General features: G+C 37.0%; 1 protein-coding gene and 1 long non-coding RNA gene across 3 annotated transcripts in view; both read right to left on the bottom strand.

Moving 5' to 3' along the window:
- Positions 1-26,528: 26,528 nt before the first annotated feature.
- Positions 26,529-32,402, bottom strand: LOC141514369 (uncharacterized). 2 transcript variants are annotated; one of them, XR_012476015.1, is made up of 2 exons: positions 32,303-32,402; positions 26,529-26,918 (listed from the first exon to the last, which is right to left on the bottom strand). It is a non-coding gene; the product is annotated as an uncharacterized LOC141514369 (long non-coding RNA). The 2 variants fall into 2 exon arrangements; XR_012476016.1 differs by lacking the exon at positions 32,303-32,402 and adding an exon at positions 27,192-27,539.
- Positions 32,403-53,306: 20,904 nt separating this feature from the next.
- Positions 53,307-62,513, bottom strand: part of LOC141514367 (heparan sulfate glucosamine 3-O-sulfotransferase 3B1-like) — a 33,790-nt gene continuing 24,583 nt past the window's right edge. The window contains exon 2 of the mRNA XM_074225160.1: positions 53,307-54,078. Within this exon, the coding sequence (XP_074081261.1) occupies positions 53,460-54,078 (619 nt within the window). The 3' untranslated portion in view covers positions 53,307-53,459. The remainder of the gene's footprint in view (positions 54,079-62,513) is intronic.

The raw sequence follows: 62,513 nt of genomic DNA, 5'->3' as shown, positions 1-62,513 counted from the left end.
TCCATGTTGAAAAAAAAAAGCAGGTGTATAGTGTCAGATAAATCCTGTGTCTGTTTCATGTAAGTCAAACAAGTTTTTTAAATCAGTTTTTGAAATCATGTTTAAGACAAAGATTCAGAGCTCTGATTTGATATCAGAGAATCAATATTGGGGATAAACCCTATGAATATGCAGAATGTGGGAAGTCCTTTAGGAGAATCTTAAATATTATTGGACATTGGAGAATCCATACTTAGACCCTATAAATATAAAGAATGTAGGAAAGGGTTTATGCAGAAGGCATTAATCTCATGAAGTTTCAAAGAATCTACATTGGAGATAAATGCTGTGTCATGAGTGTAGTAGAGTCTTCATTCAGAGGGGCCATTCTTACTCCTCATCAGAGGATCCCAGTACAAAATAATTCTTGAGAACCAAGACTGGCATGCTTCTGGAGCTTTTCCCTACACAACATTAAATGAAACATTTCCACAGATATTAAAGCTACAGATCCCACCAAAAAAAGAAAAGATTGAAACAAGTTTTCAATTGTAGACATTGGGGAGGAACTTCAATGAAGGTCTATCACTTGGTGGGGATGGGGGGAGGAGGAAGAAGTAAAGACCAACTAGGAGGAAGAGTGAGAAAGCCAGTGTATGGGTTTTAGCTAAGTGCAGTCCAGGTCCCAGGTCCCAGCAGCTAGATAGAAGCCAACAGGGAAGATTCCAACCCAAAACAAAATCTGAACCCTAGGAACACTAGGACAAAAGGACTGGGTTGGTAACAAACTACTGCATAGGCAGAACCTGAACATAAAGGAGGAAACAAATCTCTGCATAGGCATAATCTTGGCCAGCAATAAGCTGGGATCAAACCCCAACTCCAATACAAAAAAGCTTGGATCTATATAAAGTACTTTTAGGAAAAAAACAAATGACTTGGAAAATAGATATGAATTATTGGTCTGCTAGAAAAACTAAATCCCCCCCCAAAAAAAGAGCATGGAAAATATCTTTCAGGAAATTATCAGGGAAAATTGACCTATCTGCTAGATCAAGAAGACAAAATAGCCATCAAAAGAATACACAAAACTCCTCTAGAAAGAGACCCCCCCCCAGGAGGAAAACTCCAAGGACTATCATAGCCAAATTCCAGAATTCTCATTTAAAGGAGAAAGTACTGCAAGCAGGCGAGAAGCAATTTAAATAAAAAAGAAGCACAAACAGAATTGCATAGGCCTTGTCAGTTTCAACATTAAAGAATTGGAGGGCCTGGAATGTGATATTTTGGAAGGCAAAGGACCTGTATTACAACCAAGAATTTACTACCCTGAAAAATTCAGCATATTCTGCCAGGGGAAAAGATGTTCAATTAAATAGAAGGCTTCCAAAATTTCCAAAAAGACCAGAACTGAACAGGGAATTTGATCTTCAAATATAAGACTCAAGAGATCCATAAAAAGATAAACAGAAAGTGGGGAAAAACCCAACAAATGTTAGTCAAGAACATTAAATTGTATATAACCTTACAAGAGAAGATAACACTTGTAACACTTGAGAAAAATATTTTTCCTAGGATAGTTAGAGGGTTCATTATAGTTGGAAAGATTATACTTAGAGGATATGGATATGTTATGTCCTATAGATGAAGACACATATGTTCGACTGTGGTTGATTAGATCAATACAAACTCAGAATTCTTTACCACAGGTTGGGCACAAATAGTCCAGGTGATCACCTGATGTGTTTACTCTAAACCTATATACCTCAAGTTCCTTTGATGTACTTTAATTCTGCCTTGCTTATAGAGCTTGGCACTTTATCTGATGAGGGCATCCTATGCTAGGTGATCCTGTGCCAGTGTCTCCCATATCTTACATTTACTTATAAAGTTTTTAAGAGAGACCTTCAGGGTGTTCCAGTAATTAGATCACTTAGAGTCTCTATACCTAGTTAAATCAAAAGTGACTTTATTAGATGCTTTAGAGGTTTGTAGTACCAAGAGAGTAGGAACTTAGAAGGTTTGCACAAAAAGATATTGGAAGTGATCTCTTAATCCTTACTTTAGTTAATGAAGTTTTAAGTACCTTGGTTGAGGAGCCAAAGTGGGGGAGTATACCTAATACTTTGGTTAGGGATTGCTATAGGACTATGGGTGGAGTACTATAGAGAGTATTCCTAGAGGGACTGGACATGAAAACATCATGAAAAGATTTCACTTAGCTTGATGCTCTGGCTACAATTAGAGGGAGTATGTTGGGGGGGCATAACAAATGGTTCATGAAATGATTTGTGTTTGCATGAAGCATTGACTCATTGAGATTGTGTGTCTATGGAGGATTTTTGAAAAGGGGGTAAAGTGTGATTATAGTTTGATGTGATTCATGACTTTTGAGAAGTATATTTCTAATGAGGTAGAAGTGGGGAGGTACTTAGAGACTATGAGACAATGCTGGTTATCGAGCAATCAAGCAACCATTCAATCAACCTTTGTTCTTTGATAGTACTATCGAGTCAATTAAATGGATTATAATTTGACAAAAGGGATGTAAGTACAAGATAGGGTTAAAACAATAAAAACATAAAAAGAAGAAAGCTAGGCATTAGTGGATAAATAACACCAGGTGAAGAAGCACAAAGACCTGTTAAGTAGAGGGAAAGAAGGAAAGGTGTAAACATTGAATAAAAACCTATTCAATAGATTTAGCCCAGAGAGGAATAACATACATTCCCAATTGGGTTTCAAAATCTATCCTACCTTACAGAGGAATGGAGGGGGGGGAGGGGAGGGAAAGAAAAGGGAAGAAGGGACTGATAAAAGGAAAGGTGAAGGTATAAGTGAAAGTAAACTGAAAGATAAAAGTTTTTAAAAAGTTAGGGAAAGGGAGCAAAACATTGGTGAGGAGGAATAAGAGGAAAGGAAAAAGAAAAGTACAAATGGAGAAAGATAATATGGAGGGACATAAAGAATTAATAATCTTAACTGTATATATGAATGGGATGCACTTTCCCCATAAAGTGGAAATGGAGAGCAGAATTGATTAAAAACCATAATCCTACAATATGTTGTTTACAGGAAACATATTTGAAGCAAAGCAAAATATGTTATGCTTCAATGGAAGTAAAAAAATGGTAGTGATCCTGATCTCAGACAAAGCAAAAGCAAAAATAGATCTCATTAAAAAGAATAAGGAAGGAAACTACATCTTAAAAGGCACCATAGGCAATGAAGTTATATCATTATTAAATATATATGCACCTGGTGGAATAGCATCCAAATTCTTAGAGGAACTGAATGAATTAAAAGGAGACATAGATGGTAAAACTATAATACTGGGGGAACTCAAACTCCTTCTCTCAGAATTAGATAAATATAATCACAAAATAAATAGGAAGGAAGTTAAGAAGGTAAATAAAATCCTAGAAAACTTAGAGATGATAGACTTCTGTAGAAAAATAATATAGAAAAACTAATAGAAAAGATATACAGTTTTCTGTGCAGTATATGTCACCTATACCAAAACTGACCATGTACAAGGGTACAAAAACCCCACAATCAAATGCAGAAAGGCAGAAATATGAAATGCAATAAGAAGAAAAAGAAATTGAAGGAATTGGACTTGGCAATGAGAAAGCAAAACTCTCACTCTGCAAATGTTTTTTAAGTATACCTAGAGAATCCAAAAAAAATCATCTAAAAAACTACTTGAAACAATTAACAAATTCAGTAAAGTATGAAACATAAAACATTAGCATTTCTATATATGAACAACAAAACCCAAGGACAAGAGATAGGAAGAGAGATTCCATTTAAAGTAACTGTAGATAACATTGACTACTTGGGAGTCTACCTGTCAATACAAACCCAGAAGCTGTATGAACACAATTACAAAGCACTTTTCACACAAAGTCAGATCTAAACAATTGAAAAAATGTCAATTGCTTATGGTTAATAAAAATGACAATTCTACCCAAATTAAATTACTTATTCAATGCCATACCAATCAAACTACCAAATAATGATTTTACTGAGCTATAAAAAAAATAGTAACAAAATTCATCTGGAGCAATGTAAGGTCAAGAATATCAAGGGAATTGAAGAAAAAAATGTAAAAGATAATGGCACTGCTTTACCGGTTCTGCAACTATAATATAAAGCAGCAGGTTGCCTGGTACTGGTTAAAAAACAGAGTAATGGACCAATGGATTAAGATAGGTTCAAAAGAAACAGTAGTAAATGACTATAGTAATCTATTGTTTGACAAACCCAAAGACATTAGTGTCTGGATAAGAACTAACTATTTGACAAAAATTATTGGGAAAACAATATGGCAAAAACTAGCCATAGACTCGCATCTCACAAGGTCAAACTAGACATGGGATTTAGACATAAAGGGTTATACCCTGGATCAATTACCAGACCAAGAAATACTCTACCTGTTGGATCTTTGGAAAGGGGGGAAATTTATGACCAAACAAGAAATAGAATACATTACAAAGTGCAAAATGGATGATTTTGATTATATTAAATTAAAACATTTTGCATTAATAAAACCAATCCTACCAAGATTAAAAGGAAAACAGAAGGGTTCTGATAAAGGTCTCATTTCTAAAATATATAGAGAAATGAATCAAAATTATGAGGTTACAAGTCATTCCCCAATTGATAAAGTAAGAGGATATGAACAGGTAGCTTTCAAATGAAGAAATTAAAGTTATATATAATCATATGAAAAATTGCTCCAAATCATTCCTGATTAGAGAAATGCAAATTAAAAAACTCTGAGGTACCACCTCACATCCATCAGATTGGTTAAGATGACAAAAAGGGAAAATGATCAATGTTGGAGAGTTGTGGTATTATTGGTACATTAATGTACTGTTAGTGGAGTTGTGAACTAATCCAACCATTCTGGAGAGCAATATGGAACTATGCTCAAAGAGCAATAAAAACGATTATACCCTTTGACCCAGAAATTCCAATACTAGATCTTTATCTAAAAGAAATCATAGAAAATGGAGAAAGTCCTATATTTTCCCAAATATTCATAGCAACCCTTTTTTTCAGTAGCAAAGAATTAGATATTAAAGGAATGCCCATCAATTGATGAATGACTGAACAAGTTATGCTATGAATATTATGGGGTACTATGGTTCTATCAGAAACCATAAATGGGGCCGGCTAGGTGGCGTAGTGGATAAAGCACTGGCCTTGGAGTCAGGAGTACCTGGGTTCAAATCTGGTCTCAGACATTTAATAATTACCTAGCTGTGTGGCCTTGGGCAAGCCCCATTTGCCTTGCAAAAATCTAAAAAAATAAAAATAAAAAGAAACCATGAACGGTCAGACTCCAGAAGGATGGGACATATTACAGGAACTGATGCCAAATGAAGGGAGCACACCAAGAGAACATTATACACATTAACAACAATGTGAGTTGCTCAACCTTGATGGATGTAATTCCTCTCAGCAGTTCAGAGACCTAGGACAACCCTGGGATAACAGTTATGAACAATGCTATCCACATCCAGAAGAAGAAAAACAAAACAAAACAAAAACCTTACAGAATCTAAATGAACACCATGTAAACTTTAAAAAAATTTTCTCTTATGTTTTTCCTTCCTTTCTCATGGTTTTATTTCTTTTCCCTTAGTACTAATTCCTCATGCAGTAAATGACTAATCTGAAAACATATTAAACACAATTGTATAGTAAAATATTCTCCAAACTGTTAGCCCTAGAGAGGAGAGGGTAGGAAGGGAGGGTGGAAGGAAATTATGTAACTTGTAAATATGCATATAAATGTGGATGAATGTTAAAAAAAACCTTTCATAACATGTAATTGGAAAAATAAAATAAAACATCAATTGGGAAAAATATTTATTTGTTTAATAAATATAAGAAATTATTGAACAGAACTAAAGTATCAATCCTAGAAGTAACACAGCAAAGAACTCATCTTTTTAATAGGAGCATAAAGTAATTAACTTTCATCAATTAGTCACCCTGGGGTGATAGAGAGAAGAACCCACTGAAAGATGCAAGAACTTCTAATGGCCCCACTCACTCATATTTCTACCAGGAGCCCACTTTTCCAAAAGTGCACTCTAAGGATCTGGGCTTTGCCATTAGACTCTTGATGTAGCCTAAGGACTCTCAAGCAATTCCATTCATCCTGCATCCTCCTCCAAACAGAAGTGGACTCTTTAAGAGCAGGAATTGTCTGGCTTTGTCTTAATAACACTTATCAGAAAATAAATGCTTAAAAAAATGCTCTGCCATTCCACATTGATAATAATGATGAGTAACCATATGGTCTAGTAAGTAAAAAGAGCATTGGACTAGGTGTCAAAACTAAGTTTCTAGGCCTAGCTCTGCCATCGTATATGTGACCACACGCTGATCACCCAGACTCTTCTGGCAACTTTGTCTTTATTCATAAACTTGGCCTTAAACAAGATGATTTCTATGACACTTTCCAACTCTAAAATTGTCCATTTCTACCTACAATCTACCTACAATCAGATAGCCTAGTTTTCTGATATATACTACAACAAATATATCAGAAAGAACCCAGGAAGAGCACATACAAGGTGACTATGTTGTATTAATTCATAATGTAGCAGGAATAGACTTTTCAATGATAGACCATTATAAGTTTTTTATCTTTTTTTTATTTTATTTTTTAATTCTCATTTTGTACAAATGTTTTTTTTACATTAATAAAATATTCTTGTTTAAGAGTAAACAAAATACCCCTCCCCCCAATGAATATAGACTTGCTTGGGCAATAAAGTAAAGCGGAGAGAAAAAAAATTAAAATTAAAAAAAATAATAGTAATAATTGTAAGTATGGCCAGGTGCTGCAATGGATGAAGCACCAGCCCTGGAGTCACGAGCACCCGAGCCCACATCCAGCCCCATAGACCCAACAATCACCTAGCCATGTGATATGCAAGCTATCAGATCCCCACTGCCCTGCAAAAACCAAAAAGAAGGGGAAAAAAAGACCCAAAATAAAATAAAATAGTAACCATAGTAAGGGTGGCTGGGAGGCAGACAGAGCATTGGCCCCTGAGCCAGGAGCACCCGGGTCCAACTCTGGCCTCAGATACCCAAAGATCACCCTGCTATGTGGGCCCAGGCAGGCCACCCAGCCCCATTTGCCCTGCACCCTCCCCCAAATAATAATAGTAAAAAATGTGCTTCAGTCTTTGTTCTAACACCAACAATTCTGTCATGGGTGGATCGCATTCTTTATGGTAAGTCCATAGCAAAAGTTGCTTCCATATTTTTCCAACGTTGCCATTGCCGATTGCAACTCCCTCCTTTCTTATTTCTCCACTACCATGTACTACATTTTCTCTCTCCTTTCACTCTGACTCTGCTGTAGGGTCACTGAGTGGTGCAGCAGACAGATCCCTGGTCCTGGAGCCAAGAAGCCCTGAGCCCCCATACCACCCCTTAGGCCCAGAATCCACCTGGCCCTATGGTCCTGGACAGGCCTTCCAATCCCAGCCCCTTGCAAGAAGTAAAAAAGAAAATGTGTTATATCTGACCACTCTCCCCCCATGGTCCATCCTGTCCTCCTTTATTCACATCCCCACTCCCCCCTCCTTCTTACTCCAGATGCCTATACCCCATTAAGTATATATGCTGTTTCCTCTCCTAGTCACTTCTGATGAGAGCAAAGGTTACCTCATTCCCCCTTGCTTCCCCCCTTCCATATCATTGCAATAGCTCATTTTAATAAAAAATATTATTATATGAAATATCTTGGCCTATTCCCCCTCTCCTTTTTCTTTCTCCCACTACATTTCCCTTTTTTCTATTGACTCCATTTTTACACCATATTTTATCTTCGAATTCAGCTTTCTCCTATGCTTCAACTATAAAAGCTCCCTCTACCTGATCTATTAACTGAGAAGGTTCATATGAGTATTATCAGTGTCATTTTTCTATGCAGGAATACATGCAGTTCATCATCATTGAGTCCCTCATATTTTCCCCCTCTCCTCCAATCTCCATGCTTCACCTGAGTCCTGTATCTGAAGATCAAACCTTCTGTTCAGCTCTGGCTATTCCAAAAGGAACCTTTGAAATACCCCTGGTTCATTGAAAGTCCATCTTTTTCCCTGGAAGAGGACATTCAGCCTTGCTGGGTAGTTCATTCTTGACTGCATTCTAAGCTCTTTTGCCTTCTGGTATATTATATTCCAAGCCCTACGAGCTTCCAATGTAGTTGCTGCTAAGTCCTGTGTGATCCTGACTGCAGCTCCACGATATTTGAACTGTGTCCTTCTGGCTGCTTGTAATATTTTCCCTTTGACTTGGGAGTTCTGGAACTTGGCTATAATATTCCTAGGGGTTGGTTTTTTGGGATCTCTTTCTCTGGGGGATCGGTGGATTCTCTCCATTTCTATTTTGCCCTCTGATTCTAGAATATCAGGGCAATTTTCCTGTAGTAATTCTTTGAAAATGATGTCAAGGCTATTTTCCTGATCATGACTTTCAGGTATTCCAATAATTTTCAAATTATCTTTCCTAAGTCTGTTTTCCATATCAGTTTTTTTCAATGAGATATTTCACATTTTCTTCTAATTTTTCATTTTTTTGGTTTTGAAGTATTGATTCCTGATTTCTGGTAAATTCATCAATCTCCCTGAATTCTATTCTTTGTCTGAAGGATTTGTTCTCCTCAGAGAGTTTTCTTATCTCTTTTTCCATCTGTCCAATTTTGCTTTTTAAGGCATTCTTCTCCTCAATAACTTTTTGAACTGTTTTATCCATTTGACCTAAGCTGGTTTTTAGCATGCTATTTTCTTCAGCATTTTTTTGGATTTCCTTGACTAAGCTGCTGACTTCATTTTCATGTTTTTCCTGCATCTCTCTCCTTTCTTTTCCCAGTTTTTCTTCCAACTCCCTCATTTGATTTTCAAAGTCTTTTTTGAGCTCTGTCATAGCCTGAGCCCAATTTCTGTTTTTCTTGGAGTCTTTAGATGCAGGAGCTTGTGCTTCCTCATCTTCAGACTGATCCTTCTTGGGCTCATTTGCAAAATATTTCTCAATGGTCTTCCTCTTGTTTCTTTGCTCATCTTCCCAGCCTTGGCCTGGTTTTGGGGTGCTTCCTGAGCTTTTGGGACACTCCCACAAGGGTCTCAGAGTATGAGACTCTGTCCTCCCTCCTGGTCTGTGAATGACCAGAAGTGCCCCCCTCTGCCACGGGGCTGAGGTGGGGGGGGCCCTGCTGTTCTTTTGGCAGGGGCCTAAACTGAGATCAGGATCTGAATGTGGTCAGAGCCCCAGAGTCCTGTTCCAGAGCTCTGCAGTCTCTCTTCACTCCCCTCCCTCAGCTCAATGGGCTCATGCCCTGGGGCTCCACCCACTTCTGTTTCTAGCTCTGGGCTGCAAAAAGACCAAGCTGCTTGCTGTGTGCCCTGAGGGCTGGGCTCCATGCGCTCACTCTGGCAGAGGTCCCCCGCTCTTCCCCCACTTTGTGCCCGGTGCTCCCCGGGGTGCAGCTCAGGAGACTCCCCCGCTGCTGTGAGCTGTGGCTCCCAGCGCCCTGGGGCTGCCTCCAGGAGGCTGAAGTTCTTTCACTCTGGTGGGCCACCCCTCTGGGGGGCTGCCCCTCCGACCCGGGGGAGCAGAGCCTTTCTGCTCTTTTCCAGGTTACCTTGAGTGGGAGAACTGCCTCAATGGGTCCCTTTGTGGGTTCTGTCTCTCGAAAGTTTAGTTAGAGTCTTTAGTTTCAAGTTTTATCACAGAGCGCCTAAGACTGGATCACTTCTTGTCGCCATCTTGGCTCCGCCCCTCCATTATAAGTTTTTTTGTGGAAGGCAATTATTAAATAACCTATTCCATCCTAAAAAACCTGAAGCCTTTTTAGAATAGGCTGTTCCTTGGCTAAGGTTTCTCTGTCTTCCCTCTTTCTTTGTTCTCCCCCTTCATCTTCATTTCGGCAACATATACCTAATAATTTGATCTGTGATGTTGATTTATAATTCTAAATAGCTTTGGAAAAAGAAGTATCTGTATCTGTGGTACTCAAGTATGTCTGCTAAGCAGATGCATTTTATCTTAAAATCTTCTTTAATATTCTCTGTGGTAAGTAAAAATGTTACTATATTAATTTAGAATCCTTTATTTCTCTCAAAAAATCAGTCAACTACTGTTTAGATAAATCACTTTGGCAGCTAAATGAAAGAAGGATTGGAGTGGGGAGAGACTTAATCTTCTGAAAGATCCACCAAGAGGCTATGTTAAGGTATGAAGTGATGAGTGCTTGCACAAGGGCTTGATACTGATGGTAGTATTAGAGAAAAGAAGTATTAGAAAGGTGGAATCAACAAGCTTTGGAAATGGATTGTATAGAGGAGGAGGGGAGATAGGAGTCGAAGATATCACCTTGATTGTAAGCCAAAAGGATTTGGAGGATGGTGTTTTTGAAAGTTATAGGGAAATATTGGAGTTAGGGGTTAGGGAGTAAAGATAATGAATTTAATTTTGAACATTTTAATTTATGATGTTTATTGGTCATTCAGTTTGCAATATCTGAAAGGCAGTTGATGATACGGAACTGGAGGTCAGTAGAGAGGTTAGGGCAGGGTAAATATATTTGGAAATCATTACCATGGAACTGGTAATTAAATCTATAGAATCTGAAAAGATCATGAAGTGAAGTATTATAGATGAGGAGGAGAAGAGGACACAAGAACTCTTTGGGATGCCTACAGGTTGAGGGTATGACCTGGATGAGAATCTAGCAAAATAGATTTCAAAGGAGCAGCTAGGTAAGAGAACTAGGAGAGAGTAGTATCCTGAAAATTTAGAGAAGAGAATATAAAAGGGGAGAGAGTGATCAGCAGTGTCAAAGGCTGAAGACTGAAACAAAGCCTTTGAATGTGGCCTTGGATGTGGCGATTTGGAAAGTACTGTTTTGGTGGAATGATGAGGTAAAAAGACAGATTGTAAGAGGTTAAGAGAGAAGAGGGAAAGTGCAGGCTCCTATTGTAGCAGCCCTGTCCTCTTTTATCCACCCTGAGATGACTTCCCTTTGTGCAAATAGGCTACCATTTTCCCTTGATATCTGATATTAGGTGAAAGAGAGGAGCCAAGTGAGGTCCCTGAAGGGAGGTGGCATGAGGCCAAGTCCAGTATCCTCAAAGAGACAATCTGTGCCAGCTCATGGCAGCCTCTACCTTTTGCTTCCAGCCCAATCTCCCAAATGGGATGTGAAGAACCTCCAGGGGAAAGAGAAAGCAACCTCAACCCTCCATTTTCTTCTACACTTGCCCCTTGAGGAGGAAGGTGAGGAAGGAGGAAGGAGGAAGGAAGAGGAGGAAGAAAGGTGAGGTATTTCTGCTATGTGAGTTTGACTTCTAGGTCCTTTCCTGCCTAAACATCAGCCTTTAGTTGGAAGATGAAAAGTGAAGTGAAACCTTCCATCTGACCATCTGATAGAGTGCTTCTCATCTCAAATTACACTTAGCTCCAGCTAAGTTTTGAAAATAATGAACATTAGTGCACAGGGTCATATCCTATATATCCCAATGATTCTGAATACTTGTATGTCATCATCTAAATCCCATTACTTGCCATTATCTAATTCCTTATTCTCATCCCCTTCAATTCTCCTACTGTAAAGTTCAGATATGTGAAAAGGGATCCTTTTACTTTGCCTGCAGGAATGTGTATGCCATAGAAAGCAAACTCCCTTTCATTTTAAATCTTTTTCTTTCCTACTCCTTTCATCTTGTATCTGTCACTAAAACTTGGTTCCTTCTGATGATGCAGTCTCCCTGGCCAGCCTTTCTAGTACTGCCTGCACCTTCATATTTCCCTTGGCTTAATTGTCATGGCAGTCATAGGGAGGTTGGAATCTTCCTTACTCCTCATTGGTACTTCTGGGATCTTTTCCCACCACTACATCCTGTGAAGATTGTGTTATTCATCTGTACTAACCAATAACAATCATGGTAGTTGTGATTACAGACTTCTAGGTTACTCCCCTTTCTTCCTCTGTGAATTCAATACAAGGTTCATATTTTTTCTCTCCTCCCTATTTCATGTTCTTATTCTAAGGGGACTTCATACATATTGACGCTCCTTCAGACACTCTTAACCACTCAGTTCTCAGCCTACTTGTTTCCCATGATTTACTCTTCCAGCAATGCATATAGATGGTGGGCCAAGTATGTCTCCTGAGGAAAGATACCAAGGGACCTGTTTTGGTGTTACTCATGAATGATCTTGCCTTCACTGACAAATGTACCATCTCTATGTTTAAGAACTCTGACATCATCTTATGTAGTATAATATATTGACTTTTCACCTTTCCCGATGCTTTCCCTTACCAAACTTATCCTTTGTCCATACTATGACCTTTAATCCCTTGACCACTCAGTTCTTTCCCAGGTCATCTTCCCTATACTCTACCTTCTGTTCTCCAACTTGACCCCCTGGTGAACCAATTTGACTCTATACTGTCCTCTTTTTGAATCTCTATCCATTTGCATAAGAAGAAAAAATAGTCAAAGGAGAGAAAAAGTATATTAAATTTATCTGATAAGAGTTTGGTATGGGGGCGGCTAGGTGGCACAGTGGATAAAGCACCAGCCTTAGAGTCGGGAGTACCTGGGTTCAAATCTGGTCTCCAACACTTAATAATTACTTAGCTGTGTGGCCTTGGGCAAGTCACTTAACCCCATTTTCCTTGCAAAAAACTAAAAAAAAATAATAAAAATAAAAAAGAGTTCAGTATATAAGATCAAAGGAATTCCTCCTGTAGGTAAATAAAGTTCTCAGAGAAATTACAACCTATTAACAACCACATGAAAGAATGTTCCACATAATTAGATGAGTGAAGTATATCAAGACAGTCCCATGGTTCACCTCACTCCCTATAAATTCTCAAAGATAACAAAAGATAGGAATAATCAATGTTGGAGTGGACATTGATCACATTGTTGGTACAGCTGTGAACCATTTTGGAAATCAATTTGGAATTATGCAAATAAAGTGACTAAAATATGAGTCAGTTCATAATCCAAGGAGGCCTGTTATAAGAATAAACTCCTCATATACACCAAAAGATTTATAACAGCAACTGAGAGCAAAGAATAAGAAACCCAAATAGTAGATGCCATGAATTAGAAAAGAGCTAAATAAATTGTGGTATTTTAATCTAAATATTATTGTGCTATAAGAAAAAACTAGTTTGATGAATATTAGAAATATAGAAAAATCTACATTATTTTTGACTTTGCAGAGTAACCTAAGCAAAGACAAGAAAATAATATACACTACTACAAAAAATACAAATTGAAACAAACAGAAAAAACAATCAGAAGTTAATATTGCAAAATTACCCCCCCAAAAAAGAGAGTTATGAGAAGATACCTGCACTCTATCCCTTTGCAGAGGTGGGAGGTACATGAATGTGGTACATTATACATATTTCCAGATTTTCTTTGAATGCATTGATCAGTTATCTTATTTTTAATTTGTCTTTAAAAAATATTTCTTATGGGGAAGACTCTCTGAGAGAGAAGCAGGAAGAGTACTAGAGGAAATTTTAATATGAAAAAAGATATCAATAAAATTTTGTTAAAATAAATGATTCCTCACTTGTGTGTGAGTTCTATGTTATGGGGTGGGGAGGAGAAAGAGAGAGACAGAGGGAGAAGGAGAGGGGGCGAGAGAGAGAGAGAGAGAGAGAGAGAGAGAGAGAGAGAGAGAGAGAGAGAGAAATCTTATAAACATTTGGAGACTGGAGTCAGTTAAAAAGGACTATCAATTTTTATAGTAAAAGGTAAGTCACTGAGAGTCAAGAGGCTCTCATTTAAGCCACTGAAGGATATAGAAACCATGCTATAGACAAACCACTTTGCTCAGAAATATGGCAGTTAGAATTAATCAGTTGAGAGAGGTATTGAATTGGATGATACCCAGTTGGTTGGGGAGACAAATTGCTTCTTTGGCCAAAAGCTCCAGAGTCATCTATTGTCCTTCAGTGCCACTGAGAGTTGGAGAAAGGTCAAGTTTCTCATAAAGGTCTTTTGTTCTCTGCTGCCACCCTTGAATTGATGTGGAAAAGCAGAGAGGATTTTGCAGCTGTTTTAGTATCCTGGTGACCTGGCTTAAAGAATTAACATGAACTATGTTGCTGTGATCTCCATTCTGATTGAAGCATTTTCTGGGTGAATGAACAACTGGCAATACAGCATCAGCCTGGTGTGATCTCTACAAACCAGAGATTGGTATTTTCATGAACTTTGCCATTCTCTAACTTTCATAATAGGGTTGACACTTTCCATTTAAGGGTGATGGCTAATTAAAAGAGTTTTGAAGTGTTTTGCTTTAGTAGAAAAGAGATTTCCCTAGGATAGAGTCAAGCAGCAAGCAGAAATGTAGTTTTATATGGTACAAATTTTCCTGAATGAACTAAAAACACTGAAGTCTGAAGTCTAGAGTTGCTGTGTATATTGAGTACATTGTTAAGAGAATATTATCTAGATTTATGTGTATTGTTATGCATTTTATTATGTTTGCTTTAATATAAATATCTACAATATTATAATTTTTGCCTTATTGATAAGTTAAATAGTTCTGTTTAAGACTTAAATGTCCTTATTATGAGTTATTAGTTGTGTAAGTGTTATACTGTGGGAATGTGTTAACATTGTGAATGACTGGTTGACACAAAATACAGGATGAAGAGCTCTAGAACTAGAATGGTGAGTAGAAGTGAATTTCCCAAACAACAGGATTTTCCCAAAACTGAAAAAGTATCATTGCAACCATTTGGTGGTAGTCTATTTCTGGGAACTTTGATCTGCTAGTGAAGACAACAGATTGGAGTGAACCAGATAACCCAGAGAAAAATAAGGAATTTGATGTGTCTAGTGAAATGTTGGGAAGGGCAGGGTGGGGGTGGGGTGAGGTCTCCCTCAATATAGATTCCTTCAATGTCACAAAATATATAACATGTCTCAAAAGTCTTATTGCGATTTTAAACTGCTCAAGCACATATTGTGCAGAATACATATGTATACACATATATTGGGAGAGGTACATGCCTGCATCCATATATGTATTTATGTTCTAACTCAATAGAGAAACAGAAACTGGAAGAGGGATAGGAGGGGGTTCAAAAGAGAATAGAGTGATTCAGGAAGGACTCAGTAGTTAGTAAAACAAACCCCTACCCTCAGTAGATTGACCAAGATTAGAGACTTAAAAGGGAAGAAAGAAAGAGTAGGTAACTATGATTGGAATTTGAACTATAAAAAGAGGAAAGTCAATGAAACCAAAGTAGATAATTACTCACTAATACTGAAGACAATACTGCTATTGTCATATACTAAGTCACTGCCTTCCCATTTGTACCTGTTAAACATCATATAGTCTCATATATAGGAAATTGGAGGTGCTGAGATGCAATGACCCATCCCCCTTTAGTGACATGGTTTATCCAAATTGTCATTATCTCATTTTGAAAGTTATCAATAAAAGTTGACCCCATATTGAATCTCTTGCTGGGGATTAAGACCCTATGAGAAAGAGATTCTCTAGCCCATCAGGTGTTAGCATTGGGTACAGGGAGACATTTGGCAGCTCCATAGCCTATTATCTAACTCTAGGTTACAATTCTAGGGTGGAGTGGAGTGGTTATGGTCAGGAGGGAGCAAGAGCATTGCCTGGGTAAGGACTAGAGTGCAGACCAAGAAAGTAAAGACTAGATCTTTCCCCTGCCACAAGTGAGCAAAGTACCATCTCTAATATAAACAGTCCAAAGTAAGAAAAAATAGACTGATAGATGAGAAAACAACAAAAAATTCATAAAAATAATGAAATATCTCATAGGAAAAACAAATGACCTGATGAAAAATAGATTGAGAAAAAATAATTTAAGAATTATCAGGGGCAGCTAGGTGGTGCAGTGGATAAAGCACCGGCCCTGGAGTCAGGAGTACCTGGGTTCAAATCCGGTCTCAGACACTTAATAATTGCCTAGCTGTGTGGCCTTGGGCAAGCCACTTAACCCCATTTGCTTTGCAAAAACCTAAAAAAAAGAATTATCAGACTAACTCAAAGCCAGGATAAAAAAAAACTTAGATATCATATTTCACAAAAATTATAAAGGAAATTTGTCTAGATATCTTGGAGTGATAAGGCAAAGTAGAAACTGAAACAATCTACCAGTCATTACCTGAAAGAAATTCCAAAATTAAAGCTCCTAGGAATTTTATAGGCAAAATTTAGAACTCCCAGGTCAAGGAGAAAAGACTACAAGTAGCCAGAAAGAAAAAAAAATTCTAATACCATAGAGCCAAAGTCAGGATTATTTCACATTTAGCAATTATCACTATAAAGGAACAGAAGTCTTACAATAAGATTTTCTGGAAAGCAAAGAAGTTAGGATGACAAAAGTAAACTACCTAGCAAAACTGAATGTGTTTCTACAGGAGGAAAGGGGAATGGATCTTAAATGAAAAAGAGGATTTATGCATTCCTGACTTTAAAAAAAGACAAGATCTGAATAGAAACGATATTCAAGCACAAGACTTAAGAGCACCAGAAAAACATAAACATGAATGAGAAATCAAGGGATTGAACAAGTTTAAATAAGTTATAACTAAGTAACTGGGCAGTTACGTGATACAATGAATAGAGTGTCAGAGCTGATCAGAAAGACTCATCTTCATAAATTCAAATTTCACTCCAGACACTTACTAGATGTGACAGTCATTTCATTCACTTCCTCTTCTGTAAAATGATCTGGAGAAGGACATGGCAAGAAAACCCCAAAGGGACCCCAATGGGATCATGAAGATTCAGATACAAGTGAAAATGAATGAACAATAACAAAACAAGTTACACTATTCACTTTATGGGAAGATGATAACATGTAACCCCTAATAATGTGATCATCATTCAAGCACTTAGAAGACATCTACTTAGAGAATATGGGTGTGAGTCTATTATATTGAAATGGTTCCAAAAGAAAAATGGAATAGTAAGAAAGAGGGATGCACTGAAAGAATAGGGGAAGGGGAAGGAAGAATAGAGGAAATTATTTCACATAAGAAGTGTGTAAGGGGCACTGGCCCTGTAGTCAGGAGGACCTGAGAAGTGTATGAGGAAGAATTTTTTAAATGTAAAGGTAAGAGGAACTACCTTAATCTTGTCTGAAATGGTTCAAGGAGAAAAGATAAACATGGGCGTGTATAGAAATTCATCTTACCTAAAAAGGAAGTGGAGACAGAGGCCTTCAAGAGAAAGGGATATGAGAAGGGAGAAGATAGATTAAGGGAAGAAGTAGTCAGAAGTAAAACAAGCTTATGAGAATGGGGTTGGATAAAAAAAAGAGAAAGATAAAAAAGAAAAGAATAGGATGGCGGAAAATTCACAATTAACAATCTTAACTATGAATATGAATATAATGAATTCACATATAAAAACAGAAGAAAGTAGTAGAATGGATTAGAAACCAAAATCCAACCATATTGTTTATAAGATACATACACACACACACACACACACACATTCAAAGACAGAGTGAAAATAAGAGACTAAAGTAAAACCTATTGCTTTTTAGCTGATGTAAAAAAGTCAAGGGTAGCAACCATGATTTCAGATAAAAATAAACTTTGTTAAACTAGCTATTCAGGGAAACTACATTTTGCTTAAAGGTATCATGGACAATGAATACTGAATTGTAAGTATGTGGGAAGCTGAGTCAGGAATCGCTCAGCAGGACCAGGGTGTCCTTCTGAGTGTGCTTCCCTGTCTCATTGTTTCCACAGTTGCAAGATGATCAGAGTCCTGACCTGTCCCAGATATTAAACTAAGAGAAGTGTGAGTGAAGGAGAACATTTTATTGTAATTCTTGTGAGAAGCTGTTGGGTGGTACTCCAGGGAAACATTCACACCCAATTCAGAGACAAGAGCAAATTTTATACTATTCCTACTCCTCCCACCAGAGTTAGGACTGGTCCAGACTCTTCTGGCTTTTACTCTCCCTTACACTCCCACTCCATAACCGCCTTGATGTTCCCTCTCCATGGTCATGCATCGCATGTTATGTTAATGACCCTCTGTCATTACAGAGTGTGTGTCAGTTAATAGTAATGAAGTTAATTTTAATTAAGCATGCCCAGAAGTAAGATCAGTGTGACCGGGTCATATGACCTCTTGAGTTCAAGCTGTTTTGCACACCCCAACTTATAGCTAGGGTCCCAATACAGGATATGTCTGTCTGCTTGGTATAGCATTCTCCATGGTAAGTTCCCTTTTTGACATCATTTGCATATTTGCTTAACACAGCAATATCTGTAGAAGCTGAATTGCTTAAGATAGTAATTTCTTCTCTCTCTCTCTCTCTCTCTCTTTGGTTATAAATATTGATTCTTTTTTAAATCTTTTTTTAATTTTACAACCCCTCCCACTCTCCCTCCCCCCCACAGAAGGCAGTTTGATGATCTTTACATTGTTTCCATGCTATACATTGATCAAAATTGAATGTGTTGAGAGAAAAATCATATCCTTAAGGAAAAAATAAAATATGAGTGATAGCAAAATTACATAAGAAAACTTTTTTAAAAATTGGTCTTTGTTCAAACTCCACAATTCTTTCTTTGGATACAGATAGTATTCTCCATTGCAGATACCCTAAAATTGTCTCTGATTGTTGCATTAATGGAATGAGCAAGTCCACCAAGGTTGAACATCACTCCCATGTTGCTGTTAGGTTGTACAATGTTCTGGTTCTGCTCATCTTGCTCAATATCAGTTCGTGCAAATCCTTCCAGGCTTCTCTGAATTCCCATCCCTCCTGGTTTCTAATAGAACAATAATGTTTCATCACATACATATACCACAGTTTATATGCCATTCCTCAATTGATGGACATTCATTTGATTTCCAATTTTTTGCCACCACAAACAAGGCTGCTATGAATATTTTTGTACAGGTAATAACATAGTAATTTCTTACAAAAAGGAAACAAACAGTAAACCATACTAGTGGGGGACCTCCATTTACCCCTCCCTGATCCAGACAAATTTAACCATAAAATAAACACGAAAGAAGTTGTTGAATAGAATTTTAGAAAAGTTAGATGTGATTAGACCTCTGTGGGAAATAAAGGAATACACCTAGTTTTCATGTCACCTTCACAAAGCTTGACCATATAATAGACCATTAAAGAAACCTCATCAACAAGAACAGAAAAACAGATAAATTAAATTCACCATGGTGCAATAAAAATTACATTCATTTAAAGATATTTTCAGCAAAGGTTTAAACTTTATGGGAAATCAATCTAACTCTAGAGAATGAGTAAATCAAAGAAAAAAATCACAGAAGCAAAAATTTCAGGAAAGATAAAAAAAATGAGACAAGGTATGAAAATGTGGGACATTCTTAGCAACACAAAACAGTACTTAGGAGCAAATGTATTTCTCTAAACCCTTATACTCATAAAACAGAAAAGGAGCAAGTAAATGAATTAAACATGTAACTTAGAAAAAAACTAGAAAAAGAGCAAATTAAAAATCCCCAATTAAACATCAAAATGAAAAACAAGAAAATCAAAAAAAGAAAATAAGGCTAAAACTAAAAAAAATTGAACTGTTAAATGTAACTAGGAGTTAGTTTTATGAAAAAAGCCCACAATAAAATAAACTATTTTTTAAAAAGAAAACCAAGTTACCAGTTTCCAAAATGAAAAGGTGAATGTACTGTCAACAAAGATCATGTTAAAGCAATTATTAGGAGCTATTTTTCCCCAACTGTGTGCCAATAAAATTGACAACTTAAATGAAATGGGTGACTATATGTAAAAATATAAATTCTCTAGGTTAATAAGAGATGTAATAGAATACTTAAAATAAACTTCCCTTTAAAGAAACCATAAATTAAATTTCAAAAGCATGGAAATCCTAGGATCAGATAAATTTTACAAGAAAATTCTAAAAAATATTTAAACTTGAACTTGATTTCAGTATTATATAAAGTGTTTGAAAAATAGGTAAAGTTCTAAATTCCTCCTCTGAAGACAAATATTGTTTCAATATCTAAATCAGATAGAGCAATGCTGTCCAAAATGCAGCCTGCCTGTAAGTTTACTAAAGGTTTTAGTGACAAAGTTGAGCTACTGCAGAGTTCTCACTAAAATGGCAAATCAAAATATATTATCTATTGTTCCAATAAAAAAAAACTTTTAAAAATAAGGTTGGACAGCCCTGAGGTAGAGCAAAAAGAACCCCCCCACACACACACTTTTGACTAATTTCCCTAATGAACATTGAGGCAAAAATTTTAAATAAAATGCTAGCAAAGAGTTTATAGTAATATATCACAAAGATAATATACTATGACTAGGATAAATTTGGAACAGGAATGAAGGCTTGGTTTAAAATTAATATTAAGAAAACTTTACAGGGTGGCTAGGTGGTGCAGTGGATAAAGTACCGGCCCTGGAGTCAGGAGTACCTGGGTTCAAATCTGGTCTCAGACACTTAATGATTGCCTAGCTGTGTGGCCTTGGGCAAGCCACTTAACCCCATTTGCCTTGCAAAAACCTTAAAAAAAACTTTAAGTATATTTGAAGTATCAATAACAAAAACAACATAAATCACATGATTTTAGCAATAGATTTGAAAAACTTATTATAATATCTAATCCTTTTTTAAAACACTAGGAAAGCATTGGAATAAATTGAAATTTTATATAAATAACATCTATCTAAAACAAGAGCAAATATTTGTAATGAGAACAAGCTAGAAATCTTTCCAATAAAATCATGGATAAAGCAAAAATATACATTATGATATTGTACTAGAAATACTATCTGTTGCAGCAAAACAAGAAAAAGAAATTGAAGGAATAAGCAAAGATCAAACTATGCTATACATAGAATAAAATTAACACTTTTTCCAAGTGACATGGTATGAAATCTAGAGAATCAAGAAAAGATTAATTGAAAGAATAATTTCATCAAAGTTATAAATTTAAATAAACCCACAACCATCAGCATTTCTATACATTAATCAGCAAAACCAGCACGAGTAATTAGAAAGAAAAATTCCATTTAAAATAACTACAGATGGCAATTTAAAATAGGAAACCAATTACAAAACACTCTACACATAAAGTCATCTAAACAATTGGAGAAGTGTCACTTATTCATGGGTAGGCTGAGACAATATAATAAAAATGACAATACTACCTAAATTTAATTTGCTTATTCAATAGTGCCATACCAATCAAACAAAGAATTACTTTTGTAAAGCTAGGAAAAATAACAAAAATCTTGAGGAACAAAAAGTCAAGAATATCAAGGGAATCAATAAAAAATATGAAAAAGGGGGATGAATAGTCTCAGATCTTAAACTTTTTAATATTATATGTTATATAACTATATATAATAAATATATTTACATTTATAAATTAACATGATTATAAATATAAACCTGCAATGTATAATTTCATAAAATGGTCATCATCAAAACAGGTTGATTAATGGAATTGTTTAGATTTACTGTATAGAAAACCTAATGTTTGATGAACCCAAAGATCTCAGCCACTTGAGCAACTTGATAAATACTGCTGTAAAACCTGAAAAGCATTCTGGCAGAAACTAAGTATTTCACCCAGTATACCCAAAAAAGCTCAGAATGGGTACAGGATTCAGACATAAGTAAGCATTCATATTATAAGCAAATTAGGGGAGCACAGGAAAAAAATTCCTTCTCAGACTTATGAAATAGGGGAAAGTGTTCATGACCAAACAACAGATAAAGAAGACCACAGGAGATAAAATAGGTAATTTTGATGACATGAAGTTAAAATGTTTTTTCACAACTGAAACCCATGCAGCCAAAATAAGAAGAAAACAAGAAAAAGTAAAAAAAAAATTTATAACAAGTTTTTCAGATAAAGGTCTCATTTCTCAAATAGATAAAGAAATGAGTCATATTTTCAAAAAATAAGAACTATCTCCCAATTGATAAGTGGTCAAAGGATCACTAAGAACAAGAGAAATGCATTCTGAAACAATTGAGATACTGCCTCACACTAATGAAACTGACTAACATGACAGAAAAGGAAAATGACAAATATTGGAGGAGAGGTGGGAGGGTACACTAATATAATCTTGATGAAGTTGTGAACTATTTATTTTGGAGAACAATTTGGAGCTATAGCCCAAAAGGAAAAGGACTCATAGGAATAAAAAATAATCATAAAAGCAGCTTTTGTTTTGCAAAGAATTGGAAACTGAAAGGGTTTCCATGAATTGTGGTATGGTTGAACATGGTATATGATTGTATTATGCTGTAAGAAATAATAAAGAAAATTATTTCAGGGGGAAAATTGTGAGAAGATCTATATGAACTGCAAAGTGAAAGAAGCAGAACCAGGAGAGCAATGTACACAGAATCAGCAATATTGTTAAGATATTCAGTAGTGAAAAACTTAGGGACTCTGATCAGTACAATTATCTATGACAATTCCAAAGCATCATTCATGGTAAAAAAATGATATCCATCTCCAGATAGAAAATTAATGGACTCACTAAACAATTGGAGATTGGAGATTGAAACATTTTTTGTCTTTATTTTTCTTGCTTTATTTATTTATTTTTGCAACATGGATAATGCGGAAATATGTTTTGCATGATTTCTTTTTTTTTGGCCTTTGCAGAATATTGTATACAGTAATATCAATATTGTATAATGAGCAACTATGAATGACTTGGCTATTCTGAGCAATACAATGATCAAAGACAATTCTTAAAAACATGTTGAAACATCTACGAAGAAAAAAATGCTGGATTCTAATTGCAGATTGAAGCATACTGTTATTTTTCTTGTCTCTTTTTGCTTTTGTTTCTTTTACAATATGACTAACATGGAAATATGTTTTTCATAACTACACACACACACACACACACACACATATATATATATATATCCTATATTAAATTGCTTGCCTTCTCAATGGGGGAGGGAGAGAGAGAGAAAGAATTGAAACTCAACCATTTTTAAAATGAACATTACAAGTTGGTTGTGCATGTTATTGGGGGAAAATAAACTTTTAAATTATTAAAAATGGGAATACCTTTATGAGGGCTGTGAAGAGCAAATGAGGAAAGCAAATAGCATTTTGAAGCCTTATGGTATTATATAAATATTGGTTATTTTTATTGCTTGCCCCAAGCTCTACCATCAGTTCTAGGTTTTCCCTTATATTCCTATAAACGCTTAGAATATCTTGTTCCCAGCAGGGTCAGGAGATAGTGAGGAAAAAACTGAGGTTTGGTATGCTTCTGTCTTGTCCTATTTTCTTTCTGAAATTTTCTTGTGTCTATGGAATCCAAGCAAGGCAAATGGTAGCACTACCACTCTAAGTATTTTGTTCTATAGCAACTTTAAAGGAATTTCAGAAAGCAATGTAACTCTCTTCTATAATTTTTCTGCTTCTTAGATTAACATTAACTCTTATAATCACTTGCTCTGTTTCATATAGTATGTGAGGATCAACTGTCAGGATACAGAATTAAGTGAGATTGAGCACATTCTGATCTTTACTGCATTTATTTGAAAGCCTAAGGTCTTCTGCTTTGTCAACATAACACTTGAGCTTCCAGAAAGCAGGCAAATAAAAGTTCAGCCTAGCAGCCTCAGACTGGGTGAATACCATACGAAGTCATTGATTATCTTCCTTTGCCTGGTTCACCTGATCTGCCTCACATCTATTCAGATTTTGCTACAGGGGTTGACAACTACTTACTTATAATTCTGAGACATCACCATGACCTGGTCTAAGTTGCCAGGTGGGTGTCAAGCAAAGTGTTTCCTTGAGTAGTAAAGTATACTACTTGGTAATAAAAGTTGAGCTAAGTATGGCAAGCAAATTGAACTGATGCTATTCCATTTAAAATATTTCTTTGACTTACTTTATAGTTTTGTTCTTATGGGGCCAAATGTGATTGTGTAGACAGCAACAGGGTATAAGAAAGATCCCCTGGAGTAATCACAGTGGTAGCCCTGAGGAGTGGCTAATCCAATCTTGTTTCATAATCTAAATAAATAAGAATCTTTGTAAGATCACTGTGTTTGCTTCATCACTAAATCATATGTGAGGTGTTCAATGAGAAATAGCACCTTTGGTAAGAGGATTTACCAAGCCATTTTCAGGGCTGTTCATCCACCTTTGTTGTCTACCTGGGACTCAACTATCACCTGGTGCTCCAAGAAGTCATAGCATGCAGAGGCCACACACCCTGGTAAACCATCTCAGCAGAAGGGCTAAACCAGATTGAAAGTACTCAATGGGCCTCATCCACAGCATTGTGGACCATCACCAGTCATCTTGACTTGTACAACATTTGTCTTATTTAAATCCAGTTTAGACACATGTCAAAACATCACCCTGTGATGTCATTGCTCTTTTCAAAAAAAAAATGAAGGACGAGCAACAATAACAACAAATCACTGATATCAAGGATAATTGGTATATTTAGAGAATTAAGAAAATTCCTAGATTGAGTCTTCTGATCTTGTCAGTTGCAAATTTAGTTATCAGAATCTCTTTTGAAAGGTTACTGAGTGCTCTCATTTTTTTTTAAGGCAATCATAGTGTAGCCCCTTGACTCAACTCCTCCTGAACTTATTCCTATGGTTTAGATATCAGACTTTTATCACATTTTATTCAAATATAATTCTCTGCCCCTGAATTGCATTTCTCTTCCCCACTTTCCACTTCTTAAAATAATGAAGACATTAACAGAACCCTTCCAAGATTTGTCTAATTAATTTCCCTCTATGACTCTTAGGGTTCAATTGGAACATATATCATATTTGAAGGTAAACAATTTATCCTATTTACATTATTGAATTTGCATATTAATGTTTCTTTGTAATTCTGGTCTTCAGCAATGCTTGAAAGTCTATTTCTTTGGCGGTTTTTTTGGTCAAGGCTTTCAGGTAGTCCAGTGATTCTTAAATTTTGGCCTTGAAATTGGAAATTGAGGAGATGACCATCACTTGGGGGATGACTGGACAAATTGTGATTTATGAATGTGATGGACACTATTATTCTATAAGAAATTATGAGGGATGGGACTTCAGAAAAGCCTGGAAAGACTTACATGAACTGATGCTGAGTGAAATGAGCAAAACTAGAAGAACATTATACATATTAATAACACTGGATGATGATCAACTATAATGTCCAATAATCAAGGACATCTATATTCAGAGATGGAACTGTGGAATTTAAATGTAGATCAAAATTTAGTATCTTCAGATTTTAGAAGTTGTCTTATGGTGTTTTTTTGTTGTTTTTTTCTCTCTAATTTTTTTTCTTTCTGCTTGGATTTGATTCTTCTTCCGCAACATAATTAACAGTGATCTATGTTTAGCATGTTTACACAAATAGAGCCTATATTAGACTCCTTTCTGTCAGGGGGAGGGTGCTCGGGGACCTATCCCGAGCCTTTGCCTGGATACATACCTTTCCCCGGTCTTCGGATGTCACGGACCCGTCGGTCTTCGGACGCATGGACCCTCCTTTGGGGAAGGAGGGAAATAACTGGACAGAACACCCGGTTGCAGTCTAACAAGCAGGTCTTTATTGCTTACATAGCAGCGAAAAAAGCTCTCCTCTTCCCCAGTCCCATCCCTTACCTAGTCTTCTGCTCCTCCCCCGAGCTCCTCCCCTGTTCCTCCCTCATGGGCGGAGCCACTCCTGTTACTGGGGCGTTCCCAGCACCCATGTGGGCGGGTTCACACCCCCAGGCGTCTCCTAACCCATAGGTGGCCAAGGTCCAGAGCTGGGTCCAGAGCAATTCCCCCTTTATGTTTAGACAGGGGTAGTGTCCATTTTTGGTCGTTCTCTGGGATTCTGGAGAAGAACACGAGGGTCAGCCTTTGATAGCGTATTTTTGCAGCAAGCATATGTAGCAAAAGAGGCAGGATAGAAATAATCATAGTCTTAATATCCTATAATAATAAAATTATTTCAGATCTGAATTAAGCACACATACACAGACATATGTACGAACTCACAGAAAACAATCATTTTTAACCAAGCTGTGATTGATGCCCTGGCCGGCATCAATCCCAGAATATAGGAACATTTTCCTATCCCTCCAGGCCAGTAGAGAGATGTGAAAATGTCTCATTGAAGTTTAACTACACATATTATTGGTTTTTTTTTATGAACCAATTAAGACCAGTCAAAAAAAAATAACTTTTAGAATCAATTAGAATGTCTTGAGGAACCTCTTATATAAATTTATTAAGAATTTTTAAATAACCAATTAATATAAAATTTGAATGCATTCTTAAATAACTCTATAAAATATAATTTTAACTATTCTAGCACACAAAAAATGTAGTTATAAGTACAAGCACTGGTGATGTGCATTCTTCTTTCTATTTTGCAGTAATATAGGACAGTTCTGGCAGAAGGCCTCAATCCTTAGAGAAAGCGCTGCCTGCAGTCGCTTTCACCAGGAAAGATGAGATGCAAAACGGTGGATAATAAATATTTATATTGGTGCTGAACGAGGAGTGCGATGAATAAGAGACATGGTATCTGCCTTGATGTTGATCAAGGCAGTCTTCATTAGGGATATTAAAAACCGTATCAAGCAGGGGCCAAAAATACAAAGGAGAAATAATATGGCAACAGGACCTATCCAGCTGAATAACCACTGTAAAAATTGTAAATGCTTGAGATAATTAGCAATATTAAAGGCAGCAGTTTGATGATTTGAAAAATCAGTCGAAATATTTCTCAGTTCTTGAAGCAATAAGGCTAACTGATGAATGTCTGATGAAGCATTATGAGATAGTAGTGTACCCCTGTAATGCAGCCCGTATCCGAAGCCATGAACCAACAAAAGAAGAGTTGGTAAGATTTACCTGTAATGGAGTGACATACAATGGTTTATATCTATAGTGACAAGGAATTTGGGTTATCAATTCATGGTAAGCAAGCTCATTCCCAATGTAAACTACTACAGGGATCAAAGCATCTATTTCCTTTTGAAGTGCCCAATTTATATGATTTTGGGTGGTCCACATGGATGATTGCTGGGTCAAGAAGTTCTGCAATACAGATGCCAAATATCCTTGTCGTTGGTAAAGATCCTGAATTTGGAGTTCCTCATAAAGTGAGAAAGCAAGATCAATCACCTCACGCTTTTGCTCCGAGGTCTCTGACCCACTTGGTTGGAGCCCAAACTGGTTTCTCCTTTTCTTTGCCATCCGGATTTGGATCTGGTTGAATACAAAGATACCCTTGTCCATTTATAATTACCAAGCCTGGGCCATGCCATTGGCCATTTGGGCTTTTCCACAGTACTCGGTTGCCTATTGGGCAGGGAGAGGGATGGCTAGTTGCGTGTGTGTGGAGTGTTCGTGAAGTTCCTGCGAAAAAACGCAAAGCTGGGGAGGTACCATCATCTCTCAATTGAAGAAAATTCATGGTGTATACGGCCTGTGCTAATTGTGTATATATAAGGCCGCCACGACCACTGACTCCCCCTTTTGTTTAATGAGGAGGGTTTTAAGGGTGCGGTTAGCACGTTCAACTATGGCCTGACCAGTGGGATTATATGGAATTCCAGTTTTGTGTAAAATGGAAAATTCTTGACAAGAGTTTGCAAACGCCTTGGAAGAATATGCAGGGCCATTATCTGTTTTTATGGCTGTAGGAACTCCACAAGTGGAAAAACAGGTTAAAAGATGTGCTATAACATGGCGGGCTGCCTCACCAGGTTGAATTGATGCCATGACAAAATTAGAAAAGGTGTCTATGGAGACATGAATAAGGGTTTTCCCATAGTGAATAACATCCATCTGCCATAAAGCATTAGGACGGTCTCCGCGGGGATTAATAGCACAATCAATGGGTGGGGGACGAAATGGAGCACAGCCAAGGCATCGTTTCACTATATCCCTGGCTTGATCTTTAGTGATGCCATACAGATGACAAAGAGAACGAGCTGAAAGATAGTACTTATCATGTGCCTGATGGGCTTCTGAAAGTAAAGGGCATAGCAATGCTCGATCTACCGTATCATTACCACTGTAGATGGGCCCAATAGTAGAGACATGGGAACAGACGTGCAGCACAAACACAGGACAATGATGAGAGAGGAGAAGATTTTGAAGGTCTGCTAACAAAGAAGCAATAGTACTAACACGAGGATTGATAAAAGCTGTAGGGAGTTCTCGAAGTGCTGTAGCACAATATAGACTGTCAGTGATAAGATTAACAGGCACGTCGGCAAGATAAGCAAGAGCACGTGTAACAGCAAGGAGTTCATTTTTCTGGGCTGAGGTATACTCAGTGGTAAAAACCTGCAATATTTGCTTTTGTGGGACGTAAAAGGCTGCCCATTTATTTTTGGTGGCGTCTGTGAACACATTTGGTCCATCAACAGGGGTAGGGGAAATAATTTGTGGTGGGGGTTGTAATGGAAGACTGTCCCATCCACGCAGCGTTGGGGGTAATGGAAGATTGATGACATCACATGAAGTGAGTAGGGCAGCCCATTCAGGGATAGAGTCAGTAAAATAACGAAGAGCACCTTCAGAAGCACAAATATTTAAAACAGGATATTTTCCAAACATACAAAGACAACGATCAGACATAGCTAGGAATAAATTGGCCAGCATTGTAAATTTACAAGGGATGCTTCTTTTACTTCTCTGGAAATATTGCCATTCTATGACACCTTGCTTTTGATAGAGGCAACCAATATGTGACCTTTGATTTAAAATGGTAGCAAATATAGGTTGCTCAGGATCAAATTGAACTATAGACTCATGACACCTGGACAAAATCTGTGTCATGGCCTCTTTGGCTTGTGGGGTCCAATACCGGGGTGAGGTCAATGTGGAATCTCCTTTCAGGATATCATAAAGAGGATACATCAAATCATCAGGAATAGGAACTGTAGAACGTATCCATTGTATGGAACCAATAAGTTTCTGGAAATCATTAAGGGTACTACATTTCTCTAAATTCACCTTTGGGGGTATTCTAGATGCCCTCCCTTCACTAAGGGTGTGACCAAGGTATTGATAAGGGCTAGTATCTTGTATCTTATGAGGAGCCACTTGAAGCCCATATTTACTCAAGGAAAGGAGCATTTCTTTTGTTAATCCTTCTAGCTCCGTGGCTTGCTTAGTAGCCATGAGAATATCATCCATATAATGGATTATGATGGCCTTGGGGTACTTACTGCGCAGCGGGTGAACAATAGCTGCAACATATGCTTGGCACATAGTTGGACTATTGGCCATTCCCTGAGGTAATACAGTAAACTGATACCTGATTGACGGGCTTTGAAAATTTTTTGATGGTACCGAGAATGCAAATTTATCCCTATCCTCAGGGTGAAGGGGAATGCTATAAAAACAATCCTTAATATCTATTATCTTTATAACAAATTCTCTAGGTATAAAGGCAGGAGAAGGAAGACCCGTCTGTAGCGGGCCCATAGGGACCATTCTTTTATTCACCGCCCGTAAGTCAATAAGCATTCTCCAGGTGCCAGCTTTCTTTTTTATTACAAATACTGGAGAATTATAAGGGCTGGTGGTAGGCTCAATTCTGTGTTGTAACAATAATTCCTTAACTATATCTTTTAATGCGGTGAGCTTCTCCGTAGAAAGGGGCCACTGTTCCACCCACACAGGGTTATCACTCCTCCAAGTAATCTTTGGGCAACTCACCATAACAGTAGCCCCTAGGAGTTTGTTGCCAAATGTTCAGGGGTGGTAAGATACAATTGTAACTGATGTAACAAATCTCTACCCCACAGGGCAGAGCCTAGTCCCGTAATCTTTAAGGGACGAATAAAACCACTTTGTCCTTCATAACTCCATCTCAAATGACGCTCTGCTTTTCTAGCCCCTTGGTGGCCTCCCACCCCCAAAATAGGGGTGGTAGATGACATAAGTGGCCAAGAGGGGTCCCACTGTGCTGAATCAATAACAGAGACATCAGCTCCAGTGTCGATCATTCCTGACACTAATTTACCTTCTATATTTATCTGTATAATAGGCCGTTGTAATCGGACTTCAGTGCACCAATTTACTTGTGGGACACTCTCACTCTCAATCCATGGCAAAGATATTCCTCGGCCAATAGCCATGACAGGGGGAAGGGTTACTGGGTAGCAGTGTGGGTTGGTAAGGTATACAGTAGTGTCACCAGATGGCAGTAGTTGGGTGTGGACAAGTACAGGAGAATATCCTGTAGCACCCACTATTAGTCAGGGAAATGTGGCCGGGACCACTTCTATAGAGGCAGTACTCCAGGGGGTGATTATTAATGAATCCTCTTCCTTTCCCTGCTCAGCAACTGTTAGAATAGTTTGACCTAGATCCTCTCGTTCTGTAGCTCCCTCTGATATCGCTCCTGCAACCCTTTTGGTTCCAGGTCTGGCCCCATGGGCATCTCTGAGGCTACTGTAATCGGATAGGCTCTGGTGTCGGGGCCCCCACGGGGAGGGCCCCTCCTCCCATTTCCCGGAACCAATGTTTTCTTAGATCTACAGAACTTTGCCATATGTCCGCCTTTTCCACAGGAATAGCAGGTGGGCGGTTTATTGCCCTTCTTTTGACCTGCACGACACTGTGCCTTAAAATGCCCTTCTTTTCCACAATTAAAACAAACACCCTTTTGTTGTTTAAGGCCTTCACTAATCCCCTGAGCTATGGCTATCGCCATGGCTTGGTGTTCTCTACTTTTAGGGGGGGCCTCTAAGAGGCACTCGATTATATCACTTATGGAGGGATTAGCGCCCAAACCAGTCAAGAGCTGTTGATATTCAGGGCGAAGACCCTCTTTTACCAACTGCGGAATAAGCAGTTTGGAACCAGCTGCGTGTCCTAAAACACGTACGACTGTTTCTTGTACCCTGCTGATAAAATCTGTAGGGGTTTCATTGGCTCGTTGTTTAAGACCAATAAGTTTCTCCCTTTCTGCCCCTTGGGCTTCTAGCTTCCCAAAGGCTCTGACATGGCAGAGTTGGATAGCTGCGAATACCATAGGCTGTAAATGTATTTGGTCTCTAGGTCTTTTCCATCTTCCTGTCCCTGTAATCATCTCATAAGCCTCATCAGGGTTGGTGATACCTCTCTCCTCTATATACTGTTCTGCCTCTCTCTTTACAAGGGCAGTAAAAGTAACTGCTTGTCCTGGGGTGAGCACTGCACCAGCAACCTCTTGCCAATCATAAGGGGTCCAGGGCCATGCAGCAGTGGCATTAGTTAATAAATGTTTCACATATGGCGGAGAGGGGCCGTACTTGGCAACAGCTTCCTTGAGTTCTTTCAATACTTTAAAAGGAACTGGCTCATGACGGCGATTGCCACCCTGGCCATCATCAAAAACAGGACAAAGAGTTGGAGTAATACCCCAATCTTCCCAATCTACAATTTCCCCTCCTTCAGCAGCCACTTTAAGACTGTGTGCTATGAGACTTTCTGGAGCAGGACCCCTAGAAGAGCCAAAGGTGAAACTGGTTCGGTGTTTCAGAGTCATAGCGGACAGAGAGGTGGAGACTTCTTCCTCATCTGTCTCTGCCTGTGGGTGTGGCCTAAACACTTCCTCCTTTCTCAATGTTTGCTGCGCCACAGTCCTGGGTCTTAATTTCTGCTGCGCCACAGCCCTGATTCTAACTTCCTCCATATTCTTCCTAGCTCCATATTTATTATGTTTCTTATAAGTTTCTCTAAGTTCTGCCCAAGGATAAATCGGAGGAGGATTATTACAACCCTCCTCCTCAGAAGATTCTCCTAATGATTCTCCCACTTGTGTGCCAATTGTTTCTCGCCCACAGGGACGAGGACCCCCCTGTAACATTGTATTTATGAGAGAATAAAAGGAGAAGTCCTGGTCAGTTAGGATTCCAGGGCATGACTCATCAAAAGAAGCCAGCTGTTGCCCAACTGTCTCCCAGTTCTCTTTGGTAATCCCTGAATGTTCTAACCAAGGGGAGAACCCCCACACCTTATCTACAAATTCACGGCACTGCTTAATATGTGGCTTAAATTGATGCCGCTTGCCTAATTTATATAACTGACAAGCTAGAACTGCCTTTTCTTCGGGTCTAATCAGGGGAAAACCCATTTCCTGCCCCATAACTTCGTCCCAGATTAATCTCAAGTTAATCTGAGGCTGTCCAGCTCTTCTCCCTGTTAAGGGAGGCCAGGCGGAAATTCCCTTGGTCCCTGTTCGGGCGCCAGCTGCTCGGGGACCTATCCCGAGCCTTCGCCTGGATACATACCTTTCCCCGGTCTTCGGACGCACGGACCCTCCTTTGGGGAAGGAGGGCAATAACTGGACAGAACACCCGGTTGCAGTCTAACAAGCAGGTCTTTATTGCTTACATAACAGCGAAAAAAGCTCTCCTCTTGCCCAGTCCCATCCCTTATCTAGTCTTCTGCTCCTCCCCCGAGCTCCTCCCCTGTTCCTCCCTCATGGGCGGAGCCACTCCTGTTACTGGGGCGTTCCCAGCACCCATGTGGGCGGGTTCACACCCCCAGGCGTCTCCTAACCCATAGGTGGCCAAGGTCCAGAGCTGGGTCCAGAGCAGGAGGGTGAAGGGAAGGGGAGAAAAACATAAAACTCAAAACCTTGCCAAAAAGAAATTTGATCTTGATTTATTTTGTAGGGCAATTATTTTTTCCACGAGACACTTTACACTTTTCTCCTATTTTTTCCATCTTTAAATTTTGTTTTAATATTTATTGTCTGGCTTCTATTTGATGCATTTTAATCTCTATTGATTTTTTCAAGGTTTTGTACCTCTTGTGTCAAGATGTTAATTCCTTTTGCAATTCTTCTTTAACTCTTAATTAGTTTCTAAATTTTCCCTCTAGCAGTTTCATTTCATTGATTGAAAAAAGTTTTAACTTTTTATTAGAAACTCTTGCTTCATTTCTTTTAGGAATTCTAGTTGATTATGCCCAATTTTTGTTTTTTTATCTGAAGCTTTGTGTGTTGTCTTTGAGAATTAACTCTTTGTTGTTGGATTTTTGGTTTGTTTGCTCATTCTTCTGGTCTACTTCCTAATTTCTAACTTGATATTCCCTTCTGAAGGTAATTTCTGGGCTGCTTCTATTACTGCTTTTTTTGGAGTACTGAGCTTTGTTCCCCCCCCCCCCCCCCCCCCGCCCCAGGATCTCAGGGACAGCTCAGGCTAGGGGATTGCAAGCATAGAGTTCCTAAACTCATCTGTTGCAAGATAGAAGTCTGATTGTTGCACCTTCTTTTTTGACCTGAATTTTGGTCTGAGCAATAATAGAGTGCTGCCAGACTCACCTGGGAAGCTCTGGTATCTCAGAATAACAATTGTAAATTCCCTTTTGGTCTAGGATTCCTGTCATCATTCCTCTGCATCCTGAATGTGGTACCTCAATATTGGTCTGGGACCTCTCCTTGTTCCAGTGCATAGCCTCTTCCTAGGGGCTGAAGTGCCTACTCCAGCTGACTCTGTACCCTCATTCTTAGTGTCTCCAAACCTTTGCTTATCTAGTTTACTTGGACTGGACAAATGATTTATTTGTAATTTATTTTTCTTGGGTTGCCCTATCAGGATTTGGCTTAATGCATTTTCCAGATCTTTATGAAGTTTTGTTGGAGAGGAGAGCTTTCTTTACTCCCCTTTTTAAAAAACAATTATTTATTTATTTTGAATTTTATAATTTTTCCCCCAATATAGCTTCCCTCCACCCCTCCCCACAGAAGGCAGTCTGTTAGTTTTTCTCATTGTTTCCATAGTATACATTGATCTAAATTGAATGTGATGAGAGAGAAATCATATCCTTAAGGAAAAAAAATAAAGTATGAGAGACAGCAAAATTACATAATAAGATAATGGGTTTTGTTTAAATTAAAGGTAATAATCTTTGGTCGTTGTTCAAACTTCTCAATTCTTTCTCTGGATACAGATGGTATTCTCCATTACAGATATCCTAAAATTGTGCCTGATTGTTGCACTGATGGAATGAGCAAGTCCATTAAGGTTGATCATCATCAGTGTTCTTCTGATTCTGCTCATCTTGCTCAGCATCAGTTCATGCAAATCTTTCCAGGCTTCCCTGAATTCCCATCCTTCCTGGTTTCTAATAGAACAATAGTGTTCCATCACAGGCATATACCACAGTTTATTAATCCATTCCCCAGCTGATGGACATTCACTCAATTTGCAATTCTTTGCCACCACAAACAGGGCTGCTATAAATATTTTTGTACAAGCTATATTTTTTACCCTTTTTCATAATCTCTTCAGGGTATATACCCAGTAGTGGTGTTGCTGGATCAAAATTGTTGCCCTTTCGGTGTAATTCCAAATTACTCTCCAGAAAGGTTGGATGAGTTCACAGCTCCACCAACAATGTATTAGTGTCCCAGATTTCTCACATCCCTTCCAACATTGATTGTTGTCCTTTCTGGTCATATTGGTCAGTCTGAGAGGTGGGAAGTGGTACCTCAAAGATGCTTTAATTTGCTTTTCTGTAATAAGTAGTGATTTATAGCAATTTTTCATATGACTATGGATTGCTTTGATTTCCTCATCTGTAAACTGCCTTTGCATATCCTTTGCCCATTTGTCAATTGGGAATGGCTTGGTTTTTTTTTTTAATTTGACTCTGTTCTCTATGTATTTTAGAAATGAATCCTTTGTCAGAAGTCTAGTTGTAAAAATTGTTTCCCAGTTTACTACATTCCTTTTGATCCTAGTTACAGTGGTGTTGTCTGTGCAAAACAAAAATTTAATGTAATCAAAATTATCTAGCTTGTTTTTAATGATGTTCTCCATCTCTTCCTTGGTCATAAACTGCTTCCCTTTCCATAGGTCTGACAGATAAACTATTCCTTGCTTATAATATTGTTTTTTATGTCTAAATCCTGTATCCATTTTGATCTTATCTTGGTAGAGGGTGTGAGGTGTTGGTCTAATTCAAGTTTCTGCTATACTAACTTCTAATTTTCCCAACAATTTTTATTGCAGAGAGAGGTTTTATCCCAATAGTTGGACTTTTTGGGTTTATCAAACAACAAATTGCTATAATCATTTCCTGCTATTGCTCCTAGTCTATTCCACTGATCCACCACTCTATTTCTTTTCTTCTTTTTTTATTAGATTTTTTTTGCAAGGCAATGGGGTTAAGTGCCTTGCTCAAGGCCACACAGCTATGTAATTAATTAAGTGTCTGAGGCCAGATTTGAACTCAGGTACTCCTGACTGCAGGGTTGGTGCTTTATCCACTGTGCCACCTAGCCACCCCCTCATCATTCTATTTCTTAGCCAATACCAGACAGTTTTGATGACTGATGCTTTAAAATATAATTTTAGATCAGGTAGGGCTAAGCCACCTTCTCATGCATTTTTTTTCATTATATCACTGGAAATTCTTGACTTTTTATTTCTCCATATGAATTCTAACTCATAATTATTTGGAATTTTGATTGGTAGGGCACTAAATAAGTAGTTTAATTTTGGTAGAATTGTCATTTTTATTATATTAGCTCCACCTATCCATGAGCAGTTGATATTTGCCCAGTTATTTAAATCTGATTTTATTTGTGTGAGAAGTGTTTTATAAGTGTTTTCAAAAAGTTTCTGAGTCTGCCTTGACAGGTAGACTCCCAGGTATTTTATATTGTCTGAAGTTACTTTGAATGGGATTTCTCCTTCTAGCTCTTTCTGCTGCATCTTGCTAGTCATATATAGAAATGTTGAGGATTTATGAGGGTTTATTTTATATTCTGCTGTTTTGCTTTTTTTAAGATGATTTTTTGGGATTTTCTAAGTATATCATCATGTCATCTGCAAAGAGTGAGAGTTTTGTCTCTTCCTTCCCAATTCTAATTCCTTCAATTTCTTTTTCTTCTCTTATTGCTGAAGCTAACATTTCTAAAATGATATTGAATAGTAGTGGTGATAATGGGCACTCTTGTTTCACCCCTGATCTTATTGGGAATGCCTCTAACCTCTCCCCGTTGCATATAATGCTTGTTGATGGATTCAGATCGATATTTCTTATTATTCTAAGGAACAGTCCATTTATTCCTATGCTCTCTAGTGTTTTTAGTAGGAATGGATGCTGTATTTTGTCAAAAGCTTTTTCAGCATCTATTGATATAATCATATAATTTCTGATAAGTTTGTTGCTGATATAATTAATTATAGTAACAGTTTTCCTAATATTGAATCAACCTTGCGTTCCTGGGATAAATCCTACCTGGTCATAATGTATTATCCTAGTGATAACTTGTTGTAGTCGTTTTGCTAAGATTTTATTTAAGATTTTTGTAACTATATTCATCAGGGAGATAGGTCTATAATTTTCTTTCTCTATTTTAACTCTTCCTGGTTTAGGTATCAGCACCATATTGGTGTCATAGAAAGAGTAGGCAGAGTTCTGTCTTCACCTATTTTTCCAAAGAGTTTATATAGAATTGGAACCAGTTGTTCCCTAAATGTTTGACAGAATTCATTTGTGAATCCATCTGGCCCTGGAGATATTTTCTTAGGGAGTTTAATAATGGTTTGTTGAATTTCTTTTTCTGAGATAGGATTATTATGTATTTAATTTTTTTTCATTTAATCTTGGAAGCTTATATTTTTGTAAATATTCATCCATTTCACTTGGATTATCAAGTTTATTGGCATAGAGTTGGGCAAAATAATTCCAAATTAAATTTCTTCCTCATTGCTGGTGAATTCACTTTTTTTGTTTATGATACTAGTAATTTGGTTTTCTTCTTTCTTTTTTAATCAAATTAACCAGAGGTAATTTTATTTTTTTTTCATAAAACCAACTCTTGGTTTTATTTATTAGTTCAATAGTTTTTTCTTGTTTTCGATTTTATTAATTTCTCCTTTAATTTTTAGAATTTCTAATTTGGTATTTAATTGGGGGCTTTTAATTTGTTCTTTCTCTAATTTTTTAGTTGCATATTTAGTTCACTGATTTCCTCTTACTCTAATTTATTCATGTAAGCATTTAAAGATAAAATGTTTCCCCTGACAGCTGCCTTGTCTGTATCCCAAAAGTTTTGGTATGTTGTTTCATTATTGTCATTATCTAGGATGAAATAATTAATTCTTTCTATAAATTGTTGTTTGATCCACTCATTCTTTAAAATGAGGTTATTTAGTTTTCAATTAGTTTTAGATCTATATTTCCCTGGCCCAATAGCTCATGTGATTTTTTATTGCATTATGATCTGAGAAAGATGTATTCACTATTTCTACCTATCTGCAATTGAACATTAGGTTTTTATGTCCTAGTAAATGGTCAATTTTTGTGTAAGTGTCATGTACTGCAGGGGGAAAAGGTATATTCCTTTCTATCCCCATTCAATTTCCTCCATAGGTCTATCATGCCTAGGCTTTCTAACAATTTATTTACCTCCTTAACTTCCTTCTTGTTTATTTTATGATTAGGTTTATCTAAATCTGTGAGCAGGAGGTTGAGGTCTCCCACCAGTAGAATCTTCCTTTGCCTAATATTAGAGGAAGTCCCCTTTTGGAAAGCTCTTATAGATTTGTAGTTTTGGAAACAAAAAAATTACTGTGTTCTAATTCCCTGAACTCCCAGGGGAACCACCCCACATTCTTTTTTTAAATTGTTTTGAATATTTATATTTATTTTCCAAATACATGGAAAAACAGTTTTTCAACATTCATCTCTTTTGTAAACTTTTGAGTTCCACATTTTCCTACCACCCTTCTGTCCCTCCCAGCAAACAATCTGATATAGGTTGTACATGTACAATTGTTTCTAACATTTTCACATTTGTGAAAGAAGAATTAGAACTAAAGAGGGAAAAAAATCATGAGAAAGAAAGAAGAAACATGAAGTTTAAAAAAAGTGAACATAGAATGCTTTGCAATTCCTGTTTCTTCTCTGGATGTGGATGACATTTTCCTTAATAAGTCTCTCAGGATTTTCCTTGATCACTGAAATGCAGAGAGAAATTGCTTCCATCATCTCACAATGTTGCTACTAATGTGTACAATGTTCTCTTAGTTCTGCTCATGTCACTCAGCATTCATTCATGCAAATCTTTCCAGACTTTCCGGTCAGGCCATTCATGATTTCTAATAGTACTCCATCACATGCATATACATAGCTTGTTCAACCATCCCCCAATTGATGGGCATTAAAAGAAATATTTTACAAAACTTTATAAATGTATCTATTAGTTAGCCTTAGTTTTACCATGTCTTACTCCTTCCTTATGCTTTTTTTTTGCAAGGCAATGGGATTAAGTGACTTGCTCAAGGTCACATAGATAAGTAAGTATTAAGTGCCTGAGACTGAATTTGAACTCAAGTCCTCCTGACCCCAGGGTCAGTGATCGACCCACTATGCCACCCAACTACTCCCTTATCCTTTTAAATTAGACATATTTTTGGTCTTTTGCTTTGTCTAAGATCAGGATTGCTACCCCTACTTTTTTTTTTACTTCAGCTGAAGCATAATATATTCTACTTCAGCCTTTTACCTTTAACCTGTGTTAAATTAAATGTGTTTCTTGTAAAAAATATATTGTAGGATTCTGGTTTTTAATCAACTTTGCTATCATTGTCTTTTTTTATAGGACCATACACCCCATTCATATTCACAATTAAGGATATTAATTCTGCATTTCTCTCCATCCTATCTTACCCCTCTTTGTGCTTTTCTCTCTCTTTTCCCCTTATCCCTCTTCACTAATATTTTGCTACTAATTGCTGCATCTCTCAATTTGCCTTCCCTTCTATTAATGTTCTTCCTCTTTCCCTTTTACTTTTTTAACTTTATCTTTACCTTTACTTTTACTTTCCCCCTTCCCTTTTATCAGTTTTATGATCTCCTTTCTTTTCCCTTTCCCCCTGTAGGGTAGAATAAATTTCTTTTCTTTTTTTTTAGGTTTTTGCAAGGCAAACAGGGTTAAGTGGTTTGCCCAAGGCCACACAGCTAGATAATTATTAAGTGTCTGAGAACAGATTTGGACCCAGGCACTCCTGACTCCAGGGCCAGTGCTTTATCCACTATGCAACCTAGCCGCCCCTAGAATAAATTTCTAAACCCACTTGAGAATGTATGTTATTTCCTCTTTGAGCCAAATATGTTGAGAGCAAGATTTACTCAGTATTCAGACCCTTCTTTCTTTTCTTTTTCTATAAATAGGTCCTTTGTGTCTCATCATGTGATGTTATTTATTCTTTGATTCCTTCTTCTCCCAGTATAATCCTCTGTTTTCATGACTTGTTTTTATACCTTTTACCTTTTGTCTGTTCTGGTAGAAGTACAATTCTCAAAGGTTGATTGATTCATTGATTTATAAGCTTCCTCATATCATGTCAACTATTCCAGTATAAATAAAACACTCGACAGCTCCTTTTCAAGTACCCTCCCTTCCACTGATCCCCTAGGAATATAACCCTCAAGAGCTAAAAGTTGATTCATTAATACCCACATTCTGTCTAAAAATGCTCCTTTCAACTGTCCTAAGAGTGTTATTCCTTTCTCTTTTAGCTGAGAATTCTGAAATTTGGCTATAATATTCCTTGAAGTTTTTATTTTGGAATTTCTTTCTGGGAGTGATCAAGGACTATTTTATCTTCTTGTTCTAGGGTATTAGGGCAGTTTTTCATAATAATTTCTTGCATGAAATTGTCCATGCTTTTTTTCCTGATTGTGGCTTTCAAGTAGACCACTAATTCATAAATGATCTTTTCTGGATCTATTTTCCAGGTCGACCATTTTTTCTTTTTCTTCTTTTTTTAATTTAATATTTATTTATTGTCATTTTGTACAAATAAAGTTTTTTTATACATTAATAAAATATTCCTGTTTAAGAGTGAACAAAATACCCCCTCCCCCAAAAGTATAGACTCGCTTGAGCAATAAAGTACAGGGGAGAGAAAAAAATTAAAATTAAAATTAAAAAAATAATAGTAATAATTGTAGGTATGTCCAGGTGGTGCAGTGGACGGAGCACCAGCCCTGGAGCTAGGAGCACCTGAGCCCATATCTGGCCCCATACACCCAACAATCACCCAGCTGTGTGACATGCAAGCCACCCCAACCTCACTACCCTGAAAAAAAAAACAAAAAAAGAAAAAAAAAGACCCAAAATAAAATAAAATAGTAATAATTGTAGGGGCGGCTAGGTGGTGGACAGAGCACTGGCCCTTGAGCCAGGAGCACCAAGGTCCAAATCTGGCCTCAGACAATCACCCTGCTATGCGGCCCCAGGCAGGCCACCCAGCCCCATTTGCCCTGCACCCCCCAAAATAATAATAATAATAATGAAAAATGTGCTTCAGTCTGTGTTCTAACACCACCAACTCTTTTGTGGGTGGATCACATTCTTTATGATAAGTCCATCACAAAAGTTACTTCCATATTTTTCCACCATTGCCTTTGCTGATCACAACTCCCTCCTTTTGTATTTCTCCACTACTATGTACAATATTTTCTTTCTCCTTTCACTCTGACTCTGCTGTAGAGTAGCTGAGTGGCACAGCAGACAGATCTCTGGCCCTGGGGCCAAGAGGCTCCGAGCCCCCATACCACCCCTTAGGCCCAGAATCCACCTGGCCCTATGGTCCCAGACAGGCCATCCAATCCCAGCCCCTTGTGAGAAGTAAAAAAAAAATGTGTTATATCTGACCACTCTCCCCCCCATGGTCCGTCCTCTCCCCCCCTTCTTACTCCAGATGTCTATACATACATACATACATATATATATGTATATATATATATACTCAGTGGGGTATAGACATCTGGAGTAAGCCCTATATATATATGCTGTTTCCTTTCCTAGCCACCTCTGATGAGAGTGAAGATTCCCTCATTCCCCCTTGCCTTCCCCCTTCCATATCATTGCAATAGCTCATTGTAATAAAGAAAAATCTTATTATATTAAATATCTTGGCCTATTCCCCCTCTCCTTTTTCTTTCTCATATCTTTCTCCCATTCTCCCATTACATTTTCATTTTTCTTCAAATTCAGCTTTCTCCTGTGCTTCATCTATAGAATCTCCTTCTACCTGCTCTGTTAATTGAGAAGGTTCATATGAGTATTATCAGTGTCATTTTTCTATACAGAAATACATGCAGTTCATCATCATTAAGTCCCTCATATTTTCCCCTTCTCCTCCAATCTCTATGCTTCACCTGAATCCTGTATTTGAAGATCAAACCTTCTGTTCAGCTCTGGCCATTCCAACAGGAACATCTGAAATTCCCCTGGTTCATTGAAAGTCCATCTTTTTCCCTGGAAGAGGACATTCAGTTTTGCTGGGTAGTTGATTCTCAGCTGTATTCTAAGCTCTTTTGCCTTCTGGCAATACTTCCAGTATACTATATTCTAAGCCCTATGAGCTTTTAATATAGTTGCTGCTAAGTCCTGTGAGATCCTGATTGCAGCTACACGGTATTTGAATTATGTCCTTCTGGCTGCTTATAATATTTTCTCTTTGATTTGGGAGTTCTGGAATTTGGCTATAATATTCCTGGGGGGTGGTTTTTTGGGATCTCTTTCTCAGGGAGATTGGTGGAATCTCTCCATTTCTATTTTTCCCTCTGCTTCTAAGATATCAGGGCAATTTGAAAATGATGTCAAGGCTCTTTTCCTGATCATGACTTTCAGGTATTACAATAATTTTAAATTTATCTTTCCTAAATCTGTTTTCCATATCAGTTTTTTTAATGAGATGTTTCACATTTTCTTCTAATTTTTCATTCTTTTGGTTTTGAAGTATTGAGTCCTGATTTCACATAAAATCAGAAATCTCCCTCAGTTCTGTTCTTTGTCTGAAGGATTTGTTTTCCTCAGAGAGCTTTATTATCTCCTTTTCCATCTGGCCAATTCTGCTTTTTAACGCATTCTTCTCCTCAATATCTTTTTGAACTGTTTTATCCATTTGACCTAAGCTGATTTTTAGCATGCTATTTTCTTCAGCATTTTTTTTTTTTTGGATTTCCTTGACTAAGCTGCTGACTTCATTTTCATGTTTTTCCTGCATGTCTCTCATTTCTTTTCCCAGTTTTTCTTCTGGCTCCCTCATGTGTTTTTCAAAGTCTTTTCTGAGCTCTGTCATAGCCTGAGCCCAATTTCTGTTTTTCTTGGAGTCTTTAGATGTAGGAGCTTGTGATTCCTCATCTTCAGACTGAGTGTTTTGATCCTTCTTGTGCTCACAGGCAAAATATTTCTCAATGGTGTTCCTCTTTTTTCTCTGTTTGCTCCTTTTCCAAGCCTAAGCCTATTTTGGGATGCTTCCTGAGCTTTTGGGACACGCCTACAAGGATCTCAGTGTGTGAGGCTCTGTCCTCCCTCCTGATCTGTGAATGACCATAAGCACCCCCCACCTTTGCCACAGGGCTGAGGGGGGGGGGCCTGCTGTTCTGTGGAGGGGCCTAGACTGCAATCAGGATCTGAATGTGGTCAGAACCCCAGAGTCCTTTTCCACAGACAGAGGACAGAGCTCGGCAGTCTCTCTTCACTCCCCTCCCTAGGTTCAATGGGCTCATGCCCTGGAGGCTCCTGCTTACAGGCTCCACCTGCTTCTGTTTCCTGTATTTGGACTGTGTTGGCCATGCTGCTTGCTGTGTGCCCTAAGGGCTGGGCTTCACATGCTTGCGCTGGCAGAGGTGCCCCTGCTGTTCCCCCAAGTTGTGCCCAGTGCGACCTGGGGCATAGATCAGGAAACTCCCCTGCTGCTGTGAGCCGAGGTTCCCAGAATCCTGGGGCTCCCTCCAGGAGGCTGAAGTTCTTTGCTCTGGTGAGCCACCCTTCTGGTGGGCTGCCCCTCCAACCCCGGGGAGCAGAGCCTTTCTGTTCTTTTCCAGGTTACCTTGAGTAGGAGAACTGCTTCACTGGGTCCCTCTATGGGTTCTGTCTCTCAAAAATTTAGTTAGAGTCCTTAGTTTGTAAGTTTTATGAGAGAGCACCTAAGAGAGACAATCCTCTCTTGTCACCCTCTTGGCTCTGCCTCGACCATTTTTTCTAAGAGATACTTTACATTTTCTTCAATTTCCTCAGTCTATTGATTTTGTTTGATAGAATCTTGTTGTCTCACAGAGTTACTAATTTCCATTTCTTTAGTTTTTTGTTTCCTTTTCTAATTGGATTATTTTATTTTCCAGTTGATCACTTTTACATTAAAAATTATTGTTTTCTTCAGTTAATTTTTCGTAATTCTTTTTACATGACTCTCATTTCTTTTCTCCATTTTTCTTCTTCCTCTCCTTTGATGGTTTTAAAATCCTTTTAGAGCTCTTCCAAGAGGTCTTTTTGAAATTAAGCCCAATTCATCAACACATCAGAGTCTTCACATGTAGACATTTTGTCACTGCTTTCCTCTTCTGAGATTGTATTTTTATCACCCCTATCAGAATAGGAACTGTCAGTGGTTAGCACTTTTTTAATTTGTTTTTTTGGTCATTTTTGTCAGTTAAACTCTATTCTTGTTGTTTAGACTATATAGTCCCAAGTTGTTTGGGGGTTTTTGCTGAGGGCTGGGGTTCTTGCTCTGGTGTTTCCATTGTTCTCTGTTTGCTCCTGGTTCTAGGGTAGCCCAATGCTGCATCATTTTCCCAGAACTTGAAACCTTGCTCTCCAAGCTGGGGTTGGGACCCTCTCTGCTTGTGGAACTGTGCTGCACCATGGTTAAAAGTCTCTCTTTGGCTTCCTAACTCTCCCTCCTACACTAGCTATATCCATCTTTTTTCCCACACAGCAGACCTTTTCCTGAAGTTCCTCCAAGATATGTCACTGAAAAGCTTTTTCACTGTTGGGTTTTTTTTTATGTGTTCTGTTCTTTTAGGATCTGTTTAGAGGCTTTATTCAAAGTTGTTTCAGGGAAAATCTTCAAGGAACTTCCTGGCTTTGCACCACCATCCTGACTCTGCTCCAGAACTCCCCTCCCAACCCATATTCTTTGGCACACAGATTTATTTACATAATCTCAGCATAGTAGTTTAAGACTTCATTTCAGTGATGCAGTTTGTTACCTATCCATTCTTGGTTAACCCATGCAACTCTTGTTCTTGTTCTCCACAAATTTGCTGGAGGCCTTTCAGTACCAGTGGAATCATCTTATGTTATCTTAGGTCATACAATGACTTATTTTTTAAAAAAAGTCTTCATTGGTTATATTTTCCAAATTACAACTATGGTGCATATGTTTCTACATTGATTAGTGCAGTATTCACCTTTAATCCTTTGTAAGCAAGGCATTTCATATCTCAGTGCCATATAGCAACATGAGTAAACTTTAGGGTTAAAAAAATATAGCCAGGCATTGTGGCACATACCTATAATCCTTATTACTGGAGAGGTTGGGGTTGGTAGATTATTTTAGCACAGGAGTTCTGAACTGAATTTGTCTGCCTAAGGAAAAACCTGACCTGGGTTGCAAAAGAAGCAAGATCTACTTTATTTCATAGATGGACAGGTCAAACTCTTTTGAGTGATTGTATATGTCTTCAAGGACATAAAAGAAAAGAATTATAGAGGAAATGAATTACACTGAAATAAAAATGTGACTTTCCCCCCAAAAATGTGACTTCGTGTTGGTAAAAGATAAGTATAGCCCCGTGTAGGCAGGAGAGCTAGGAAGCCAAGGAGAGACTTTTAGCCAGGGTGCAGCTAAGGTCCAGCACAGATCCACCAACAGTGAGGGTCCCAATCCCAGCTCAGAGAGCAAGGTTTCAAGCCCTGTCAAAACGAAGGTTCAGAATTCACGTTTCATATCATACAAACGATTCTGTTTTCTATTCTACAGAAATTACTCCTTGATTTCATTCAGTATTGTCAGTGACTTTTCAGAACAGAGTTTGATGTTCTCTGTCCTTTCTGTCTCATCATTTTGGGCCCAATCAGTTTATCTATCTATCTATCTATCTATCTATCTATCTATCTATCTATCGAGAGCGATTATGCCTTGTCAATCCGAGAAATGCCACATCTATGATATGTCTGCCAATGATTCTAACCAGTTAATGTAGTGGAAGCAGAATCCTCATTAGCACCAATAATAGGACCAGGCATTGGTTGGTACACCCACATTAGTAATGAAACTCCTATTGTCTAAATTTTGTGGCTTCTCATTAAGTCAAACTCTTGAAGTGTCTAAGTGTAGTATTCACTTTTTTGTCTCAACATATTCCTCATATCATCCTGTATTGTCTGAGATTGGCAAAAGATGAGATTACCAATCTGTGCTATTTAGATTGACTATAGGAAAATGGACCACAGGTATGAACACAATCTAAGAGAACTGGGAGAATTAAGGCAAGAAGAAAAAAAAATAATCAAAATAAAACTATTCCAAGGAAGAGTTCAGACCTTGTAGTCATCGTGAAAACAGATCTCTCTCTCCATAACACAGATTCTTTTTTAAGAGATTGTTCCTCCTTTTACATTGCTCTAGATACTAGTTTAAATTGACTTATTTTGCAAGGCATTTTAGTTTTAGGTTCAATTACCTGGTGGGGTTTTTAAAAGCTTAGGTGGGGATGGCAGTGAGATTAGGAAGTGTTTGGGTGTATATAATCCTCTCATTTTAAGATCTCCAGAGTTATGCGCAAAAAGTTTGGATTTTTTTTAGTCTGACTTCTTAAGGTTTTTTCAGTGTATTTTTTCAGTGGTCCATAAGTCCTTGATATTGGAACCTTTTTTTCTTATATTACTAGGTATTCTGATACCAGGGAAATGTAGGTCCCCAAGACCACATATTTTTTTAATTTTTATTTTTTAAAGATTTTATTTATTTTGAATTTTACAATTTCCTCCCTAATCTTGTTTCCCATCCCCCCCGCAGAAGTCAGTCTGTTAGTCTTTACATTGTTTCCATGGGATATATTGGTCTGTTGGATGTGATGAGAAAGAAATCATATCCTTAAGGAAGAAACATAAAGTATAAGAGATAGCAGAATTACATAATAAGATAATTTTTTTTAAATTAAATGTAATAGTCTTTGGTTCAAATTCCACAATTCTTTCTCTTGATACAGATGGTATTCTCCATCGCAAATACTCCCAAATCATGCCCAATTGTTGTACTGATGGAATGAGCAAGTCCATTAAGGTTGACCATCACCCCCATGTTTGCTGTTAGGGTGTACAATGTTCTGGTTCTGTTCATCTCGCTCAGCATCAGTTCATGCAAATCCTTCCAGGCTTCCCTGAATTCTCATCCCTCCTGGTTTCTAATAGAACAATAGTGTTCCATCACATACATATACCACAGTTTGTTAAGCCATTCCACAATTAAAGGACATTCACTTAATTTCCAATTCTTTGCCACCACAAACAGAGCTGCTATGAATGCCCTTTTTCATCATCTCTTCAGGGTATAGACCCAGTAGTGGTATTGCTGGATCAAAGGGTATGCACACTTTTGTTGCCATTTGGGCATAATTCCAAATTGCTCTCCAGAAAGGTTGGATGAGTTCACAGCTAAACCAACAATGTATTAGTGTCTCAGATTTCCCACATCCCTTCCAACATTGATTGTTGTCCTTTCTAGTCATATTGGTCAGTCTGAGAGGTGTGAGATGGTACTTAAGAGTTGCTTTAATTTGCAATTTAATCTGTAATAATTAGTGATTTAGAGCAATTTTTCATATGGCTATAGACTGCTTTGATTTCCAATTGCCTTTGCATATCCTTTGACCATTTGTCAATTGGGGAATGAACAATAACACTCATATTAAAGAATAAGTTGATGGCAAGAAATGCTGGTAGTTTTTAACTTTTGGTCCTATATAGGTTGATTTTTGTAAAATGGAATACAATCTAAAGACATTTATTAATTATATAGGAGCAGAACATGAGTTTATGGTGGATCTGAGTACCTGCTTCTCTTTCCAGTTTTGGAATAATGATGATAGAGTAATATCAATTTGTTATGTTTTCTTTTTCCTTTTATTATCCACATACATGTCCTACTCCCAGGGTCAGCAAAGGGACCCCAGCAATCTCCTTCTGGCCATTTATCTGACTGTTTTACTATCTGTGGGCAGAGAGCTCTGGAAGTCACCACCATACAACTTATTCAGTTGTCCCTGGGGCCTGCTATTGGTTTGCTGGGGTAGTCTTGTGCTGATACAGTCTGGGCTGTGTCCCAGTGTGCACAGACCTTTACTACCAACTTTCTGAGGTTGTCTTAGGCTGGAAAATTGTTTTACCCAGATCTTTTGTGGGTTCTGCAGCTACAGAATTCATTTTGATGCATTAATTTTTTTTTAAAAAATCTCTTATTTATTTATTTAAGGCAATGGGGTTAAGTGACTTGCCCAAGGTCACATAGGTAGGTAAGTATTAAGTATCTGAGGCCAGATTTGAACTCAGGTCCTCCTGACTCCAGGGCTGTTGCTCTATTTACTGCATAACCTAGCTTCCCCTTGATGCATTATTTAACTTTATTTGGAAAGGAATTTGGGAGAGCTCAATTGAGTCCCTGCCATTTTGACTACATCCTAATAACATGATTCTGATGTTGTTGTACAGTTGTGTCTGATTCTTTGTGATTCTATATATTGTTTTCTTGGTAAAGATATTGGAGTGGTTTATCATTTCCTTCTCTAGTGAATTAAAGGAAATAGAGGTTAGGTGACTTGCCAAGAGTTGCACAACTAGTGAGTATCTGAGATTGAATTTGAACTCAGGTCTTCTTAACTACTGACTCAGTGTTCTATCCACTGAGTAGTCTAGTTGACTTTAGTTTACTAGCATGATTCTGATCTGTTGTGTCCATGATATCTTCTCTTGTTTTTTGTGTCTGCTTCTTTTCAATCATACCTTATAGGCTAATTCTTTCTTTTTTTTCTTTTTTGGCTTTTGAAAGGCAGTGGAGTTAAATGACTTGCCCAAGGTCACACAGGTAATTATTAAGTATCTGAGGTCACATTTGAACTCAGGTCCTCCTGACTTCAGGGTCAGTGCTGTATCCACTGCACCACCTATTGGACCCCAGTCTAATCCTTTCTTGATCCTTATAAACTCCATCATAGCTTTTCATTAAGATGGGCCTACACAAGCATGATGTAATAGATAATGTATTAGGCATTAAACCTATTAGACATTAAACCTAATTTCAAAAGAAATGCATAGATCCCTGAGTTGATTTAGCAGCAAAGTTCCTTTGCCTACGTTATTCACTGTGATCCACCACCAGCCGACTATCAAGAATGTCCGCGAAGACATTCTTGGCTGTTTTGTACTCACATGACCATGAAGTGATTTCAATAGCTTGTATTTTCAGTCCCCTGAGTCAGCTAAGTATTATCTTAATTCCTTTTGAGAAAAGCCGCCCAACTTGCATGAGATGGGTAAGGATATTATTCCTTACCACACTCTTCATTTGATTATGGTGTATTGACTGAGTGCAAACACTCGAAATAATTAAACTGAGTACAAATTTGACCGGTAGACTTCTTTGAATCAATCAAGGCCATTATAATGGAGACTAAGTTATACCTTAAATTTTGCATAAAAATGCAGAGAAGAAATTTTGAGCATCTGGTTAGAGCAAGTATGTAGCGAAAGGACGACTGGGCAGTGACTGAGAATATAGATATCAAGGAGAATTCTTGGCTCTTTTGTATTCATAAGAGAGGATCCATGCTGAAGAAAGCCTCAAGATAAGGTCAACTTTTCCCTCTATTTCCTCTTTTGATGTCTTACTTTATAGACATTAAAATAAAATCTCAATAGAAATCTATAAGAAAAATAAAATTTTGTTTCTATTAAACTGAATATTGTCTCAACATCAAAAACTCTATGGATTAGAGATAGTAGGTACTATTATTTTTTGAAAAGATTTATTTTTTTTTTACAAAGCATGACTGACATATCATGTCAGCACTAGAGTCTGAGGAGAGTCTTTGTTTTCATACATCAAGAAAGTCATGGCAACTATTTAAATATCATGTCTTTCAAGGACTGGATTTGTAAACTCAATTCTCAAATGGATGCCTAACATTTCATTCTTCTATATACTGGCTATAATCTACCTATTCAACTTTTCCCATTTTTTCCAACTTACATCCTCTACTACAGTTAGACAGGTTTTCACTATTTTCTACAAATGGGATGCTCAGTCTACTTTTTTTGACTTAGCCAACAGAATGTAATCCTTTCAGCTCACAATGACATTTTCCTTTGTTTTCTTACTTGAGTAAGTGATATCTATTTTTTAGGACCTAGTCTAAGTCTCATTTTGTCCAGGAAGTTTCTCTGAACTACTCCAGTTCACAAGAATGTCTCTCCTTAATTCTTCTCCCCTATACATATATAGGATTGAATATACAAATATAGGATTTAATACTTGATGTTATCAGGTGTTTCTTTTTTTCCTCAAAGAGATTCCAATCCCCTTGAGGATATTTAGTGTATTTTGTATTTCTTTGCATCCCTCCTAATACTTATTAAATACTTATTGATTTAATGATATCTATGTATAAATTTATATATCTTTTAGGATTAGATAACTAATTTTGAAGGGGTCATTTTGATTATTGAGTATGACATTCATCTTTGGTTCAGTAGTTGAATGAGCATTAAAATGTAATTGCCTTTTCTTCTTAAATATGACAATTTTATTTTTAAAGATTAAGCTATCCACAAGTTGGCAAAATATATTTTACTTTTCCATAAAAGAAATAGTATGAATTATCCAACTTTCATTTCCCTAGAAAAATATTTTTCTATATAAAATAAATTTGTAGTGTCTATAACCACAAATATTTGATTTATATTTTGTGGTATAAATTAATTAATCTAAGTACTTTATGTTACAAAGGACTGATTACTTTTTGCTCAGTATTTCTGTATACCTAGCTGTTCAAATACAAATTACTACTGCAAAATGAAAAAGCACTTCTCTCAAGGAAATCAAAGAATTGAGCAATGATTTTCAAATATGTCTCAAATGTTTATTAGGTCCAGCCTTTTGCCTTAGTCAGTCTTCAATTTTTCTCCTTTCTAAAACATGTTTAAGAATGACTTGAAATTTTGTTTTGTCATATAGAGTAAATAGTAATCAATTTCTATCTCCCCAACATGACTACCACACAAAGTCAAACCAGGAAGTCTTAACTTCCTCATTATCATCAAATGAACACTATTGGTATTTTAGTAGTTATTGCTTACAAAGTTCACTATCATTTAAACAAATAATTGAGAGAAAATTGAATGGAAAATCTAGAACATATTTCTGGATATTTAAAAATGATAAATGACATAGAAATAATAGCATTAAGATGAATTCAATAAATACTCAAAAATGTAAAAAAAATGTAAATTGCACCAAGATAGAGTTGTCAAAATACTGAGCAGTACTGGAGCATGGATGTAGATATTTACTAGCAGCCAAACTGTTAGTCACCTTGCATATGAAGGAAAAAAACAAACAAACAACCAAGGTTGAATTCTAAATATTGCAGCACTTCTTCAGTATGAAGTCACATGGAATATAATTCTATAAAAATAACTTTCATATAGTAATGTTTCAACATAAAACAAGAGACTTGTTTAAGTAAAAAAAAATCCTCCTATAAAACTTCTACAAAAAGCTGCATACAATATTTTGATTATTCACATTATACAGTACAATATTAAATACAGCAATGACTATTCCTTAGATTCAGGATTTGGCCCCAAATAGAATTTACATTTCAGTGTTAATGACAGTATGATGTTCCTCCTATTTGGAAAAAAAAATCCCTGACAAAAATAGCATCTGTTTTGCTTTTATCTTTAAGACAAGGAACAGCAAAAATATGAGAGAAAACATGGAGACAGCAAAACCAAACAAAAACTCAAGTAAAAAAATTTACCTCATTGGGAAGGGGGAGGGGAGAGTGACAGAAAAATATGGAACTCATAAACTTGCAGATGGATGAATATTGAAAACTATCTTTGCATGAAATTGGAAAAAAAATAAAATTAAAAAATTACTTCATGACTGGGAAAGTCATTTCCCTTTACTCTGTTTTTTTCAAATGAAAGATGAGGGAATTTAATCAAGTGATTTCTAAGCTCACTTCCAGGTATAGTACTGTATGAAAAGTTTTTACATGTTATTCCAGATTTCTTTATATATGTTTTTACTACTCACTTTGTCTAGTACCAGTCTCCAATTTTCTGTGCTTCTGTAGCATGGGATAGGTAATGTTGCTTATTGTGCAAGGGACAGGGGAAGGAGAGATGGTTGGGTAGAACATATGATAGTGTTATTGATTTTTATTATCTATTCTTGTAAACTAATTTCACTAAATTTCATAGCTGGATGGAACTTCAGAAACCATCTAAAGTTACCAGTTTTCTTTTTAAATGAGCCTTTTATTTAGAAAGGAATACTTTTAGATCAATTAATGCCTTCATTTAGACCAATTAGTATCAATCTCATATGTAAACATAGCAACCCAAGATGAGCTGTGACTAGCAAAACAGCTGTCTAGAAACTAGTTAAGAATCTTTGTCGTTAATATCAATACTGAGGGGAGGGCGTAATTGCCAAACTTTGGTTACCTTACTCCAAAACAATGCCCTAATATAGGTTTTACTAGCAAAGATGGGTTGTTCAAATCTGTGCTAAGTCACATATGGCTAAATACATGCCAAATTTTAACACATCACAAAACAAAAACAAAACAAACAAAAACCAATGCCCCTAAAAACCAGCATCTAATTTTTTTTTAGGTGGTCTTTCATTACACTACAGTAGAGCACATATATTATAACTTAACATTATAAAGTCTGTTTTGTAAATGTAAGCATAAACACTAAAATAACTTTTTTTAATGTTTCTACAGATTCTTTTATATGAATGCTGAATGGCTTCAAACATAATTACTACATGATTTAATCAAATATATTAACTATGTGTTGGTGAGATAGTGAACAAAAACCCTATTCTAATTAAATAAGCAATTAAATGATCAATAATTCCTCCCCAAATGGATTGTGTTAATGATAATTGTGAAAATTCTACCCTGTCAACAACATGGGCTCAAGATCTTGCTAAATATTCTATGTAAAAATATTGCACGTCGGCACTTTTATCTGGCAAGTAGGTTTGGAGCAAGGTTTTCCAAGCTACCTCTAATGGATCCCTTATTATTTCTTAATTTCACTCACTTTCTGAATAGATTTCACTGACTAAGCTAGATGAGTATCAGTGGAAAACTCACAACGTGTTTTTGAAAAAGGAGAAGTCAGATACCATAAACAGATCTCCCAGCCTTTCTATTAACCAAGAAAGGTCTTTTATCTCCATCAGCTTCTTTAACATAGAGGCTTATCTTTAATCTCCTTTGTCCCCATTCTTATACAACCCTCCACCCTTGGCATCACTGTTTAGTATCCTTTATCTGTACATTGTAAGTCTTTTACTGAAGACTAGGGAACCAGCACCTATATTTTTCAAATCATATCTATCTACCAATGCCAGTTTTCTGTTGCTGGTTCTTACCATTCTATAAAGTTCTTTGGTTTATTAAAGCAGAGTGTCACGTATCTAAAGATGAGGCGCCAAAGCTTTTTTTAGATGAGAAAGAAAAAATTTCAAATTTCAGTGAATATTTGTACTAAGTACCAAACATTTCACATAAGTAAAAGGGAGAAGAGGAAGCTAAAATATACATAGAATTCTACATCAGAAAATCATCCTGAGATTTGAGAGGGGAGGGTAGTAAAGGAAGAAAATTAAATATTAGATGATAAAGTACAAGGTTATCTTGCAAAAGCAAAAAGGATCAAGCATCAACATTCAGGTTTCAAAGGAGTGTTTTATATATACGTGTGTGTGTGTGTGTGTGTGTGTGTGTGTGTGTGTGTGTGTGTGTGTGTGTGTGTGTATAAAATCTTTTAGTATTGATTCCCAGAATACCAAATGATCTTGAGTTGAGTGGAATCTCCAGAGCCAGTTTAAGAATAAGCTATTCAGTACTTTTTGAAAAGGCATCATATTATTTGAAAGACTAGCTGCATAAAGTATTGACTTCCCATTAATTCTAAGGCATATCTCTGATTCTATACAATCCATTAGGAGGGAAGGGATATAGAATTTTTGAAAAAGCATGTGGTAGACTTTAACAGTTGGCAAAGGTTTAATACCCGTATTAACACAAAAATACAAAACTTGTGCTTTTCTTCCATTCTTTTTAAATATTATAATTAGAAAATGGAAGCACCATCAATTGTAAGAAGAAAAACAGAATATTTGAGTTAAAAGTGTTGGAATGTTAATAGGCTTTGTCGTTAACTTTCTAAAGAATATGGCTAGTCAATTTAGTGAATTAATTGCTGATGAATTGAAAATAAATTATTATAAAATAGATATCTGTACATTTTACATATATAAAAATCTCTTTTATATATAAGCCCCTGCTTTACATGGCAAACTAGATAGCACTTCTTTTGATTTAGTCCCAGCCAAAGTCAAGTCCAGTCATCTGGTAGAACTTCAAGTTAAATGGCCTATAAAACTCACGGAGTTTCTGGACAACCTCCTGGTTGATATTGGGATGCGTTCTACCTTTGTTTTTACCAAGGCAGTGGGATTTGCTGCTGCCCTCATACTTTTTCAGGCAGGGGAAACCCTTGGTCTTGTTGAAGTAAAAATTTTTGTTTGTGATGACCCTTTTAAGGCCTAGGAAGTCTTGGACCCTTCCAAGTTCTCCAGCTGGGTCACCTATCAGCCTCTCCCCACTCACAAATAGTATCTGGCTGATAGGGAAGTAGAGGAGCCAGTTCTCTAAGTGTTTGGCATAGATACCAATTTGTATAGCACTCCAAGATGTGTCAATGAGACCTGTAGTTCTGTTTTTAAAAGTTAAACTTTCAAAAGTGGGGATATCAGGGCGTTTGGAGAGTGTTTGAGTATAGTCTGAGATGGCTCTGGTCACTGGGTCTCGGACCACAACAATGAGTTTGGTATCCTTAGACATGGCTGAAATACGAGCTGGAGCCTCCTTGGTAACAAAGTAACTAGGGGTTTTCTCCATGGTGATTTGTCCATCCAAGGATCTTGGCATCAGGTCTCTGAAAACAAGCAAATGATACACAAGTAAGAAAAATACATGCTAAATTTTCAACAGTCTAAACTCCTTTTTCATAATTAGGGTTAAGGAATATGAAAAGTTGTTTAATAGCTTCTTAGGGACCCTATATGAGACCATCGCAGGATTGGATTACAAAGAGCCATGCAACTCTCCTGCCTTGTGGATGATAGCTTTCTTCCTGTGATTAGACTGGTCTGCTCTATTCCTATTTTTGTAATGAAACCTTTCTCTAAAACAAACAAAAAAAAAAAAGTACTTATTTCTTCCTTATTTTTACAAGCAGTTAAATACAGTTTAAGGGATTTCCAGTAGGAAAAGGTAATTTTTTTTTTTTAGGTTTTTGCAAGGCAACTGGGGTTAAGTGGCTTGCCCAAGGCCACACAGCTAGGTAATTATTAAGTGTCTGAGACCGGATTTGAACCCAGGTACTCCTGACTCCAGGGCCGGTGCTTTATCCACTATACCACCTAGCTGCCCCCGGAAAAGGTAATTTTTAAACTCATAAAAATCATCTTTCCTTGATATAAATCTATAAATCTTGTGGATAATGAGAGAAATAATCTGATAGATTATTTCTAGAAATTTATTTTCTTGTTTATACCTTTCTAATATGTTCCACATTTCAGAGAACATAAACCACTGAAAAGGTGGTGTAATAAAGTAGTCTGGAAAAAGAACCTAGGAAAGTGTGTGCTTCTTAGGGGGAGGGGGAGGTTGCTGCTCTGTCAGTCATTTGTTTTATTATGTTGGGCAAGTTATTTAATTTCTAAAAACCTATTTCTGCATCATTAAAATAAGAAGATTGAATTAAATAATCCCTAAAATAAGTTCCAGGAATTTTTTCTATGCTTCCTATAGGAACAGAAAGTAATAGAGAGTGAAATGTTTTATCTACCCTCTCTTCTAGCTAGAAGCATGCTAGCTCACATTCAGTTGGCTTTACCATGATAAACACTGAGAAAATGAATTCATCTTGAGAAGTGTTAAGAAATATATGCGCAAAAAAGAAATATGTGTGCATAGATGTCACAATGGTGTAAACAAAACCACTGGAATATATCAGAAACCTTTGTGAACTATTCTACAAAGCTCCAGATGTAACAGGAAAAGATATAAATGGTATCTGTCACATAATCAGCATAGTAAAAACCATTCAGAGAAAGATGATTGATTCAGGATAGAAGCATATCATTTCATTTGAGGAGAAAAAGAGATGGATGCTAATGATTAACAATTATAAAAGTTGGGGTGGCTAAGGTGGCACAGTGCACTGACCCTGGAGTCAGGAGGACCCTGAGTTCAAATCTGGACTCAGACACTTAACAATTACCTAGCTGTGTGATCTTGGGCAAGTCACTTAACCCCACTGCCTTACAAAAAAGAAAAAAAATAATAAAAGTTGCAACTAATGATACTGAAAAATGAAAGACCTTGTTTGACCTCAGGTATTGAAATAGGTACCAATTTTTTTCTATATTGCATTATAAATATGAATATAGTAATGTTAGAAAAATATATACTAAAATATCTGGGGGCAAATTATCCAATTCAATGATGAATAGATCTGAATCCTCACTAGGACATAATAGTCCCTGCTTGAAGTCTTCCAAGGAGGTCTGCTTCTTGAGGCAGCTCATTAAACTTTTGGATTTTTCTAACATCAAGTCTAAACTTACCTCTTTGCAACATCTACCAATTGTCTTTTTCCTGGCTTCCTTTAAGTCCCAACTAAAATTCTGCTTTCTACTGGCAACTTTTCTTGACTCTCTTTAACTATGGAGACACTCCACTGATTAGTTCAAATATATAGCTTGTTTGTACAAAATTGTTTGCTTATTAGATTGTGAGCTCCTTGACTTAGGAGGTTATCATTGTACCCCTAGCAGTTAGGACTGTGCCTAGCTTATACTAGGCACTTAATAAATGTTTATTAACTGCCTGGTTTTTGTCCCCAAGAGTTAAATAAAGGATCTCTCCCTTCTCTGAATGATTAATGCTTCAAGAAATATCATGTCCTGCCCTGAGTCTTCTCTTTTCCAGTTTGAAAACACACACAATTTCTTTGAGAGCTCTCTGACATTGGCTTTTATTTTTTTTAATAAATAGTAATTTAAAAATAACTATATAAAAAGAAATACCATTAATAATAATAGTTAGCAATTATATAGCTTTCTACAATTACAATGGACCTTGCATGGTGTTTGGAGTGTGTGTATATATACATATATATGTATATATATATATATATATATTATCATCTATTAATAGAAACATTTAGCCAAGATCACTGTAAAGTCTTGTCAGTAAAATCCATGGTGGTATGAAAAGAGATTGGTTTAACTATTCACATTGAAAAGCATATGAAAAAATTATGTTGCCAAATTGAGCAAAGATACTGGAGTGAAAAGATTAAAATGATGCAGGTTTCTCATCCCACTTTTCCATGGGAGAAAAATAAAAAGAAACATTAAAGAGGGGAAAGTAACTAAAACACACACACACACAAACTCAAATTAAAAAATGAGCAAGACAAGGAAGAGCAATAGCACAATTAAAAAAAAGACTATAGGGCAACTGAATTGGCTCAGATACCCAGAATTAATGGAGAATGAAAAATAAAATATGCAAGATGTCTTAAAATATGTCCTCAAAAAATAGGTAAAATTTAAAAAAACTACTAGAATGTATGAAAGAGTTTGAAGAAAATAAAAATTCCATGAGGAAACTTAGTTTCAAATCCACTTTAAAAAGTAGAAGAAATAATAAAGAAAATGATCAGTATGAATAGTAAAATTGGAAAATCTCAGGAAAATTCTAAAAAATGCCAAGGGAAAATAATATTATCAAAAACAGAATACACAGTGAGTGGAAATTATCCAAACTATTAAAAAATTTAAGTGAGATATCTGAAATATAAACCATGATGCAGCAATCTCAAGATTATGGTTATTTCATATTACTTAGTAAAAAACAAATTACTATAAGGAATATGGAATAAAGTGAATTTATTAAAAAAATTTCTGAGATGAGTTAAAATTACTTATGAAATATAAATCAAAATCATCAATAAAACTCTCAATAAGAAGAAACTCAAGATTTAGCATTTATGGACAAAGCACAAATTCCTACACTAAAACCATTAGAAAAAAGTACAAGCTACTTACAAAAATCATTCACAAAGATAAAATAAGAAGAAAAACAATAAATTTTATATAAAAATAAGAGGAAGACTGGGGGAAGATGCAGAATATGGCAGAAAATTACCTGGCTCTCCCAAATTCCCCTCCATGTAGCCTAAAATATCATCTCAAATTGAATTTTTAATTAAAAAGTCATGACAAACTGTCTTCAACAGTAATTTAGGAGGGCATTAGGAAAGATCTGATCTACAGGTGCTGGTCTGGCTGGTAGCAAAGTGCAGACACAAGCTTTGGGAGCAGCTGTGTTGGTGGCAACCAAGGCTTTGGGTTGGTGGGGGGTGGGGTGGGTGATTGATCAGGAGAAGATTGTGGGAGCCCTCTGCTGGCACTGGACAAGAAATCCAGGTCTATTGACTGGATGTGGTTTCAGGATATAGCTGATGGCAAGAAAGGACAAGTACAAGCTTGTGAATACAGTCATAGAGGAGCAAGGGCCCTATATTTCTGGATAGAGAAAACTGATTGTGATCACTCTCAGGAGAACAGAATCCTTGGTTTTGGTTCCGTGGTAGAGGGGCAGAATGATTCTTCTAACTGTAGGAGAAAAGAGGTTGGTGATGTATTTCCATGATCATGGGGTATGAATGTTTGCTTACTGTGTAGGTGCCCTGATCTCAGCTTATGAAGTACTAGAGGTTACTCATAAACCAAAGCATAACCCAGGAGAGCAGTGACTTCATCTGGTCTTAAATCACAGCACACTGGAAGAATCATAAAGTCAAAGAGAGAGCTCTGAAAATAATAACACAAAAACCTGAATCCTGAGACATCATCCCCAACACTCCAGGAGCAGATCCTAACCCTAACATAAAACTAACAGCCAAGAATAGACCATAAAAATGAGTAAACAACAGAAAAAGAACCTGACCATAGATAGTTACTTTGGTGATACAGAAAAACAGGATCCAAACTCAGAAGAAAACAATGAAGTTAAAATAGCTACTGAAAAAGCCTCTAAGAAAATTTACAATGGCCATAGCCTGAAAGGAGTCCTTCAAAGAGCTTAAAAAGGACTTTAAAAACCAAACAAGAGGGATCAAAGCTGAAATAGTGGTGTGAGGGCAGGAATTCTCAGAAAATCATCCCCCCAAAAAACTCCAAAAGCTGTCAAATTATGACTGTTGCCAAAATTTAGAGGGGCAGAACCCATAGAAATGAGTATTATAATTTCCCAATCCAAGACAACTTAGAAGATCCGCAGAAAAAGTCTGTTTCACCAGGACTGGGGGTTGGAAAGAGCTGCAGCACAGCTGGGCCCAGAAAACTAGCTCCAGCCATCCAGGAACAACCTGCAGGGAGCCTAGGTCCCTGGGGCACCTGGGTCTGTGGCAGAGGGGGCAGTTTCCAGACCTCTTGACCCAGGGATCACCAGGGACGGCTTGAAGGGGCAGTGAGAGAACTTTGTGGCACCAGAATGAGCATGGAGCCCTGGCCAGCATTGGCCTCAGAGCAGCCTTGCTGGGGAAACCTGTGGTGGGAACCTGAGCAGCCACCCTGTAGCTGCTTCTGGAGCACTCAGACCACAGATGGTAAGGGGGAGGAGAAAGACTGCAGAGGTCTCTCTGTTCTCCTTAGGGAAGGACTCTGCTGTTTGCCCATACTCAGATCCAGGTGGCAGTCTGGGCCCCCATACTACCATAGCCAAGCAGGGACCATCTTCATAGCTCCAGGGCAGAGGGGAGGGTATGTGGTCATCCACAGACCAGAGCACAGGCAAGAGAGCAATCAGAACCTCTCATAACACCTTGGAGGAATTAAGGTCCCTGTGGGGTATCCCCAAAACCCCTAAAAGCCTTGGAAGTGCGGTAAATCAGTCATAGGCTGAGGAAATGAGAAAACAACAGAAAAAGAAGAACCTGACCATAGAAAATTAATTTGATTCCATGGACGATCAAAATGCACCATCAGAAGATGACAAAATAGAAGCTCCTGTTTCCAAAGCCTCCAAGAGAAACAGAAAATGGGCACAAGCTATGGATGAGCTCAGAAAAGACTTTGAAAGCAAGTAAAGGAGTTAGAAGAAAAATTGGAAAGAAAAATGAGAGCGATGCAAATAAATCATGAAAACCAAGTCAGCAGCTTAGTGAAAGAAATACAAAAAAAAAATACTGAAGAAAATAACATGTTAAAAACCAGTTTAGGCCAAATGGAAAAAAGCAACTCAAAAGGTAAATGAGAAGAATGCCTTTAAAAGCAGAATTGGTCAGCTGAAAAAGGAGATTAAAAAAAAGCTCTCTGAAGAAAATAACTCCTTTAAAGCTAGAATGGAGCTAATGGAAGCTGATGACTTTGTGAGAAATCAAGAAACAATCAATACCAAAATAATGAAAAATTAGAAGAAAATGTGAAATATCTCATTGGAAAAACAACTGATCTAGAAAACAGATCCAGAAGAGAGAATTTTAAAATTATTGGGCTACCTGAAAATCATTACCAGGAAAAGAGCCTAGTCTTCATTTTTCAAGAAATAATATAGCAAAATTGCCCTGAGATCCTAGAAGTAGAGGATAAAATAGAAATTGATCACCTCCTGAAAGTGATCCCTAAAGAAAACTCCCAGGTATATTATAGCTAAATTCCAAAACTCCCAAGTCAAAGAGAAAATATTACAAGTTATTGAAAAATAAACAATTCAACTACTATGGCTGTACAGTCAGGATTACACAGGATATGGCAGTGTCTACACTAAGGGCTCAAAGGGCTTAGAATATGATATTCTAGAAGGTTAAAGAGTTTGGATTACACCTGAGAATCAACTTCCTGGCAAAACTTAACATCCTCTTTCAGGGGAAAAGATGGACTTTCAATGAAACAGAATATTCAAACTTTCCTGTTGAAATGACCAGAGCTGAACAAATATTTTGACCTCCAAGTACAGGACTCAAGAGAAGTATGGGGGGGGGGGGTGAATGGGAAAGGCAAATTATGAGGGATTTAATGATATTGAACTGCATGTATTCTTGCATGGGAAGATGAGATTGATAACTCATATGAGTCTTCTTATTTATAAAAGCAGTTAGAAGACCTTATCTAGACAAGGGATGGGAGGGAGCTCTATGTAATGGTATAATATTGTATAAAGATGGAGTCAATGGATGATAAAGGAAAGTACTGGGAGGAAGGGAAGGGAGAAGTAGTATGGGCTAAGATATTTCATGTAAAAGAGTCAAGAAAAAACTTTTGCAATAGAGTGGAAGGGGGGAAGGTGAGGGGGAATGAATGAGATTTAATTTGAAATGGCATGGAGAGGAAACAACATATACATTTAATAGGGTATAGGAATCTCTTACCTTAGAAGAAAAAAAAAGAGGAAGGGGATGGGATAAGGGGCATAAGGGGAGAGGAGGGAGGGAGAGCGTAATAGAAGAGAGGGAAAATTGTGGGAGAGTGTAGTCAGAGACAAGACACTTCTGAGCAGGGACAGGGTTAAAGGGAAGAGAGAATAGAATAAATGAGAGGAGGAATAGAATAGAGGAAAATACAGCTAGTAATAGTGACTGTGGGAAAAGATATTGAAGAAGGCAACTCAGCCCAGAGACAAAGTCTATGAAATCTGAACACAGACTGAAGTACACTTTTCCCCCCTCTCACTTCATTTCTCTTTTGGGAGGAGAGGGAGGTTTATGTTTACTTTCACAACAAGATTATTGTAATAATTTAAAATAAACCATTAAAAAAAGCAAACAAGAGAGGTACAGGAAAAATAGGAGAAAAATAAGAGTAATGAAGTTGGGTTTTGCAAACTCAGTAAAGCTGAATGCAATGGAGAAATGGGTATTTAATAAATTAATGAAATTTTAGACATTCTTGAGGAGAAGACTAGAACTAAACAGAAAATCTATCTTTCAAATACAATAGTCAGGAGAAACACAAAAAGGTAAACATGAAAGACAAATCACAAGGGATTTAATAAATTTAATCTAATATATTGGAAAATGACATTTCTAACTCTCAAGAATGTTATTATTATTGTGTTAGAGAGTTTGGATTTGGGTTAATTATTATTTATTATCCTAAAAAATAAAATTGTGTAGAGAGAGAGGTAAAAATGGAGTAAATTATCATATAAAAAGGGTGTATGAAATTGGTGGTCCCTGACTGGGACCATATGACTAGGTGGTTGTTGGGTGTTTGCAGTGGAATTTGGGCTTGGATCCCCATGGCCCTGGGGCCAGTGCTTGGTCCACTGCACCACTCAATGCTCCATAACACACTTTTGAGGAGGGACAAAGTGAAAGGAGAGAGAGAGAGAATAGATTAAATGGGAGTGGGGAGGAACTGATGTAGAGAAATACAATCAGCAATAGCAACTGGGAGAAAAATATGGAAGCAACTTCTCTGATGGACTTATGATAAAGTAATCCACCCCAGTGACAGAGCTGATGGTATCTGAACATAGACTGAAGAACATGGAAAATATTACTTAGATTCTGATAAATAATATTTTTCATGTTCTTTTAATTTTCTTGTAAAATTTCTCTTTATATCAAGAGTATGCATCCATCTTGACCTTATCTTGGTAAATGAGGTAAGGTACTGGCCCATCCCATTTTCTGCCATACTGCTTTCTAGTCATCCCTATTTTTTTTAACCAAATAGTGAATCATTATCCGAAAATCTGGTCTTTACTCTTGTCAAAAACAAGGTTATTATATTTATTTGCTGCTACAAATTGTAGGTCTGTTCTATTCCATTGATCTACCTTTGTATTTCTTAGCCAGTGCCAGATAGTTTTAATACCTTATAATATAACTCACGGTCTGGGAATGCTAAACCTCCTTCCTTTACATTTTTCCCATTATTTTCCTTTGCTATTCTTGACTTTTTGTTTTTCCAAATGAATTTTATTATTATTTTTTCCAATTCAGAAAAATAATTTAGTAATTTAATTGGGATGGCATTGCATATATAAATTGAGTAAAATTATCATTTTTATTATATTGGTCCTATCTACCCATGAACAATTAATATTTCTCCAATTATTTAAATCTGATTTTATTTGTTTAACAAGTTTCTTATAATTTTGTTTATATGGTTCTTGGGTTTGTTTTGGCAGGTGCACACCCTGGTATTTTATACTGTCCAGTGTTATTTTAAAATTATGTATATATATATATATATATATGTATATGTATATATACACATATACATACATGTGCATGAATGCAGGTATTTTATGATCTCTTCTTGCAGAGTTTTATGATATATATGAATA

This window comes from Macrotis lagotis, chromosome 2 (assembly GCF_037893015.1).
Source record: "Macrotis lagotis isolate mMagLag1 chromosome 2, bilby.v1.9.chrom.fasta, whole genome shotgun sequence".
NCBI lineage: Eukaryota > Metazoa > Chordata > Mammalia > Peramelemorphia > Peramelidae > Macrotis > Macrotis lagotis.
This window is presented reverse-complemented; position numbering and strand designations above follow the sequence as displayed.